Genomic DNA, 72,089 nt, shown 5'->3' with positions numbered 1-72,089 from the left:
TAGATCATCCAAACAAAATCAACACAAAAATACTGGACTTGAATTTCATGTTAGACTAAATGGACTTAACTAGAATATAAAGAATAGTCCACTCAACACCATCAGAATATAAGTTTTTTTCTAGTGCACATGATGCATTCTCAGGATAGATGTTGTATTAGGCTATAAAACAATGATTTCAAAATTCAAAAATATTGAAATCATAACTGGTTTTTATTTCCAATAACAGTGGTCTGAAACTAGCAATCAACATAGGAGGAATCTTGGAAAATTTACAAGTATGTGATAAATAATATTCTTTCAAGAAAACAATGGATCAAAGAAGAAATCAAAAGGGAAATTTAAAATAATGAGTCATATAATGAATACATAACATATCAAAATATATAGGATGTAGTAAAACAACTTTATTTTGGTGGTACTAGGGATGGAACCCAGGGGGATTCTACCTCCAGGCTACATCCCCAGCCATATTTTTTATTCTTTTTTGGAAACAAGGTCTTATTAAGTTGCAGAGGGCCTCACTAAGTAGCTGAGGCTGTCTGTGAACTGCAATCCTCCTGTCTCAGCTAGGATTGCAGGTATGCACCACTACTCCTGGCTGTAAAACAACTTTATGAGAGATGTTTATTGAATAAATTTCCATATTCGAAAAAAAGAGATTTTAAATAAACTAACATTCCTCAACAGATTAGAAAAAGAAAAAAAAGTAAACCTAATGTTAGTAGAAAGAAATTAAGATCAAACAAATTTTAAAAAGTAGAACTGAAATTTTATAGAAAACATCAATAAAATTGAAAGCTATTATTTTTGGAAAAGTGAGCAAAATTTACTAGCCCCTAGCTAGAGGAAAGTTAGGGGAAAGTAAAGAAAAGTCTCATATAAGTAAAAACAGAAATGAAAGGGGAGACATTACCACAGATGCCTTAGAAATAAAAAGAATACTAAGCAATTACTATGAGAAATTATATGCCAACATTTTCTATAACCTGTGGGAAATGCATAAATTCCTAGAAACATATAACCGGCCAAGACTGAATCAGGCATAAATAGAAAGCTTACTCAGACCAATAATGAATAAAGAGATTGATGAAGTTCTGAAAATTCTTCCAACAAAGAAAACCCCAGGACCATATGGCTTCACAGTTGAATTCTACTAAACATTCAAAGAATTATTACCAATATTTCTTACACTCTTCCAAACATAGAGCTAGAGAGAGTACTTCCAAATGCATCTAATGAGGATACTATCACACTGATCGCTAAATCAGACACAAGACAAGTAAACTGAAGGTCAATTCCTCTGATGAATATCTATGTAAAAACAGAATACTGACGAACCAAATTCAGTAACTCATCAAAAGATTATAATTATAACCAAGTGGCATTTATACCTGGTATGCAATAATATTTTAAACATATGTATATCAATCAGCATATTATGTGACATTAGAGAAATGAAAGATAAACAAAATCATTTTAGTTGATGCAGAAAAAGTATTTGACAAAGTTCAGCATTCATTCATTTTTGTTTGTGTGGTACTGATAATTGAACTGAGGGAAATTGGGTAATCTCTCTCCTGGGTATATATTTATTTTTTAAATCATCAAAGAAATGTTATTCAAGTTCTCAAATATATACTGAATATGTTATAACTGCTTCTAAAATGTATATCACTCTTTAGATAATAGTTTTCATTATTTCATCTTTCTTTTTTCATCTATTCTTACAGTTCTTCAGTAGAAGCTAGAATCTTGGGTTGCCCAGTTAGGAGCCTCTGAACTACTATTCTAGTAACATATCTTGTCAATACTCGTGGGCAATATCTGGCTTCCAAAAGAAAGGCTTTTGGTCTTTTCAATCACTTGCTGATTGGGTGAGACTGCATTGTTACCCATAACCACATGACCTAATTTAGACTCAGTCTTGCATTTCTACATTACTGCAGGAGACAGATAACTCAACTATTGTGCTAACTGCTGTATTATTGGCAATAGCCAAGATATGTAAGCAATCCACATACCTATCAATAGACGGATGGGTAAAGAAAATGAGGCTGGGTGCTGTGCTGCATGCTTATAATCTTAGTGACTGGAGCTGAGGCATGGGAATCACAAGTGTGAGGCTAGATTAGGAAACTTAGCAAGACTCTGTATAATAAATTTTTAAAAATTGCTGGGCATGTAGCTTAGTGATATAGCAACACTGAATTCAATATAATATTGGAAAAAATACAGATATAGTTATAAATTAGCTAACAATGGAGATAGTCAGAGAGATAAATTACATTTTGTAGGCAATTTCATCATTGTGTGAGAATCACAGAATGTTGTTACACAGCTAAGGTGTTTAAGATATTAACTGTGTGATCTAATATTATATATGTGGTCATCACTGACCAAAACATCATTAGGTTGTGCATGACTTTAAATATATATGTATATGTGTGTATATTAATGTATATATACATATATGCTTCTGAATATATATGTATATGCAGATATGTGCATATATTTGTTTATATATGTAATGGAATATTATTCAGACATAGAAAAGGAAGAGATTCTGCCATTTTTCCCAACAGAGATGGATCTAAAGGAGATTATAATTTAAATAAGCTGGAGACAGAACAAAAATTGCATGATCTCACTTATAGATAGAATAATAAAAAGGGGGTTCAAATTTGTAGAGATGGAGTAAATAATGATTACTATTAGTGGGATTGGGATAAAATAGGATGGTATATGTCAAGGGATGAAAAATACCAGATAGGATGAACAAGTTTAGATATCTAATATACAACATAAGCACTAAAGTTAGTGAATATGTGTTATATTCAGGATTTTTGATAATGAGATTTTAGCTGCTTTTTCAGAAGGGATACGAAACCCTTCACTAAAGCAACCATTTTAATATCTATATGAACTCTAAACCATCACATTGTAAGCCTCAAATATACACAGTAAAATTTATCAAAAATATCATTTCAGAGTAAAAATTATAGCATGCTTTGATAGTAAAAAATAAACTGTGTTTCAACAAACTCATAAAAATAGTTTCCTTCCACAATTTAATCTGTCATTTATTTGGCTATGATCATAGGTCATATACTGATAATACATTTAGCCTGAGGAAGAAATAATTCCTTTTGGAGATGATTAGATTAAGAAAATTACTGGGGATGGAGCTTTCTACATTGTCTCTTCGGAAATCAGCTCCTTAAAAACGGTTTGGCATCCAATTTAAATTTCTTTGGTATTTGTTTTCACAGATGGTGACTATGAAGATGAGCATTTTCAAATATACCTGATGAAAGAGTTCTTACAGAGAAGTGTGTGTGTGTGTGTGTGTGTGTGTGTGTGTGTGTGTGTTTGGGAAAATAGAGAAGGAGCAATGGAGGACTTTATTGTAACAGTTAGTGCCCAGGAGATATGCTTGAATTAGTACAATAATTTTAAATGCTATTACTTCAGCCATGCCATAAAGGAGCATAAAGCAGAGATGTGTACACTATATTGAATTCTATTTTCCCCTTGACTTCCAATAAAAAGTCAATACATTAATTTTGAGGTATTTGTCCTCAGAATGTCATAAAAATATAAGTTAAGAATATACTCCTTCTCTCTTAAATCTTATCAAAATCAAAGTGTTAATGATAACTGGAAATATTGGTTATATAATATCTTTTGGGGAGGAGATACTGAAGATTGAGTTTAGGCATTCTACCTCTGAGCTACACACCCAGCTCTGCTTTTTATTTTTTGCAAATTTAAAAACAGGGTCTTGTTAAGTTGCTGAGGGTCTTTCTAGATTTCTGAGACTGGCTTTGAACCTGTTATCCTCCCATTTCAGCCCCCTAAGTACTGGAATTACAAACATATGCCACCATGCCCAGCTTATAAAATATATTTTTATTTTTTTGTACTGGGTAACTCATCTATGAACTCATCTGTGTTCATCTGAGATACACCCACAGCCCTTTTTATTTTACTTTTTAAAATTTGAAACAAAGTCAACCAGGCATGGTGGTATATACTTGTAATTTTAATATTTGGGAGGCTAAGAGAGGAGAATTGCAGGTTTGAAGCCATACTCAACAACTTAGTCAGACCCTGTTTCAAAATAAAGAATAAAAAAATATAGGTCTGGGAGGCAGAATGCCCCTGGGTTTTATTCCAATACCACACACACACAAACACACACACACACACACACACACACACAGAGGGAGAGAGAGAGAGAGAGAGAGAGAGAGAGAGAGAGAGAGAGAGAGAGAGAGAGAGAGAGATCATACTAAGTTACTTGCTGAGGCTGGCCCAGAATCTGTGATCCCCCTGTCTCAGCCTCCCAATTACTGGGACCAGAAGCCTGAGCCACCATGCCCAACTTATAAAATATCTTTTTAATATGATTTTATTGCTACATTATAGTCTCACCTCATTATGCAAGTTATATTGACAGTGACATACATGCACACAGCACTAGGTACCCCCACATTCCCATTTCTTCTCTTCCCAATACAGAGTACTGAGATTGCTGTTGGTATATTCAAATATGAACCTATAGTCTAAGGTAGTATTTCCATTATCAGAGAACCACAGTAATATATGAATTTCCATGTTCAAAGCAGCACAATTCATAATAGCCAAATTATGGAACCAATATAGGTGTCCATCAACAGATAAATGGATTACAAAACTGTGGGAAATACACACAATAGAATTCTACTCTGCAATAAAGAACAAAGTTATGCCATTTTCAAGAAATGGAAGAATCTGGAGAACATTATGTTAAGTGAGATTAGCCAGTCACAGGGTCATACGTGTTCTCTAATATGCAGAAGCTAGGAAGTAATTGGGATACCAGAGGACATCCATATAATGGAGGAGAAAACTCAGTGGAGTCAGGGAGGTGGTCTAAGGGAAAGGGAGGAGGATGACTGGGGTTCATTAATGGATATACTATCATCATTGGACTTATGTTTCTTCAAGGACTCTGATCTGATTTCCAAATCTTTGATCATCTAAAATTGACTTTTTTGCAGGATTAAAAATGGAGTTTATTTACATTTTTCTGCATATGGCTAACCAGTTTTGCCAACACCATTTGTTGAACAGGCTATATTTTTTGCAGCCTATGTTTTTGGCTCCTTTGTCAAAAATCAACTGGCTGTAAGTGTGCAGATTTGTTTTTGAGTCTTCTATTCTGTTTCATTGGTCTATGTGTCTGTTTTTGTGCCAGTACCATGCTGTTTTTATTACTATGACTTTGTAGTATAGTTTGAAGTCAGGTATTGTGATGTCTCCTTCATGGTTTTTGTTATTGAGAACTACTTTGGCTATTCTGGTTTTTTGTTGTTCCAAATTAATTTAAGGACTGGTGTTTCCATGTCTGTGTGGAATTTCCTTGATGATTTACTGGGTATTGTGATGATCTGTAGATCACTTCTGGAGGAATGGCTATTTTGATATTTATTCTACCTATCCAAGAGCATAGAATATCTTTCCATCTCCTAAAGTCTTCTTCAATTTCTTTTTTTCAATGCTTTATAATTTTCTTAGTAGAGTTCTTTCACCTTCTTGGTTAGGTTTATTCCTAACTATTTTATTTTTGAGGGGAATATCATGAGTGCAAGTGTTTTCTGGATTTTTTTTTTCCAGCGGATTTAGGATTGGCCTACAAAAAAGGTTCTGACTTTTTAAGATTGATTTTGTATCCAGACGCTGCTGAATTTGTTGATCAGTTCTATAAGCCTTTTGGTTGAGTTTGTTGGGTCTTCTTTGTGTCATGTCATCTGCAAATATGGTAGATTAGTCAGTCACAAAAAGTAAAAACTCGAATGCTTTCTCTAATATGCTGAAGCTAGGGAGAAAAAGAGTCATAGGAGAGACTCCAAATGAAGAAGGAGAAGCCATACATGAAGAAATAAGGTGACTTGACTGAGGGAAATGGGAGGGGAAGAGGGAAATTCCCTAATGTACATTCATAAACATATCAAAGTCAATGACTGTGCCAAACAGGAGAAGGAGAATGAGGGGAAGACAATGGTGGGAAGTGTGGAAGGGCTAAATGAGTGATGCATGCATGTCTATCATTTTGTATCCCATTAAGATGTATGACTATAATGCACCAATATTTTTTTAAAAAATGGTCATGAATTAAAAAAAAGAAATACTACTTTCAACTATATAATATCTTTAGCATGGCAGACAATGAGAAATGATAGCTGGGGAGAAATATTTTTAAAAAACCCTAATAACCTTCATTTATCCTTTAAACATTTATCCTTAAAATTAGCTAGTTGGCTATTTACTTGTTTTCATGAAAATGAGTTGATAGAAAATGAACCGCTTCAAAAGCTTTAAAAGTCGAGTTCATACAGAGAGTGATGGGCCTCACCTGGAAAGCCTGTTCATCGCTCAGTGGTAGGAGCACCTGGCACTGCATCTAGGCTGCAAAAGTTGTATATGATTCACCGAGTTGAGGCTTGGTTCCTGCAGAAGTTGTAATACATCACTGAAGTCTATAGCCAGTACAAATTGTAGACCTGCACCCAATGTATTACCGTGTCCAGCAGTATCAGCATGCTGTCTCGATAAACTGCAGCCTCTGCCAGGCGCTCAGAGTCATATTGTTGCCAACACATGAAATAAAGCAAGTATAGTATGTTCATCCTCTTTGCATTTGTTTTCTTTATGTGGAAACAGCTCCTATTTCCAACAACATTTAGTATTTTTCTTTAGCGTTTGGTTTCCTCAGTCTCTGCTCTCGTAAAATATATATTAAAAAGTCTGAAGCCCAGAGCTGGTGGTGTAGCTCAATGGTGGAAAAATTGCCAAGCATATGTAAAGCTCCGGGTTCAAGCCTCAGCAACATGTAAGGAAAAAATAATTGAATCTCACATTTTTGGAGTATTTGCATTTAAAAAATGGTGAGTCTTCTGATGGATTTCAGAAAATATTTAATTGGTTGATAGCATTTAATTACTAATCAAAATAGAATTTAAATGAATTCCTGTGGAGAATAAATGACTTGCCTTATTTAAATATATACTTTAATATACTGTACTGCAGTCGTTATTATACTTGGTGTAAAAGTACTTTTCATTCTTACTCTAAACTACGTCACACTTATATTTTCCTGTTAGCACAGTAAACATACTGACTTCCTTGCATATTTGATTAAACATGGGGAATTATTTATAAGCTATTACTTTCTGTGATTACCAAAATTCAATATAAGCATGGATAGATGTAAACCAGGGGGATGAGATGCTGCTTACCTTGATACGCTTTTTTTTAATAGGAGCTTTACTAAGGTATAATTGATATTCAAAAACCCTGTGCACTTAATATATACGATTTAATGAGTTTGGATATAAACAACACCTGTGACACCATTACATAAATCAAGTGATTCTTTGTTTTCGTTTGTTTTGTACTTAGAACACTAACCGTCTTAGCATAAGATTTTTTTTTTCTTTCTCTGGAGGTGGAACCCAAGGGCTCAATCACTGAGCTATATTTACAAGCAGCCTTTTATGGTGCTGGGGATTGAATCTTGGGGTGTTCTACCTCTGAGCTATACCCCAGCCCTATTTTATTTTTTATTTTGAAACAGGGCCTTACTCAGTTGCTGAGGGCCTTGCTAAGTTGCCGAGGATGGCCTTGAAGCTGTGATCTTTCTGTCTCAGCCTCCCAAATGCTGGGATTACAAGCATGTGCCACCATGCCCAGCTTACTTTTTTTGTTTTATTTTGAGATAGGATTTGACTACGTTGCTGAAGGTGGCCTTGAACTTGTGATCCTCCCACCTCAGCCATTATAAAAGCCAGGATTATAGGAACGTGCCACCATGCCTGGTGAGATGCATTCTCTTAACAAAATTTTAAGTTTGTAATACTACACTGTTAACTATGGGCAGTATGTCCTACAGAAGATATCTAGGAAATTAATTTATCTTGCCTAACAGAAAAGTTGTACTAATAGAAAACAAACTTCTCATTTCCTCTTCTACTGAGTCTCTGGTGACTACCATTATAATATTTGCTTCTATGAATGTGACTAGGTTGGATACCTTTATAAAAGTGGAATTCATGAACTATTTGTCCTTCTATGATTGGCATATTTCACTTAGCGCAATATCGTCAATGTTGCTGATTGGGGTTAGATGGCCTCTCCGTGTGGTTTTGATTTGCATCTCCCTGATTCCTAAAGATGTCGAACATTTTTTCATATATGTATTGACCATTTATATCTCTTCTGTGAAGTGTCTATTTAGTTCACTGCTTATTTCCTGATTGGGTTATTGGTTCTTTTAGTATCAAGTTTTTAAAAGTAGTTGTATATTCTAGATACAGTTCTCTACCAGAGAAATAACTGGCAAAGATCTTCTCCCATTCTGTAAGCTCTCTTTTGATTCTTGGTGATTTCTTTTGCTGAACAGAAACTTTTTAGTTTGAGTCATCTCGTTTATTCATTATTGTTTTAATTTCCTAATATTTGGAGGTTTTATTGAAGAATTTTCTACCAGTTCTGATATGTCATAATTTTTTTATAGCATGATGACCACAGTAATTTATAATGTACCGCATACCTGAAATTTGTCAAGAGGGCAGATTTTAAATATTGTCACCACAAACACAAAAAGTCTTTGGATGTGTTGAATATGTTAATTAGACTGATTGTGGGAATTTTTCTACAACATTATTAAATATCCAAACATTATAACATATACCTTAAATAATATTTAATTTTTGTTAATTATACCAAATAAGGATGAAAAATATGTCATTATCATTTGATCCAGCAATTAACTACTGAGCGACTTATTCCAGAAAAATGACAAGCCGTGTTCATAAAAAAGCTGCACATGTATAGTACCTTAATTTTCAATAGGCAAAAATTAGAAATAACTCAAATATCCTTCAAAGTGTAAAAGGTTACACAAATTATGGCACATTTATACCATGGGATACTCTTAAGGCATAAAAAAAAACAAACTATTGATGCATGCATTTTGGATGGAATTATGGGCATGGTGGTACACGCTTGTAATCCCAACATTTGGGAGGGTGAGACTGGAGAATCAAGGTTCGAGGACAGCCTCACCTACTACTTAGTGAGGCCCTTTGGGACTCAGTGAGACCCTGCACTCAAAATTAAAAAAAAAATAAAAATAGGGCTGGGGATGTAGCTCAAAGTTATAATGCCCCTGGGTTTCATCTTCAGTACCACACACAAAAAACAATCCTGAAAGGTCATATAGTGTATGGTTTCATTTATATGACATTCTTTTTTTTTTTTTTTTTTGCGGGTCTGGGGATGGAACCCAGAGACATTCTCCCTCCGAGCTACACCCCCTGCCCTATTTTTTATTCTTTCTTTGAAACAGGGTCTCACTAAGTTGCAGAGAGTCTCACTAAGTAGCTGAGGCTGTCTGCGAACCGTGATCCTCCAGTCTCAGCCTCCCGAATGCTGGGATTACAAGTGTTCGCCACGACGCCCGGCTTTATATGACATTCTTGACATGACAAAATTAAAGAAATGAATGACCGCTTAGTGACTGACTTGAGTTAAGGACAGGAAGGAGGCAGCAGGTAATAGATGAAGGGTGGATATATATGGTTAGTAAAATAAATTTTAAAAATAATAATAAGATTTTCAGGAAGACAATACATTTGTGAATTGTCGCGCGCAGTGACGACTCTTACACGATCTTCCTCAAGCAGTTTTATTACCCCAGGTTCTTGTACAGTTCCCGCAAATCTTCTTCCCGTAAATCTTCTCTTCTCTCTCCCTTTCCCCAGAAATCTTCCCCTTATATAGAGCCCAACAGCCAATCAGCAGACTGTTCACGTGCACAACTCATGGCAACAGCCAGTCCATTGGCTGTTGCCCTATGGCATGCGGTGTTCCCGTGTATCTCATGCTCTTGTCGTCACTTCCTGAAAGCTGTTTACCACCTAAGTGCTCTGGGGAAGATTTCCGCTCAGCGCCATCTTAGCTCTCGGACTTACTGGCTGATGGGCGGGGCCCGTCACAGTTCCCCCTTTTTTGTTTTTTCAGACAGGAGAGGACAGAGGACTCAACCCCTGTATGTTTGGAAGGGGCTTCTAGGCCCACCACCTTTTGCCAGGGACGGGACAAGAATCAGTGGCAACCCGTATGCAGTTGAGCATGCCCTCCTCGGGATGCACCCTCCCGGGGTCCCGAGTGCAGTCCTAGCTGGCATCCTGTCATTAAGACTTTCCCATCGCCGCAAGCCATATTTGAGGGGATTGTCCCAACTCCATGGCTGCAAATGCCTGAGCTATGAGCACTTGATCTGTAGCGCGCTGACGGATTAGTTTTCTAAGACAGTAGAGACATAAGATACACAGTAAGACCAGACAAAGACCAAGAGCACCCAGTCCAGCCCACTCTTTTAAATGACGAGCTGCTTGTTGGATCCAGGACATCAAGGTGCGGGCCATCACCGGGTCAACTTGAGTAGTATTGGTTTTGATGATCTCCAACCGCAACCGTCTTGTCAAATTGTCAAATTTCGATGACCAGTTATCTGTAGGATATGCAGAAAGCTCGCGAGAAAGATTAGCGGCAATAGACGCGTTATCATTAATCATGACAAGGGGAGCTAAATCCGTGCAACTGCCATTTATCCCACAAAGAAGCCACAGATCAAATAGGTTAGAATGAAAGGCCATGGTCAGGCTCTAATAAGTAAAATTATAACCTGCAAAAGTAGAATTTGCTCCTGTGCCAATTTTAAGGGGAAAAGGTAAAAGGATTAAGCGGGGAAGAACTTGAGCAGAATGACTCAAAGGCAATAGAAAAGAAAAAGCAATCAAAAGCCCCCATTGTGGATCACTTCCTATCCTTGGAATTCCACAGTATCATGGTCCCCAAAAGAATCAGTCGATGGCTCATCATCCTTTTGTTTCACCAGACGAGTCAGCCGCTCTGGAACCCAGACAGGATCGGCGCCGTTCTGTGGAAACACACAAACAGAGCCTCTGGCCCATGTGAGCACTGGGTCAGGTCCCCTCCATTGCCCTGTGAGGGCATCCTTCCAACGCACGAAACCCTGGCTCGTACCCGAGGGGGCAAAATGACGATCGGCAGCAGTCTTGCCATTGACATCTAATTGCAAAAAATTCAAAGTAAAAAGGGCTAAGGATAGGCGCTGCTTCGGTTTCATATTGGTTCCAATTCCCTCTTTTTGTTTTATCAAGCATTCTTTAAGAGTACGATGGGCGCGTTCCACAATACCCTGTCCCTGAGGGTTGTACGGAAGGCCATGCTTTAGAGTTATTCCCATCTGTGAACAAAAGGATGTGAATTTTTGGGAAGTATAAGCCGGGCCATTATCAGTTTTTATTTCTTTAGGCATATTCCATGCTGCCCAGGCCTCAAGGCAATGATTGACGACGTCATGTGCCTTTTCCCCGGCATGAGCAGATGCATGAATAATTCCAGAGACAGTATCTATGGAAACATGGATATATTTCAATTTTCCAAATTCAGATATGTGAGTTACATCCATTTGCCAGAGATGTAGAGGGAGCAAGCCTCGTGGGCAAATGCCCACATGTGAGGGGTGTAAAAAAGGGGCACAGGCATTACAGGTTTTTACAATTTCCCGAGCCTGATGTCGAGGGATTTTAAATCGCTGTTGTAATGTTTTAGAATTTACATGATATTGACGGTGAAATGCCTGTGCCTGTTGCATTTGAGTAAGAGAAAAAATCATATGTATCTTGGTGAGTTTATCTACTAGATCATTTCCATATGTAATAGGGCCAGGTAATCCAGTATGTGCCCTAACGTGCTGGATAAAGAATGGTGTCTTTCTTAAATGTATATAAATCTGGATTTGGCTAGCCATAGAATGAATAGGAGTATGTAAAGAGAGTTGACCCGCGCATTCAAGCGATCTAACCAGATTAACCACATATTGTGAATCTGATAATAAATTGAAAGGAGAAGAAACTCTCTTAAAAATTTCTAAAACAATATTTAATTCAACCAGTTGTGGAGAGGTATGTGAATATTGGATGATAACAGGATCGCTTCCCTCTATTAGGTAGGCCCCCACACCAGTTTTGGATCCATCAGTAAAAATGTTAATTGCATTAGCTACAGGTTTGTTTTTAGTGACCAATGGGAAAATGAGAGGATGTTCCAGAACAAAATGTAACAATGGATCTTTGGGAAGATGATTGTCTATTTCACCACTGAAAGAGCACATAAGTATAGCCCAATCATCAATAGTGGCTACCAGCGTTTGTACTTGCAGAGCAGTGTACGGTACCACCAGCTTATCGGGCGTTCTGCCAAAGTGTTGGATGCACTGCTGAATGGCTTTAAGGGCAAGGCTTGCTACACTGGTGGGATAATATTCAACTACCTTTTGAGGGGAGACTTTGGGGTGAATCCAAAGAAGGGGTCCTTGTTGCCAAAGAACACTAGTAGGCTGTTTTTCAGTGGCCAGGATACAAGCCCATAATGGCTGTCCAGGGGTCACTCGACGGAGAGACGCTTTCGTAAGTGCTTGTTCTACTAATTGTAACGCATGGCGGGCCTCATCGGTAAGGACGCGAGGAGAATCTAATTGAGGATTGCCTACGAGCAGATTATATAAAGGTTTCAAGGCATGGTTAGGAATTTGTAAAAAGGGTCGAACCCAATTAATGTCTCCCAACAGTTTTTGGAAATCATTGAGGGTTTTTAATTGATCAGTGCGGATGATTAATTTTTGAGGCAGGACTGCATGGGGGAGAACAATGTTGCCAAGAAAGTGTATATTTTCTCCTCTTTGTACCTTTTCTGAGGCGATGAATAATTGATGAGTTTCCAAAATCTTTACAAGGTGACAATAAGCCTCCTCAAGTATGGAGGGATTTTTTGTGGTTAACAAAATGTCATCCATGTAATGAATACACCGAATTTCTGGAAATTTGGTTTTTACGGGCTCAAGAGCACTATTTACATATAATTGACAGAGGGTAGGGCTATTGGCCATTCCTTGTGGGAGGACCACCCATTCATATCTACTGTCAATTTCCTCTTGATTAATAGAGGGAACAGTAAAAGCAAAACGAGGAGTATCCGCAGGATTTAAAGGGATGGAGAAAAAACAATCTTTTATATCTATGCTGATAAGTGGCCACTCCTTCGGAATAGCAGAGAGGAGTGGAAGCCCTCGTTGGACTGGCCCCATAATCTGCATTTGGCTATTTATGGCTCGGAGGTCGTGTAATAACCTCCATTTTCCAGATTTTTTCTTTATCACAAAAATCGGGGTATTCCAAGGAGAGGTGGATGGCCGGATATGGCCTAACTGTAATTGCTCTTGTACTAATTTCCTTGTTACTTCAAGCTTTTCACGGGAGAGAGGCCACTGAGGAACCCATACTGGATCTCCCGTCTTCCAGGTAATGGGAATTGCCTCCTCAGTGGCTACTGCACAAAACCCAGTTCCTCGCGACCACTCTTTTCTTTAGTAGGAATTGGGCTTTTACGTCCCTGGAGGTGTTTTCCCAGCCCGTAGGAAGGGTGGTAGCCCTGGCGAAGGAGAATATTATGGGCTTGGGGGAAATAAGATGTATTTTGTAAGGAATATCCCATGTCCACTAATAAATCTCTTCCCCAGAGGGAAACTGGCAGCTCCAGCACATAGGGTTCAAACTGCCCCTTATGTCCCTCCTGATCTTTCCAATGTAAAGCCCTAGCACTGAGGTCAGGGGTTTTAGCATAACCCAAACCTCTAAGTTCTCCGGTAGCCTTTTGAGTGGGCCATGAAGATGACCAATCTTTACAGGCGATGACACTTTTATCTGCCCCAGTATCTAAAAGTCCTAGGATTTGCTTGCCTTCCACGTCCAAGGTTATCAAGGGACGAGTTCCCATATCAAAGGCAAGAGATATTAACTCATTTCCTGAAGAACCGAACCCACCAATACCGCGTCGTCCCTCTGCTGAAGGAAACATACCATGTAGACTGGGAAGCAAAAGTAACTGTGCCACTCTATCCCCAGGGGAAATGGCAACGATACCCCGGGGCGCTGAAACCATCACTTTGATAATACCGGTATAATCCTCATCTATAACCCCCGGATGGACTACAAGTCCTTTCATGGTAGAGGAAGACCTTCCAAAAAGTAAGCCAACAGAATTAGGTGGCAGAGGACCTTGAAAATCTGTTTCAATAATTTGAACCCCCATTTGTGGCGTTAATACCAGCCTGGAGGTGGCACAGAGGTCCAATCCTGCCGAACCTGGAGTGGCTCGCCGGACTGTTCCGGAGGCTGTAAATTGGGCCACTGAGGTGGCTGTGTCTCCATGGCCCCATACACCTGAGGGTTCCCATATTTTTGTGGGCCCTGGGAACGAGGGCCCGCCCTCCCGTTTTTTGTCTGAGTATTTGATGATTGCTTTCCAGTATAGGGCAAGGGGTTGCCATCGATATCTTTAACCGAACGGCACTCAAAAGTAGGATGCCTTCCTTTTCTACATCGACGACAATACTCAGGAGGAGAAGGATAAGATTGGGACGCCCTACACTTAGGACAATCTCGTTTTAAGTGTCCTGTCGCTCCACAGGAAAAACAATTGCCATTTTTGGTACTATTCTTACTTTGTTGTCCGGAGGCCTGTATAATGGCTGCAGCAAGTCCTGAATTGGTTAAGGGTCCTCCGAGTTCCCTGCACACCTTCATCCACACCTCTAGGCCTTTATGTTTGTAAGGAGTGATGGCCTGTCTGCATTCTTTAGTGCATTGCTCATAGACCAATTGTTTAATGAGCGGCATGGCCGCGTCAGAATCCCCAAAAATTCTTCCCGCAGCCTCTACTAGACGGGCAACGAAGTCTGAAAAGGGTTCAGTCAATCCTTGAGTAATCTTTGTAAGGTTACCAGATACCTCTCCTTTGTTAGGGAGGGCCTTCCAGGCCTGGGTAGCGAGTCTGTTGATTTGTTCATACACCTGTTGTGGATACCCAAGCTGTTGATTAGCAAATCGTCCTTGGCCCATCAGCATGTCTATATCCCAGGCTGAATTTCCTGCTGCTCGATTACGTGCAGCTTGTTCAGTGGCATATTCTATATAATAAGCTTTCCAATCCAAATATTGGCCAGGATTTAAGGTGGCCCTAACCAAATTTTGCCAGTCTCCTGGGGTCATGGCATAGCGATGTAAACTCTCTATTATTGCTATAGTGAAAGCAGCTGACGACCCATATGTGCGAACTGACTCTGCGAGATGCTTAACTATTTTAAAGTCCAAAGGCTCATGATAACGATTTCCCCCCTCCTGCAGCTGGAAAACTGGGAAAGCTTGATTTGCTAAAAAAATTCCCGCATCTCTCCACATCTGACTACTAAAAGAGACACCTTCTCCTGCTCTGGGCGCAGAAGGGTTATACGGAGGAGGCGAAATTTCCTCTTTAATCAGTTCAAAAGCTTTCACTTGTTTACCAATGGCCTCTAATTCCTCCTCAGAGTCATCTTCCCCCTCTGACTCTGAATCCTCCTCACTGGCCACTTTAGAGGAAGTTGAACGTTCCTCTTTTACACCGTCTAAAGCTGCCTGGCCCTCCTGCACAAATTTTCTAAAGCGCCTTTCTTCCAAACAGGCACGAATCAGCCGACAAAGCGGCCGAGTCCCTCCTGTGACAATACCTTGTTCTTCGGCGCGTTCTACGTCTCTTCCCAATTTATCCCAGCTTGCTAAAGAAAGATTCCCTGATACTGTAAACCATGGCGCTACCCTATCTATTTGTTCGAGAAAATCTTGTATTGTCTTGTCCCTAAGCTTTAGGCCTCTACTTTTCAACAAAGCTTTCAATGCTTTATGCAATGGGTGAGATGGACTATTTCCCATCTTGTCGAATCAGGACCAGCCCGATTCTCTAACTTACTTACACTAAAAAATATCCTCCTTAATGGAGCCCCCTTTGATCGGGGAAAATACAGCGCTGTTCCTCGCTTTTCCGCGAGCCTCGCTTATCCGCGAGCCTTATTTACTAAATATCCTCCTTAATGGAGCCCCCTTTGATCGGGGAAAATAACCCTCCGTAAACGGAGCCTCCTCCTCCCTTTTCGGAGTCAAGGAGTACTTACCAGCCGGCTGCCCTGGACTGCCGAGGTTCTGATCAAAGCGAAGGTCCCCGTACGGGCCAACCACTTGTCGCGCGCAGTGACGACTCTTACACGATCTTCCTCAAGCAGTTTTATTACCCCAGGTTCTTGTACAGTTCCCGCAAATCTTCTTCCCGTAAATCTTCTCTTCTCTCTCCCTTTCCCCAGAAATCTTCCCCTTATATAGAGCCCAACAGCCAATCAGCAGACTGTTCACGTGCACAACTCATGGCAACAGCCAGTCCATTGGCTGTTGCCCTATGGCATGCGGTGTTCCCGTGTATCTCATGCTCTTGTCGTCACTTCCTGAAAGCTGTTTACCACCTAAGTGCTCTGGGGAAGATTTCCGCTCAGCGCCATCTTAGCTCTCGGACTTACTGGCTGATGGGCGGGGCCCGTCACAGTGAATCAAGGACTTTTGAGGTTCTTTACATTATGTTAATTCCCTCATTTTCGTATGAAGAAGTATGATTGACAGACCAGGTGTTTGGGTTTCATGCAAAAAAGATATATAGTAAATAAAAAGGGAGAAAACTCATTCCAGAAGAATTAGCAAGGATAGAATGTTTTTGTGTAATTACTTTGGATGATGTCACAAGTCTCAGAAAAGTGTATTGCATATTGCCTTAAAATGTGCCTGGACATGTGAACACAGAGATGGACTCTCTTGTGGTATACAAAAGTGCTTCTCTCATAGTGGTGAGAGTCGATGGGACGTTTCTTTTTCTGTTTCTGTTTGCTCTTCACCAATATGGATTGCTTTTATTTTTATAAAAAGGATTTCTTTTCTGTATGAAAGAAAGAACATCTAAAAGTGAAGCCGAAGAATCAGTAGTATCCTGAGCTTATTTGTTTGCGCATCAGAAACCCAAACAGAAACATTAAAATGCTTGTAAAATCTACACAAATGATCTGCAGTCTTTAAAAGTTATTTAACACGATCTTCACTCGTAACTCTCTTGTTACATCAAAATTAAGTACTACTTAACATAGTTAATGTAAAGGCTGAATCACAGATTAGTGACCAAATATAAATCACACCATGGTATTTTTCAGTCCCTTACTCAGGAAATTATTTTTATGGATATAATCTGAGCAGCGAAGATGATAGATAGGGGCGGACAGCGCAAGGAGATTCCAGGTGGTAGCGGGAAGTAAATTAATAGCCTTCTTCCATACTCTGCTGATTCCCCTTTGAGATGTGGTCTCTTATCCAATTTCCACTAACATTTAAAAAATTGATATTCGGCTCTGACGGCTATAAAATGTCAAGTAATATATTTAGAAGTTTAAGATTAGTTTTTGCATAGTGAACTGGGATTGAAAAGAAGCTTAATACAGAGATTTTGATGGCCCTTTCATAAATAAAAATAAGACAGTGTTTTCTATAAGTAATATCTCTAGTTCTTTTAACTTGTACCTAATGAAGAGGCTAGAAGCAAGAATGGTCAAAGTTTTACTATTGTCTAATACTGTATTTTTGTAAGCAATAATCTACTTCAAATTTTTTTTTTTCCGGTGGTACTGGGGTTCCTGGAAACCCTTCTACCTCCGGGCTACACTCCCAGACCTATTTTATATTATTTTTATTTGGAAACAGGGCCTCTTAAGCCAGCAAGGCTGGCTTCGAACCTGCGCGATTCCCCTGTCTCCGCCTCCCAAGCACGGGGATCACAAGCGTGCGCCACCATGCCCGGCTGAATATCATTTTTGAGTAAAGGATCTAATGCATGTTCTTTTTTTTTTTTTTTTTTTTTTTTTTGCACCAAGGTGCAGTCTACCTCCGAGCTACACCCCCAGCCCTATTTTTTATTCTTTATTTTGAAACAGGGTCTCACTGAGTTGCAAAGAGTCTCACTAAGTAGCTGAGGCTGGCTGTAAACTGTGATCCTCCTGTCCTCCTGTCTCAACCTCCCGAATTCTGGGATTACAAGCGTGCTAACCACGCCTGGCTACTGCATGTTCTTTAAGTGCTGTTGCTTTTCTGTTTTTGTTATAAATAAAATATATTTTTATGTGAAAGTAGTAGCACCTTTCTAAGATAATTTACTCAGTTAATATGCTATTATCTATCAATGGGATGAGCACCATTAAAGTAATTAATAAATATCAGGAAAAGTATAAAAATAAGAAAATTCTTTCTTAGAAATATTATTAATCAAATAAGAAATTCTCTGTTAACATATAAACAAGTCGTGTGTCTTTTTCTTTTCAAGAAGAATAAGCCAGAGGAAGAGTACTATATGACCACCTCACTTTCTGACCCTAAGAAGAAAATCCTCTAGTTCAAAATTCTTTCCACTGCTTCTTGGGGACTTAAACTACATGATCTCTTTTGTGACTCAATTTTTCACATGCTATGATTCTAAATATTTCCACTTTCGCAAATCAGTTACCTTCTGAATCTGCTTTTATATAGAACCTGTGTCCGAGTTTAGGGAAACGATTTCTGTATCGTCATAATTTTTATGTATTAATATCACAGCTGCTTTTTAAAACACGTTTATTTTCTTAGTGGAAAAGTGAAGAGTATATATTTAATATTGTAATAATGAGAGAGATATATTTGTTGAGTTTTTCCTACCTCGATGTTTGGGAGTACCAGAGTATAAAGCAAAAATGTCTAAAGCAAACTGAACATGGTGGTTCACGCCTGTGATCCTAGTACTGGGGAGACTGAGGCAGGAAAATCTCAGCCTCAAAGACCGCTCATCAATTTAGTGAGGCCCTCGGCAACTTAGCGAGACCCTGTTTCAAAATAAAAAATAAAATAGGGCTAGGGTGCAGAATCCTGGGTTCAATACCCAGTACAACAAAAGAAAAATCTTCTAAAGCAAGACCTTGCCCACAAAGGTCTAACAGTCTTATTTACGTCATGATGTTTCTTGTGACTTTTTATGTGTGTATGTGTGTATTTGTGTGTACGAAATGAATAATATTCTTGGTTTTCGGGTAGTTTTAGGATGACTGAAACCTTTTTTTGAACACTCTCTTAATCCTTTGAGCCTGATATAAGATATGAATATTTAAAGTCTCAAACTATTCGAAGTTTGTATATTAATATCAGCTTTTATATGGTGCATTCTTTTCATTTTCACTCAGTTTGTCTCTTGAATTATCTATCTTTGCATAAAGTGACGATTTCGTTTCTTTGTCTTGGCAGAGCAGTGGCATTTTAATTATCTCTGAAATACTAATTACACCATCCATTGCATTAAGTTAGCTTTTGGATTGAATTATGATTTAGGTAAATGGATTTTGTCATAGAATAAAATTAAGAAAATTATTTCTAGATTATTAGGACTCAGCCACATAATCAAGAAAAGTTTGTATTTTATAGGACAACTTCTAAAATAAGCATGCTGAAGAGTTGCTTTGAACTTGGAACTAATTTTTACTGGGTGCCAGAAAGCACTGTCGGTCGGTGTTTATCACATTGCAAAAATAAAATCTATCATAGGTTCTAAATGTAATGTTAATAAGTGTGGGTATAAAATTACTGATACAATATTTTTGTTGATCATCAGTGAGCTAGACCTAAATAAGAGATTTACAATTAGTTTGGATTATGCAAATAGTTCACTAAGGTGACTATTTCCCTACCTACATATTTCTCATTTTAATACTGACAACTTCCCTGAAAGAAAGTGCATACCAGCCATTAGATTCACTGTTCAGAGAATTTAAAACTCCACAGGGTCCTGTTAAATTCAGCTTTATGTTGGCATAAGTATCTGCAATTGTGTCAGTAATTTACATTTAGGGAGAGCTGAAGCACTCCTATTTCTTTCTTTTTTTCTTCTGTCCTTGAATGAATGCGGCTGCTTAGGCAGTATAGGAAATTAAACGACGTAGCACTTCTTTGTCATTCCTTTTCATATCTCACTTGAAAGACTCAATTTGAGACTAAAATTGGGGAATACAATGGGCATTATATTACATTTTAGACACATTGTTTCTTTGCTAGAAAAGTCACTTCAATCCCAAGAAAGTGTAATATTCTCTAACTTTTAAAAAATATTTTAGAATATACAGTAATGGTACTGTAAAGATTAGACATTGGGAAGGGAAGCCATCAAGAACCATCAATGAAATGAAGAGAGAAAATTCAAGAGATTATTAGACATTTATTACCTCAGGTCAATTAGCAAAATTATAGTTCTGGGACAAATTTAGGGAATCGTATGAGCTAAACTTTCCTGTTGGCAAGAGTGTCCTGGATGCCCAGTGACAAGGACAATAATAGAATTTCTGATCCATTCGTGCAGACAGAAGAATTATTGAAAAGCGTATCTCGCGACTATTAAATTCAAGAAACTTTGTAAGTAGACCCTACTTTTTGGTCAAAATTACTTTATTACTTTATTTATTTATTTATTTATTTATTTATTTATTTATTGTGGTACTGGGGATGGAACCCAGGGGCATTCTACCTCTGAGCTACACCCCAAACCCTATATTTTGGTCTTTTTATTTATTTATTTGAAACAGGGCCTCACTGAGTTGCAGAGGGCCTCGGTAAGCAGCTGAAGCTGTCCGCGAATCGTGATCCTCCTGTCTCAGCCCCCCAAATGCTGGGTGTATTACAAGTGTGCGCCACCACGCCCGGCTTCAGAATTATTTTAGTAAAACAGTCACAATTGGTGACTAAACCTGTCACTTATGGCAAGAAAATTTTCTTGAAGGAGGTAGGTTGTATTTGTACAAGAAAAAGGATTCATTCTAAATTTGGCTAAATATGGTAGATTAAATCCATATGTTTATTTCCTCAGGCATCTGAAACCCTACTGCAATGATATGAAGAATATATATCAGCCAGGCATGGTTGCACATGCCTCTAATCCCAGTATTTGGTGCAGAGAGGAGGACTGCGGGTTAGAAGCAGCCTCAGCAATTTAGTGAGACCTCAGCAACTTATTGAGACCCTGTTGCAGAGTAAAATAGGACTGGAGGTATAGGTCAGAGGTAGAATGTCCCTGAGTTCAATCCTCAGTAATACACACACACACACTATACATAGCAAGGATAAGTTGATAGGAAGAGAAATAGACGATGAAAAGTGAAAAGTGAATAAAGAACATCTTTACTGAAAAGACACAGTGACGATTTAAAATATTTTCAGAAAGCAATGATAAAATGAACTGGGTCAGTGGCCTCTAGAGAATTTTTGGAAGTCTCAGAATGGAAAGAGTTGTGATTGTGAAAGGTAGGGAGAGCCAGGGATTCCTTAGACATTTTTCGTGCAGTTAGTAGAGCCTCCACCCCTATCCTCAAGAGAAAAATGAAAACTCTTTCTACATGCAAGCAGAATAGTAGAGATTTATTCCTTGGAGCAACTGCACAAGGTCTAGTGATGTAGTCTCACATATGACTGATGGGGAGTTTTTGAAAAGAAGGAAATACCAGGCACAGTGGCAAATGCCTGCCATCTCAGTATTTGGGAGGCTGGGATAGGAGGTTGACAGATTTGAGGAGAGGTTCGGCAATTTAGCAAGACTCTCAGCAACTTCACAAGATAGTGTTTCAAAATAAAAAAATAAAAAGGGCTAGGGGCGTAGCTCAGAGATATAATGCCCCTGGGTTTAATTCCCAGTATTCAAAAAGAGCAAATGGAATGTTATTTCACATATCAAAAGCAGCAATATAATATAGAAAATAAGAGAAGGATACTTTCAAAATTCTGAGGGAGATTAATTTTCCATGTGATATTCTATACCAAAAAAACAACAACTAAGAATCAAGTATAAGTGGAGGTTATCAAAATTTACCTCCTGTGCACCTTTTGTCTTGGTGCACCTTCTATGTACCTTTTGTTCCTCCCTTCTTTTCTTCCTTATTTCTTCCTTCTTCCTTCTTTCTTGTTGTTTTGTACAACCCAGGCCACTCTACCTCTGAGCACATCTGCAGTCCTTTTTAAATTTTTATTTTAAACAGAATCTCACTAAGTCGCCATGCACTGAGCTTGAACCTGCAATACTCCTGTGTCAGCCTTCCAGGTCCTGGCATTATAGGCATAAGGCACCATGCCTGGCCGGAAGCTTTACTTTCAAAATGAAGAGTTAAACCACACAGAAGATGTGGGATATATGAAATAGGCCACTCATACAAGGAAAGGAATTCAAAGAAGTCCCAGCCCAAAGCTACATAACAATGAGTCAGGAACTGAAAAGAAGAAGAAGAAGAAAAGAAGAAGAAGAAGAAGAAGAAGAAGAAGAAGAAGAAGAAGAAGAAGAAGAAGAAGACGACGACGACAAAACACAACTAGAGAAAGAAGATTTCCAGGGAAAGCAAAAAAATTCCAGACTTATCATTTTGATCACTGAGAAAATTGCATATAAAGATACATAATTAAAGATATCTGGAAGGGTATATGAAAATTATTAAGGGTAGGTGCATAGAATATGGTGAGTCACAAGAATTAAAAGCAATAGGAAAATCCAGGTGTGGTGGCACACATCTGTAATCCCAGTATTTGTGAGGCTGAGACAGGAAGATTACAGTTTTAAGGCTAGTCTCAGCAATTTAGTGAGACTCTTAGCAACCTAGCAAGACATTATTTCAAAATAAAATAATAAAATAAATATAAATAATATTTTAAATATTTTATGTATTTATTTTCTCAGAAATAGTATGCTAAAATATGTCCTAAAATGTGGTTTTAAAATAAATGTTTTAAAGGCTCTTGCATAAAGGAAAAAATAAAAGAAATTTTCACACACCACATATTTTTTCAGATATAGTGTAAGTTCACATATACTAAACAGCTAGACATGACGGCACAAACCTGTAAGCGTAGTATTTTTGAGGCTGAGATAGAAGGATCACAGTTTTGAGGCCAGTCTCATCAATATAGTGATACTCTTAGCAACCTAGCAAGACCCCATTTCAAAATTAAAAAAAAAAAAAAAACAGGGTTGGAGATGTTACTCAGAGATAGAATGTCCCTGGGTTCAATCCCCAGCACCAGAAAAAAAAAAAAAAGTACTAAATAATATATGTCAAATACAGGTAGAAAATAAAAAACTAGACTTTTTTTTTTTTTTGCAGGTCTGGGGAGGGAACCTAGGGGCATTCGACCTCCGAGCTACACCCCCTGCCCTATTTTTATTCTTTATCTTGAAACAGGGTCTCCCTGAGTTGCGGAGGGCCTCACTAAGTAGCTGAGGCTGTCCGCGAACCGCGATCCTCCAGGTCTCAGCCTCCCGAATGCTGGGATTACAAGTGTGCGCCACCACGCCCAGCTAGAACAAGACTTTTAAAATGTGCAACAAGGCAAGTTGCATTTTCTTGCAGCAAATGTCCCTGTAATTTGTCTGTGTCAATGAAATAAGCATTATATTAAAGCTTTGGAGATTAATCATAATTAACAATAATTCACTTGCCTGTACTGTCAGATAAAAGTTTAGTAATGTGTACATATATGTCCACACAAGTTTTTTTTTACCCCAATATGATGTATGAATATAATGCACCAATAAAAAATTTAAAAAAAGTTCTGAATCACATAAAATAGAAGACAAATTCTCCAAGTTAAAATGCAATTTAAATATGATATATACTTGATATCCCCAACTGACAGGCTGATAAAGCAGTAGATTTAAAAAAAATTATTAGTGGACAGTGGACAACTTATTGAACTAATTTAATTGTATGTTATTGTGGATCAAGAATTTCAGTAGCCAGGCTTGGTGGCACATGCTTGTAATCCCTTCATTTGGGAGGCTGAGACAGGAGGATCTGGATTTGTGGTCAGCCTCAGCTGCTTAGTGAGGCCCTCCACAACTCAGTGAGACCCTGTTTCAAAATAAAGACTAAAAAATAGGGCTGGGGTATAGCTTGGAGGTAGAATGCCCCTGGCTTCCATCTCCAATACTGGAAAAAAAAAAAAGAGTGGAATATTGGTTAGAAAGGCTCAGGAGGTGACAGAAATACGTAGGCCAAAAGGTTACAAAATTCCAGTAATATAGAATTAATGTCTAGAGATCTAATGTACATCATGATGACCGTAGTTAAATATGTATATTGTATTATATACTGAAAATTAACTACAACTATAAATTTCAAGTGTTTTCCTAGTTTGCCAAGTGCTTTTTTAGTTTATTGATTTTTTAATTGGTGCATTGTATTCTTACATCTTAATGGGATGCAAGATGCTAGAGGCATACATGAGCTCATCACCCATTTAGCCTTTCTCCAGTTCCCGCCCCATGCCCTCTCCTTCCCTCCTTCTCATGTTTGGCTTAGTACCTGTGTTTTTAACCATGTACAAAACATATATGTTAATTTTCTGAAGTATAGCAATAATTTCACAAACCCAGGTAAGATGCTGAAATTAACTTATTTGCTTTCCCAAAGGGAGTTTTCCTGAAATGCTAAGTTTATTTGCCTTTTCCTAATCCTGCAGGTTTGAACCAACTCTCTGTGTGAGACTATTCTGCTTTCTGTCTGCAATGATGTGCTAATAGAACCAGCCTTGGTTGGGAGCTAAGATGTACATCAAATATTTGTTTGTTTGTTTATTTATTTATTTATTTATTTATTTATTTATTTATGGTATTGGGTATTGAACTCAGGAGCATTCTACCTCCAGCTTACACCCTGAGCCATTTTTATTTTTTATTTTTATTTTGAAACAGGGTCTCCTAAATTGCTGAGACTGGTCTCAAATCTGATATCCTCCTGTTTCAGCTTCCCACATACTGGGATTATATGCACCACTGATCCCAGCTATACGAACCATTTAAATATTTATGGTACCACCTGGGACAGCTGGAAGGGGTCTATAGTTGAGATTTCCTAATTATCTCCTAGGGAGCTTCCAATATAGCAAATGAAGTGATGGCAGTATCATCAGCCTCTTTTCTCTGCTCTCTGTCTCTCCCAGCCACTCAGCTATGCCAGTCAGATTGTTTTCCTGGATGGTATAAAAAAGCAGTGAGCTTCTAAGGCAATGTCATGTAGAGATTAATGAGCCAGACCCTGGCTCATTATGTTCTCCGTTTCTCCCGTAAGAGAAATTGAGGGCCAATGGGATTCTCTTTTAGAAATTGGTTTTACCACCTTGAAGCAGAGGTAGCACAGGTTGAGTGAAATTGTTAATCTTGCATCTATTCTCAGGTATTTTTGCTCAAAAGTATGCTAGTACTTATCTTCTGTGCTTCCAAGTTCTCATGTGTGATATGGGAGGTGATGATAGAAAACTCTTATTCCAACACCTTTCTGATATCTCTCTCTTCAAGTCTTATTTTTATTGTGCTTCTAAATTGATTCCTCCATTGTATGGTGTATTTTTCAGAGGTCAGATGGAGGGGGAGAAATGAGGATAAATTTAACATTTATAAATATCAATTGTAGGCCAAGAATTCTTATTAGTTCTTGCGTGCACATCTCAGCATGTTCTCACATCAGCCCTGGGAAGTGATGAAATGACTGAAACTTAAAGACAAATTAACCATCCTATGTTACATAGTAAATGAAAGTCAGGCCCATATCCAAATGAGGTCTACCTTGACTATAGATCTCATTTTTTAGTCACTGCCGTATGCCATATTTGGTGGTTTACCACTACCATTCTGCTGTACTATTTCTCCGACTTGCATTACAATATACCTTCTCAATTATAGGAAGAAAACTGACACTAATTATTTTTTGTTTGTTTTGCAGTACTGGGGATGGAACCCAGGGGCATTCTACCTCTGACCTACACCCCCAGCCCTATTTTTTATTCTTTATTTTAAATCAGGCTCTCACTGAGTTGCAAAGAGCCTCACTAAGTAGCTGAGGCTGTTCTTTAACCGTGATCCTCCTGTCTCGGCCTTCCATATGCTAGGATTACAAGCATGTACCACCATGCCTGGGTCCCAATTGTTTTAATTACGGGAAAGATCTGAAGACAGATTATAGTTGAATAATTAGATTTTAAAGCAATTTATTTAAAATTTGTACTATTGCCGGGAGTGGTGGCGCAAGCTTGTAATCCCCGCGCTTGGGAAGTGGAGACAGGAGGATCGCACAGGTTATTAAGAGACCCTGTTTCCAAATAAAAATATAAAATAGGTCTGGGAGTGTAGCCCGGAGATAAAAGGGTTTCCAGAAACACCAGTACCACCAAAAATAAATAAATAAATAAATAAATAAATAAATAAATAAATAAATAAATATTGTACTATTTATTACTACTACTATTTATTTAACTATTTAACACTGGATCTTAAAGCAATTTTTCATCATATGGGGGGAATATTTGTTGGAAATTTATATGCTCTTCAGTTTTTGAAAAGGAAAAAGGAAGAGGCACTTTAGAGAAGAAGACAGATTAGTATTTTTCTCTCACATTGAAAAGAAACAAAATAAAGAAGAAGCCTAGCATGGTGGCTCACACCTATAATCCCAATACTTGGAAGGCTGAGATAAGAGAATCCCAGGTTTCAGGTCAGCCATAGCAACTTAACCAGACTCTTGGCAACTTAGAGCCAGGAGTATAGCTTGGAGGGAGAATGCCTTTGGGTTCCATCCCCAGTACAAAAAAAAAAAAAAAGAAAGAAAGAAAGAAAGAAAAGAAAGAAAGGGAAAGAAAGAAAATTTGTCCTGCTCTTTCTAGTTCCTGTGCCATTATAGAAAACTTGTTAGTCTGTAAAAATCACTTTTTATTTGATACTGAATCCATTCTACCTCCAAGATATACTTCCAGTACTATTTTAGTTTAGTTTATTTTTTTATTTAAGAGCAGGGTTTCCTTGTTATTAAGTTGCTAACGGCCTTTCCTAAGTTGCTGAGGCTAGTCTCAAACCTGCAATCCAAGCCTCCTGCCTCAACTTCCCAAGTACTGTGATTAAAGGAGTATGCCACCATTGTGAAATGATTTTTAATAAAAAATATATTCTATTGAGAAAATCCCTTAACTCCTCAGTACAATGATTTTATATATATATATATATATATATATATATATATATATATATATATATATTATTGAGGGCCAGGATTTAAAAAAATACTTACCTTTACAACACTTACTTTGATTAATTATCCCTAGCATTTCTGTTTATTTCTTCCTTGGTCTTTTTATTTTTTTCTCTCACTTGTCTATAATTTCTTTTGTCTGTATTGAGAAAAATATGAAGAAGATATGGTTAACAGAAAAACTATTCAAAGCAAGTACATTGTATATGCAGAATGAAACTGGGGTGCACGATTTAACATTTTCCTACCCTTTTCTCATTTTTATTCCTGTAAACATTCATTAAGTCTTCATCAAATTGTAGCTACTTGTCTTTTTGCAATGCGTGCCCTTTATGTTAAATTGACAGTAGTTTACTTGAAATTCTAAATGTTCCATCAACTACAATTTATGTGCAGCTTTTCAGTCGGTGATGGCTCTTTTAAAATATACAACTGTTCTTAATCTCTAAAACACTAAAACTATGATGGATATGTGAAGTTTATTTGAACAGTCATGTAAGAATTCTCACTTTTTCTTCATTTAGTTTAATCCTTCGTGTATTAACATGTATAATAAATATACTGTTAGCAATAAATGTATTTGGGCAGCAAATTAAAAACTATAACTTAATTAAACTGTTAATTACAAAATCACAAGTGATATAACAGTAAACTTCAAAATTAATTGAAATAATTAACTCATCAGAAATTAGGTTGTTAACATTACCTTTTCTCACTTGATGAAAGAATACATTGATAAAATCGTAAACTAAACTTCAACAACTAAAATAATTGGCTTTATTATATATTTATATCCCATAGTTTCTTGTGGTTACTCAAATTATTGGGATCACATGATTAATCTACATTCTAATGGAAATAGTTAATGAATAAAGATGGAAAACTATTACAGATTACGTCCAGGAGATTTCATGCCATGCCATTGGCATATTAAAATAAATGAATAGACAAATGGATAAATTAATTTAGCTTTCCATAGTGTTAAGTAGTCTGTTCAATTTGTTCCAACAAAAATCTAATGAATGATTTTATTTCAAACTTTAAAGAAATGGGCTATACACGAACTTGTTAATGCCCATGTTAGACAACTTCAGTGCCTTAGGAATGCTAATTGCTCTCTTGCATATAATTTTTATTGATTTTAAATAAATGATTGTTCACATCTCTAAAGTATTGCTTTGTATGATTTGAATAGGCTAATGTGTTTTGGTAATTGTCTACCCCCATCATCAATAAGAACGTGTATATGCTACATTAGATGATAAAATATATACCTCACATATGTATATCATTGAATATGTTATTAGTCCACTTTTAATATAGCTAAGCTTAATTTAAAGTACCAGATTCTCATAGATTGCCATTGGACAAGAAAAGCCTTAATAATTCATAGTGTATGCTTTTGTAATATCTATTCACATTAGTGTTGTTGATCAAATTATGATCATGTTTATGTTTGCATATGAAAATGAGAAATCTGATTGTAGAATACCTTGAAAACATATTCAAAACCTTGGAAAATAAAATGCACTAAAACATGTTTTTAAAAAGCATTAATTAAAGATTTTAATCTGCACTGATATTTTTATGGAATTGTAGTTAATTAGTGGAAGAACATGATTACTTAATATTTTTGCTTCAGCAAGAATATGCACTTGCCACCAAGTCAATAATTAAAATTTCACATGAAATATATGACTCTGGATATAATTATCAGAGAACATAATAAGATACTACAGAGTTCTTTAGCGCATCTTAAAATATAAGAACCACCATGGAGAAAAAAATATATATTTAAAGAAATACACAAAAACAAAATAACTAAAGGTAAGGCACTTTGAAATTTTTGCAAAATGTAATAGTATATATAAAATGCATATAGCAAGATGTCAGCAGGATGGCACAATAAAAGGTTCAGCCCTTATTCCTCTACAGAAATACTGATTTTTGAAACTACTCACCGAGAAAGAGACCTTTCTGGGAGACCTGGAGGTCAGCTGTGAGATTGTAGAACTCTGGTGAAACAAAAAGTGTGTGAAGAAGCTCACTGCGGACGCTAAGGAGAGCTATTTTAGTGCATGTGCTCAAGCCCGCCTTCAAGGCGGCCCACCTTGCTGATGAGATAGGTGCTCTGTCTGTAAGTTTTCTCATAGAGAAAGGTGAAAGCCATGGGGAACACTAATGTTCCGCAGTATTGAGGGATTCTGCTTGGGTTGATCACTTCAGTCTTGTTCTACCCAGAAACTTGATGAAATTATAGTCATCTGGGGTATACCAAGGGCAGGCATTCACAGCAATCTACATAGAACTCAAGAGCTGTTTGTTATTTCTGCTAACTAGCCTGTGGATACTATCAAGAAGCCCAACCTGGAGCCCCGAGGACGATTCAGCAGCAGACCCCTAATAAACTCACAAGTGTCCTCAGCACCCGCATGTCCCCCGTGCCAAATGCCTCCATGCTTAGAACCCTATGTGCTTCCAGTAACTTCAAGACATACAGATCTTGACAGCTGTGGCTCTCTGGAGCCAGCTTGACTCAGCTGGACTGTGAGGAGGCACACGACCTTGAACATTTTATGGTACTACACTCAAGAAAGCAAATGAGAGACTCCGAGCATCAGGTTTGTAAGCATGGAATCAAGAAAAGAGACACAATCCTAAGAGTTCTCCCTGCAAGAGCACAAGGGAACGAGAGAAACAGAGGAATTATATCCTTAGAAAAGAGCTGAGAAATTCTGGTGTGACTATATAAGCTCATGCATGGCCACAAACATGTCCTTCTCATGTGGGAGGTTGATAGTGGTAGAATCTGTGTATATTTGGGGGCAGAAGGTGTATGTAAAAGTACTGTGTTCAAATTTGTTGTGAACCTAAAACAGTTCAAAACATGAGTCTATTTTCAAAAAACAAGGATAAAGTAAAATATTTCTAATCAACAAAAAAATGACCTAGTAGCAATAGAACCATATTAAAGAAAATAACAAAATAATTCTTAATTCCCAGTATTCCAGCATGTACTTGGCCAGGATGTCAGAATGTACTGGTATTCTACATTGACTTGTATTTCATTTTTAAAAATAATTATTTAAAAATAGCAAACTGACAGAGGTTGCCACAACCTGTTGAAAAAGAGCCTTTTCTGAACTGCCGCTTAGAGAAGACAGCTTTTAGGAAAATAATGAGTTTTCAACTTTACATTTGAGTGCTATAAAATGTTCTACTTGCTTGGATTCAACTTGATCAATAAATGAGATTGTAACTCACAAGAAATTAGCATGCAGATTCCAGACTTGCAAAGGCGTGAGATGTGTAACAAATGGGAGAAACCTCAGTAAGAATAATGGACACCTGATAGATGGTGGTATACTCCCCACAGGATAATTTTCATTTTCCACCCTCTCTGCTGTTCAAATTGTAAACTGTAGTAGCTGTCTGAAAGCCCCATTGTGACAGCTCTACTCGTCTATGTTAGTCTGTAAAAAGAATCTTTCTGTCTAGGGTAAAGCCCTAGAAGAGTGGAGAGTCAAAATTCTTTGTTTTTAACTTGAAATTGTTATTCTCTATTTTTTTTTACGAATGCAACTCTGAAATGAATAATTATTATATTACTTTTTGACACTAAATCACCCATTTATCACTAACTGCATAGAAACTTTCAGAGGAGATGACTGATGTAAAATAATGGAAATTCATCATTTATTGACAATTTAAATTCTTTATTAAAGTAGCTGTGGGTGGAAACATCAGCTAGTTGGTATTCAATCCTAACATGATTCTAGTTTTTGGCTATTGGATTTAGATAATGAAAAAATGAGCTAGAAAATAAGAAAATCAAATTATTTGCTTGACTACGCCACATTTTTAGATGCTTTCCTTTGGGGAAAGGGTAATTGAAAATTTTAACTTGTGCTCTATTCCCACCACAATCATTACTGGGACCAAATAACTAGCAATATTTTATCTAATTAATAACCTAGATGGGCAAATAGAACTATTTAATGGAATGTGGTTTTAAGTGTGAAACATTATTTTCTCCATTTCATTTTCTTTATATAAATATCCTAAAATCTCAATTGAATTGGCAAGGCAAGCAACTAAAAGTTATATTAACAAAGAAAACAATAAGATAATAAACTTAGTGGAGGGCCCTACTGTTAAATCAATCAGTCTCTCTCTCTCTCTCCCTCCCTCCCTCCCTCTCTCTCCTCTAGGTAATGGAGATTGAACCCAGGGGTGTTCTACCTCTCAGCTACCTCCCAAGCCCTTTTTATTTTTTATTTTTGAAACAGGGTCTTGCTAAAGGGTCTTGCTAGTGGCTGAGGACCTTGCTAAATTGCTGAGGCTGGCCTTGAACCTTCAATCCAGATCCTCCCCTCATAGCTTCCCAGATTCCTTGGGATTACTGGGATTACTGGAACCTTTTGAAAGCAAAGCAAGCAACTCTAGGACAAACCAGCCCAGCACCCTTGACCTTCAGCTTTGACCTATGCCTTGGCCTGCAAAAATAACAATAAGACAATGCTCAGGCCTTAGAAAAACCAGCATGAAATTGTGAAACTCCAGTCTGATCCTTCCTTTAGTCCAGCTTCTAGCTACTAGCCCTCTATAAATAGGAACACTCTGATCAATGACTTGCTCTACCTGTGGAGATTTCCCACACTCAACCTTGAGTGGATATTCCTTGCTTTCCCCCAGAGTTTCTCACTTTTTTTCCCTTGCAAAACCTTCAGCCCACCAGAGGGCCGGTAGAAATGTATTGATTTTTGTACTTTTCCATTCGTTCTCAAGTAGCTTTTCCTTGTCATGCTGGACACTGAACCAGGGGGTATCCTGGGAGCGAGGGAACCCTCAAGAGGCTACCCAGGGATTTTGTGTGTGTGTGTGTGTGTGTGTGTGTGTGTGTGTGTGTGGTACTAGGGATTGAACCCAAGAGTGTTCCAGCTACATTTGCAGCCCTATTTTGTTCTTTTATTTTTTGAAATATGATGTCAAAATCTGGGGATCGTGGTCCATACTTGTAATCCTGTCAGGGTTAGTCCTCAGCTCAGGAACTCAGGTTCTGCAGGGTCCTTGGCCAACATTTTGGGAAACAATTTCGGCATATACCAGGCCAGTCAGAGACATGGACAGATGTTTATTTGGGGAAAGAGGAGGAAATGCACATTCCAGAGAGAATGTGGGCCACCTCAAGTTAAGAAAGGCATTTTGGGGAATCTCAAGTTAAGAAAGGCATTTTGGGGAATTCAGGGTTCTCTTCTTATAGGGGAGTTTTGTGAGGATTAGGCTAGAGGAGGTGTATGAAGATGCTCTCAGTGCACTGTTCCCAAGGCAGTTTCTGGTAGTTTGATAGCTGGGCCAGCTTCAGGGTGGATGATCTCAGTCCGGTAGTCCAGAGGTGCTTCCTGGTGGTCTGGTCGAACTTAGGGTCTTCAGGCTGATTGGAGTCCTCATTAGCTCATTGACATATAAGATGGAGTGTCCTAAATCATATATTTCTTGAATATCATATCTGTTTTGTTGTCAATGCATGGGGCAATTCTAGTTTCTTTTAGTTAACTCTAGGATCTACAGTTTTCCCAGGAATTTGGGAGAGTCAGGCCTGGGAAAGAGAACTGGTTTGTAGACTAGAGGTGGAAGCACTTCAGCTTCAGGTTCTTATATTAAAGTTATAATTTACTTTTCCTTCCTGTCTGTCTCCTTTCTACCTACTTATTTCTTCTGTTCTACATCATTTCCAGTACTTGGGAGACTGAGACAGGAGGATCACAGGTTCGTGGCCAGCCTCAGCTACTTAGTGAGGCCATCTGCAACTTAATGAGACCCTGTCTCAAAATAAAGAGTACTAGTGGTATGGCTCTGGTACATTACCCTGGATGCAATCCTTAGTACTGGGGAAAAAAAAAAAAAAGAAAGAAAGAAAGAAAGAAAGGAAAGGAAAGGAAATGGTCACGGCCAGCCTCCACTACTTAAATGAGGATAGCGGTTCGTGGACAACCTCAGCTACTTAGTGAGGCCCTTTGCAAGTCAGTGAGACCCTGTTTCAAAATAAAGAATAAAAAAAATAGGGCAAGGGCTGTAACTTAGAGGTGTAATGCCCCTGGGTTCCATCCCCAGACCCACAAAAAATAAAATAAAATAAAATAAAAAATAGGGCTAGAGGTGTAACTTGGAGGCTGAATGCCTTTGGGTTCCATCCCTAAGTACCATTAAAAAAAAAATAGCCTAGATAGGTAGTCATTTCCAGGGCTTAGGGTGGTGGTCAGCTCCATAGCTCCATTCTGTTCTTCTTGCCAAAGCTTCTCATTCTTAAAATAGCTGGGAGAGTGGGGTGTTACAGCTCACTTCTGAAACCACAGTACTTGGGAGGCTGAGACAGAAGGATTGCAGGTTCAAGACCACTCTCAACAACTTAGCGAGACAAGACCCTGTTTCAATAAAATAAAATAAAATAAAAATAGGGCTGGGGATGTACCTCAGAAGTAGAATGCCTCTTTGTTCAATCTCCAGTTCACTAACACACACACACACACACACACACATGCAGGCACACACACATGCGTGTACACACATGCACACATGTTTTTCTACTTTACTCCCAAAGATATCTCTCTTTCTTCCTCTCTCTCTCTTCTCTCTCTGTCTCTGTCTCTGTCTCTTCCCCAACCCCCACATTCTCTTTTGAATGTGTACCTGCTTTCCTAAATAAATCTCTATGTCTGTCTGGTTTGTACTGAAATTCTCTCCCATTATGTATGTCAAGGATCCCACATGTCCTGAGTAGAGGTCTCTCTCTTTGGGAATTCTGGTAATAATCTAATGATACTGATTTATTTATAACATGTATATAAATACTATACTTTCATACTAAAATAGTGGAGCTGGCTAGTTATAAGAGAGATAATACAGCCTACAAAATAAGAAATATTTCCAATTGGGCCCATTACAGTAACACTTTGCCTATGTTTGCATTAGATTCATGCATCCTACCCCCCTCTAAGAATGTGTTCAATAGATATTTGGGGAATGCAGTAGAAAAATTTGTGCATTTTATTAAAATATTCACAATGCCAACTGTCGGGGCCCACTCGGCTGGACCGAGATGGCACCCAGGCTTGTTGCCAGCGTAGACTCAAGATGGCGCGTAGGCTTGCAGCCAAGTCATGAGACTCACAAGATGGACGTCTCCTTGAGCATGCGCAGTATGCCATGCTACGTGCCTGCAGAATGATCAGTGACGCAGCACCTCGTGCTACCACCAGCCTGCCTATGAGAGAGTCAGAAATGTGCATGCCCTAGCCGTGGGAAGCTTGGGGTTGGTAGGGAATAGAGGGAGGGATTATGATGCTGATATATATTGTGCTTGCTGTACGCAGTGACAGACATATTAGAGAGATATTAAGACATATTAGGAGACATATTAAGAGACATATTGAGACATATTAAGGATCCATTAAAGAAGAATTCATGTTTCAGCTGAAGAGGTGTCTGTGTCGTTCTCTAAGCCCCTGCGGGTCGGAGTCTTAGGGGACTATAGCCAACAAATCACACGTTCAATCTTTGCTGATATGTATTTTGATATTTAGATAAAGTGTAAGAAATTCTAACATCAACAGAGGGGGGTCCAAGAAGGCTCCAAAGTGAGGGACTTCAACTCAGGATGGTGGGGTCCTTTAAATACATGATAGGAATAGATTTCCATGTCTGTCAGATATGGAGGTACAAGAATTTCTTTGGAAAAGCAAGAATGCACATTCAAGAAAAAACATGGATCATCTCAAAAATGAGAATTTGTTTTCTATCGTGTGTGTGTGTGTGTGTGTGTGTGTGTGCGTGTGTTGCTGGGGATTGAACCTAGGGGCATTCTACCTCCAAACTATACTGTAACCACGTTTTATTTATCTTTTTAAATTCTTCAATAGGGTCCCCCTAGGCTGCTGAGGGTTTTGCTAAATTGCTGAGGCCGACCTTGAACCAATGATTCTCTTGCCTCAGCCTCCCCAGTAAGTACTGCCATTCTACCTGTGTGCCGCCATGCTCAGCTGAAGGGGCTTTTATAAGGAGGAAAGGGAGATACAGCAGAAAGGCTGAGCGGGCTCCTCTTCACCTGTCTCCTTTTTCCTTTCTCAGAATGTGAGAATATAATTAGGCCTTTTCTATCAAAACAATACGTTGACTTAGGCTCCATTTTGTAAACCTGCCATTGTGTAACCTTGTGTGTGCTTGTATTTTTGTAATATAGCATTTCCTGGAAATTGTGAGTGCCAACTTCTCCACCAGCATCCCCTTCAGCCAGTGGCAGTAAAGACTCTGAGGCTGAGCTGGGCGTGGTGGCGCATGATTGCAATCCCAGCATTCGGGAGGCTGAGACCGGAGGATCGTGGTTCTAAGATAGCCTCAGCTACTTAGTGAGGCTCTTTGCAACTCAGTGAGACCCTGTTTCAAAATAAAGAATAAAAAATAGGGCTGGGGCTGTAGCTCGAAGGTAGAATGTCCCTGGGTTCCATCCCTAGTTACACACACACACACACACACACAGATTGTGAGGCTCTGTTTCCACCAATGGGAGTGCAGCCTCTCACTGCAAATAAAATATTTCACAGTTTGGCTGGGTGTGATGGCACATGCTTATAATCCCAGCATTTGGGAGGCTGAAAGTTGAGGATCACAGTTCGCGGACAGCCTCAGCTACTTAGTGAAGCCCTCTGCAACTCAGTGAGACCCTGTTTCAAAATACAGAATAAAAAATTGGGTACGGGGTGTAGCTCGGAGGTCATATGACTCTGGGTTCAATCCCCAGACCCGCAAAAAAAAAAAAATTCCACAGTTTTCTGCCATGGTCTTCTTGTATGCCTGACTTATTTGTAACAGGTTTCCTTTTTGCAAAAAGTAAAATTTCCCTTGCCCAGCTGCTTTCAAATAGGTGTCTTTCTTATGATGACATAAAAATTTATTTCTGAAAATCTTCAGTACCCAAAAGAAAAAGAAAAGAAAACCTGGGCATGGTGGTGTATACCTGTAATTCCATGACTTGGGAAGCTGAGACAGTAGGGATCACAGGTTCAAGGACAGCTTCAGAAATGTAGTGAGAAACTTAAGGGACCTTGTTTAAAAATGAAAAAAAATAAAAAGATGGGGTCATAGCCAAGAGATACAATGCCCCTGGCTTCCATCCTCAATACCAAAACGCCAAAGAGTTTTCCAAAAGACTGTACCATTATTATGACTGTCTTTAGACAGTCTTAAATTTGTGTGAAAGTTCTTTTCATTTGCAAGAAAGTGGGTGGAACTGTAGAGCATTATGCTAACAAGGGTCATATATATATGTTTTTTATGTGGATATATTTTGTTTATTAAGTTTTTGTGTGTGTGTGTGTGTGGTGCTAGGGATTGAACCTAGAAGTATTCTGGATCCAAGTTATTCCCCCAGCCCAATTCTCTTTCTTTATTTGGAAACAGGATCTCACTAGGTTCCTTTGAGCCCCACTATTGCCAAGGCTGGCTTTGAACCTTCAATCCTCCTCTCTCAGCTTCCCAAGTACTGGTATTACAAGTGTGTATTACCACGCCTGGCTTCTGGGTACATTTTATTTTATTTTTGTGGTACTAGGGTGGAACCCAGGGGCTTTTCTACCTCCAGGATATACACCCAGACCTATTTTATACTTTATTTGGAAACAGGGTCTCACTGAGTTGCAGAGGGCCTCACTAAGTAGCTGAGGCTGGCTTTGAACCTGTGCGATCCTCCTGTCTCAGCCTCCCAAGCACCCAGGGTTTACAAGTGTGCGCCACCACACCCGGCTTGTGTGTAAATTGTAAATATACTTTTTCCTAAAGCTTCTATCATGTTTTTATGGTGGGAACTGTTACATTGGCCCTGTTGGACTTCCAAACTCTAATAATGAGCTGTAGCTGTGGGTTCTTGTTCTGAGCTATGTGTAAAAAACAATAGCCCCGAACTCTTTTGCTGTTAGCTTAAGCATTATTATTACAAAGATGGAAAGATAGGACAGAGCTTAGAGTAAAGCACTATGCCATAAAAGATGACAGAGTGGGTGACTTGAAAAGAAGTCACCAAAGTCTTTTGGATACAAAACAGTTTCATACCAATAGTCTTCTGACCTAGGTGTAAGTCCACCCACTAACTCCATGCAGGCCCTTTTTTATGATTATGGGAATTGGGATTATGGAGACTATTAATATGGGGATTCCAGCTCGGCCAAAAAAACCTTCTCCCTGCCTTACTGCAGGTGTAAGCCTAGGTTTTTCTGTTAGAACCAGAATGATTAACAAAGTCAGGGGTCATGTGGTATTTGTTTCCCTTCCACAGAGGCCTGTACCCTCCTCCCACACTCTGCACCCTCTTCCTGCACTCTTGGGGAATTCTCAGCTCTTTTACTACATGTCATTTATTACATAAACCTGTTTTTAGAGTATGAAGGCCCTAAGTCCCAACTCTTCTATCTACTTGCTAAATACTTTTAGTGAGGGGACTCTGCATTATAACAGCCGCCTGAGTGCCTGGCAGTAATCAGGCCCTGAATGTTTTTTACATTTTGAAATCAATTTTCGATCCATTACTACCAACTTCATTTTTCCAATTCAGTTTCCAATACATCAATACCAAAGTCATTTTTCAATACCGGCACGTTAATACCAAAGCTGTTTTCAAATATATTTTGAAGCCATTTTCCAATACTGGTACAATGTAAGTCTGTAAAATAAACCACAAGCATACTGATTAACCTGGGGGAACACCAGATTTATTAGCTTTCAGAAAATGACAGCCATACAAAATTATAAGAGAAAAAGAAGAATGTCATAGCTGAACCTTATAGAGCATCCCGAGTTACAGACAGAAGATAGTCTAGTTGGGACTTCTTGGGGTGGAGGTGATAACTAGCTAGAAAATGTTGAAGAGAAGAATGCAAGAACAAACAAAGATTATCTCACATATATACAAATCTTTCCTGTAGCTGCCCACAGAACACCTGGCGCCTGGAGTCTTCTCTGAGCCAGATGTGACCTCTAATCTCATTCTTCCTGTGATAGGCTTTTTTCCTGTTGGATGAGGAGGAGCTCTTGCTTAGAAAGACAAACTGATTGTGCCAGCTGTTTTTCTCTCTTAAGTAAATTAATACAAATTTTGTTTTAAAAGAAGACAGCCTTTTTTTTTTTTTTAGTGACACTGGAAACTATAGAGACAGTCTTCCTCAGATCTACACCTTCAGCTCTTTCTATTTCTTATTTGGAAATAGAATCTCCCTAAATTGCTGGCACTAGCCTGAAATGTGTGAAACTCCTGCCTCAGCCTCCCGAAGACCAGGGTTACAGGTGAGTGCCGCCGTATCTGGCCAAACGGTAGCCTTTCAGAGCTACACATTCACAATTTTCTTTCTTCTTTACTTATTTTTTAAATATATAATAAAAGTACATCCTTATTGTAATGTTGAAATTGAATGGGGGTTGCAAGGGAGGCAAAATGCAACAAAGGAGTGAGACCAGGCACTTTTTATTTTGTGTCCCAGGGTGAGGTTGGTCAGCAGAGTCGCTCCTGAGAGAGGAAGTGAGGGCATTTAGGTAGCCCAGGGTCTGGGGGTGGGGACTAGCGAGTCGGGAGAATGGACATCTGCCCCTTCTCTGCTTCTGGCTTCCAGGGCTCTGGGGTCTCCGGTCCCAGCTGCAGGGTCCCTTGAGAGGAGGGGGAGGAGACCTGACCTATATCACTTATGAGTTACAATATAATGATTTAGTAGATTTATATAGAATGTATTGATCAACTCAGGATATGTAGGTCATCTATCATTTCAAACATTTATCATTTCTTGGTGATGTTAGAAATTTTTTTTCATGGAGCCAAAAAAAAGCACGCATTCAAAAATTGTTTGGCAAGACAATTTTTGCAAAAAAGAGCGCTCCCAGGTATGTGAAAGCCCACCTTACAAAGAGCCCAGTGGGTCTTCTATCCCTGATGGAAAGCTTCTGTGTTGTACTAATATTGGTGGTAGTTACAGCTTCATCTTCATCCTAGGAAGATGGGGGAAGGGTTTACACTTTCAGTCTCTTAAGAGATGCTAATTTTGTGAAGGCATGTAAGTCTCCCCTGTTACTGAATGGCATTTTAAATTAAGCTACTTGCAGCCTGGGGAGACACAGGTTTGTAATTCCAGCATTTGGGAGGCCTAGACAGAAGGATCCAGGTAGGGCTCCAAGACAGTCTCAGTTACTTAGTGAGGCCCTTTGCAACTTACTGAGACCCTGTTTCCAAATAAAGAATTAAAAATCAGGGCTGGGGGTGTAGCTCAGAGGTAGAATGCCCTTGGGTTCCATCCCCACTACCACACACACACAAAAAAAAAAATTAAGCAACTCCTTTGACAGAAAAGATACAATTATATTCTCACAGTGATAAGAAGAAACTCTGAATAGGTATTTCAAAACATAACAAAGAGCCGGGCGTGGTGGCGCACTCTTGTAATCCCAGCATTCGGGAGGCTGAGACAGAAGGATCACGGTTCGCGGACAGCCTCAGCTACTTAGTGAGGCCCTCTGCAACTCAGTGAGACCCTGTTTCAAAATAAAGAATAAAAAAATAGGGCAGGGGGTGTAGCTTGGAGATAGAATGCCCCTGGATTCCATCCCCAGTACCACAAAAAACATAAATAAAAATATTCTGGGGTCGCATATTCTGGAGCCTTATATACTCAAATAATGGGATATTTAGCAGTTCCATTCCTGAGTATGTACCAAAACGAAATAAAAAAATTTGCTTACAGAAGACCCATATACAAATATTTATAGTAGCCTTATTTGCAATCTGCCCAAACCGGAATGAAGCCATGTATCTTTCATCTGGAGAATGTAAAAAATTTGTGGTATATCTATACAATAGCATACTAGTAGTAAAAAAAAAAAAAAGGAAGATACATACCAACACACAAATTATATATATATATTACTTTTATACTAACCAAAATGTGCTTTTCTAATTTGCACTTATTTTGACATGAAGAATTGTGTTTAGGATTGGGGGAGAAAATACCTTTGATCAAATATAAAAAAGTTAAATGTAGAATATTATCTTTAAAAAGATTGATATTGAAAGGAGGAAAAACTACTATCAGCCTCCTCAGGTCTTTTAAAAAACGAAGTACTCAATTCCTTGCGAAGTTTATATAATAGATGTAACTGGAGAAGGTCCAAGGAATTCCCAGAGGGGCCTCAACTCGTGACAATTTGAGTTCTTGACAAATGTCACAGAAATGAATTCAAGAACACGTGAGCTGGGGCTACTGAAAGCAGAGACACATTAAAGGAAGAATGGCGGCTATCTTAAGAGTGGGAAGCAATACCTTTATCAGGGTTTCTAATATTTATAGAGGGACACAGTAGTTGCGGGTGAGATAGGACGGAGTCGGGATGGAATTACACAATTTGAACCCAGTTTTTACTGAGTTTGTGCATTGCCCTATCATGTTAGATTTTGTGGGGCAAGAATATGGACGATGCCGGGCGTGGTGGCGCACGCTTGTAATCCCCGTTCTTGGGAGGCAGAGACAGGAGGATCACGCAGGTTCGAAGCCAGCCGTGCGCGCTGGCTTATGAGACCCTGTTTCCCAATAAAAAGTATAAAAAATAGGTCTGGGAGTGTAGCCCGGAGGTAGAAGGGCTTCCAGGAACCCCAGTACCACCAAAAAAAAAAAAAAAGAATATGGACGAGGTGCTCACAAGTTGCTTGGTTTGGTAGCCAATGCTTCGTGGGCATTTCCTGCATTCCAGTGATTCACAAGCTCTTTTCTTTTGGGATTCAGTATGTCTTTTTCTTCTGGCTCTGTACACCCAGATTCCTCCTATCTCAGTAGAGACTCAAAAATATTTATTAAATTGAATTGAGTTGTATTGTATGTCCTAAGTATGATACTTCGTGTGTATCAGGACACCTTCTTCTAGAAGCTGCCCTTGGCAGTATTACCTTCACCCTCCCTCCCTTCTGCCTAGCCTTCAGAACTCTGAAAGAGGCCTAAATGGTTAAGATGTTCACTGCTAAATGATCTTTCTTTAGATTTTACGGAACCCAGAACATCTGGTGACCTTTTTAATGCTTCTCTTTAGTCTTTAGTTTTATGGCAAATAGCATTTATTGTGTCACAAACACAAAACATATGCATTAACTTGCAGACAAGTACCATGTATGCTCAAAAGAAAATGCAGGACCCAGCTCCAAGAATTTGGGGCCCATTATTGTGTTCTTGTCAGAAACAAATTTATGTGGAGTCATAAGAAAAGACACATATTTAAAAGCAGCTCAGCAATGTGAATTTTACTTTTTGCAAAAAAGAACCCCACCACTTATGAGTCAGACACGCAAGAACATCATGGCTGACATCTGCTGGATGTTTTCTTTGCAGTGAATGACTTCTGTGCTGTGCTTCTATTAGTGGGAACATAGACTCACAATCTTTACCGCCATTGGCTGAAGGTGATGCTGGGGGAAGGGTTGACAGTCACGATTTCCAGTAAATGCTGTCTTTACAAAAATACAAGCACGCATAAGATAATGGCAGTTTTACAAAATGGAGTCTATGTCAAGTTATTCCTTTGAGGGCAAAGATCTAATTATATTCTCAGAGGACTGAACCCAGGGCATTATATCTCTGGGCTACACCCCCAGTACTATTTTATTTTTTATTTTGAAACAGGATCTCACTGAGTCGCTGAGGGTTTCACTAAATTGCTGAGGCTGGCCATGAACCTGTCATCCTCCTGTCTCATCCTCCCAAGTAGTGAGATTATAAGCATGCACCACCACACCCAACTTCTTTTCTTATTTTTACTGACAATAGCTCCCTATTTCACTTGCTATTCAGAAAAAATGAAAGCCAGTCAGTAAATATATATATTTACTTTACTTTTACTTGGAAAACTGCTTTTATTTATGAGATAATGCATGTATTTTTATTACAATATACTCTGTGGCATGTCTAAACCCATAGTTCATGTGTAAACTACCTCATGTACTTATCTTTGTGATGAGATCACTTAAAATCTAACCTCATAAAATGTGATACATAAACATAACAGTGTTTTATTCAACCATATAGAGCTAAAGAGGTCAGAATTATGCACAGTTAAGCAGTCTTGGTCAAACTGTGGGCTTGTTGATCATTATCTCAAGATTGGTCATGCAGGGCCTTGGTGGTAGTATAAAAGTTGCTGTTGCATGGACAGTAGTTTTTACTCATCCTAAGATGTTTATTGATGATTCTTTTTTTTAAATTTTTGCGGTATTGCGGATGGAACCCAAGGGTATTCTACCTCCGAGTGACACCCCCAGCCCTGTTTTTTATAATTTTTTTTTTTTTTTGGTGGTACTGGGGTTCCTGGAAACCCTTCTACCTATGGGCTACACTCCCAGACCTATTTTTATATTTTTATTTGGAAACAGGCTTTGAACCTACACAATCCTCCTGTCTCCACCTCCCAAGCTCGGGGATTACAAGCGGCTTATTCTTTATTTTGAAACCAGGTTTCACTGAGTTGCAAAGGGCCTCCCTAAGTAGCTGAGGCTGTCCTCGAACCGCGATCCTCTTGAAAATGCCATACATTTTTAGCTCTCCTTTCTCTATATTTTTTGCTGAGATTAAGACTAAATACCATTTTTCTCAAACATACATATATTTTCTCAAGCTAAAAACTATAAGCTAAATAAATGCAAAAGAAGTCTTCAGAGTTTAAACTACTTAGACTTCTACAACTCTATAACTCTATAACTCCAAGGTTTTTAACCTAAAACATCAAGAAAGCATCATTTTAGAAACCAGAAGATCATTTACTTTGGCGGGAGATGTATCAGTCCTTATCATGGAATCTAAAATATCAATATAAAAATGGAGATTAAATGTCTTTTTTGCTATGACAGCTTGAGAAATATTTGTAGTGACTGTTTCTTGGCAGTTAAAATAAAGTCATTAGCCTTCATTTTCTGAAAATGAAAGGCTTTTAAAAGAAACTATAATGAACAATTCTGTCTGCTTTAGTCAGATTTTTTAAGTCACTGTAACCAAAGTACCTGACAAGCACAACTTAGAGGAAGAAAGGTTTATTTAGACCTCATAGTTTCAGAGATATTTGAGGTTTCAGAGGTCAGTCCAAGGTCAGATGGCTCATGGTGGTAGAATGGTTTGGAGCTGGGGCTTTGGGCCAGCAAAAGCCAAGCTAAACTGGTAGCAGTAGAAGCAGAAAGAAAGAAAGGAAGTAGCCAGAAATAGCTATAGACCCCAAGGTCATGCCTCCACGGATCTACTGCCTCCAATCATGCTCCGTTTCAAAACCTGGTCACACTTGCCAACACTTGAGATTTGGGGGTCTATTTTATTTTATTTATTTATTTATTTTTGTGGTCCTGGGGGTGGAACCCAGAGGCTTTCTACCTCCGGGCTATACTCCCAGACCTATTTTGTATTTTATTTGGAAACAGGGTCTCACTAAGTTGCTGAGAGCCTCACTAAGGAGCTGAGGCTGGCTTCGAACCTGTGCGATCCTCCTGTCTCAGCCTCCCAAGCGCGGGGATTACAAGTGTGCGCCACCACGCCCGGCTGGGGGGCTATTTTAAATGTCAGCCATAACCCCGCTTCACTTGATGAAGACATTTTTAATTTTATACATATATCATAGATATGGATAAAATTATATAGAGATATATCAAAATGTCTGCCTTTCCTAGGAAACCTGGTCTTCACCCATGTTTTCATTTCTAATACAAAACCACTAATACATTAATTTAAACATCTGAAGTATCTGCTAATATTAGTAACTATTCACAATTCAAATGATTCTGTTAATGTATTCTGAAATGGCATGACTAATATGAAATATTGCTATTTAGTGGAATCATAAATGTTAAGATAAGCATTATTGCTATTGGAAAATATTGCTTTAATAAAAGTAAGCATAAATGAAGCAATTATTTGACTTAAAATAGAAATTGTTTTCAATATTCATCACAACTATTTTAAGATTTTATAGTTTTCAATTTATGAATCTAACTTTCAGGTGCTATACCAAATTTCAGTGCCTCAAAAATTTCATTTGTTTGCTAATTTTTCACCTGCTTTTCTTGTCTTTTGCTATTTAAATGGGATTGATTGTATTACTAATGTAAGTCTGAATATTACCATTTAAAACCTTCGGTTTCTTTCCATTGGCTAGCAATTGTCCTTTTATGTAGACAAATGTTATAGAACTGCTTATCATTCCATTTTTTATGCAGGTCATTGAGAACTAAATAAACAACCGTATTTTATCCAATGATTCAGTGCTTTAAAATGAAGGTAAAATATGAGAAGCCTTTATTATCATGAAAACAGGAATTGGGAAGATACACTTAATGATAATGTCTCAGCAGTGAACCATAGAGTCCTGTTAATAGGCAGAGAGATAACATAAAACCCCTACCACAGCTGTGTCCAACTAGGATCGAATCATCACAAAGCTCCTCTAGTTTCAGAGACTTGTCATTTCTATTCGTTTAAGCAAGATATTAGCTACCTCTTAATAATTTAGGGGTTAATACAAATGTTTGGGTCATGGACCATTCTTCCTTAAATTGTGAGGTGAACCACAACAGAACGCAAATGAAATTTTATTTTGAACATTCCACAAAAGTAAGCTTCAGGGGGAATAAGAATAAAAAAGGTGAAAAAAATAAAACAGAACTGAGAAAGAAACACTTGAAAATTGTCAAAGAAATTTACAAGTGTGGGACTATTTATTAATTCACAAAAGTAATTTTAAGAAGATAGTTGGAATACAAGATGATAGTGGTCAATGAAGTAATTAACCTTTGGAGATAAAGGGTAGAAACTTTACAAGACAGGGCATATAGAAAAAATTTTCCACTTATGGCCTTTTTGCCATTTTCAAAGGGAAAACAGAAACTCATCTAATTTTATGTATAAGTAAAAATGACTCTGTGAGAGCTGGAATCATGGCTTGTTTCTCAGAGCATCCTAGCATATAGACATTTAAAAAATAAAATGTTTCTAACTAAAATGAATGCAGGAAGGAAGGAAGGAGGGACGGAAGGAAGAAAAAGGCAAGCACTTGGAGGACTTATTTGAAGCATAAGTTTCTGTAGTTGGAATTGAAATAAAAGTGCCAATAGTTATTAAAAAAGGAAATTAGTAAAAATAAACTTTAGAACTCCACATAAATTCGATAGTTTTGTTAGCAGTGTTTTACAATTATTAATTTGTTAGCTTTTACAAATGTACCGTGGTTACATAAGATGCTGGTATTAGGGGAAATAGATGAAAAATAAACAGAAACTCTATATTGGAAACTTTTCTCTTTATATCTAAAATTAATCCAAAATAAAAATAATATTAAAAAATCACTTGAAGTATTCCTTCGTTTACAATGTATGTAAATGTGCACTAGAGGCATATAAGTTAGCAAATAATAAGTATTTTCATATCTAGGTAGTTCTTACTTTCCATGGTTATATGTAACAAAAAGTGATTGTGCAAGCTTAAATAATGAAAAATAATCTTAACAATTATCTTAAAAATTACAACTATTCTGTAATGTCTAAAATGTTTTATGGGGCTGGGCGTGGTGGCGCACGCTTGTAATCCCCGTGCTGGGGAGGCTGAGACAGGAGGATCGCACAGGTTCGAAGCCAGCCTCAGCTACTTAGTGAGGCTCTCAGCAACTTAGTGAGACCCTGTTTCCAAATAAAATATAAAATAGGCCTGGGAGTATAGCCTGGAGGTAGAAAGCCCCTGGGTTCCACCCCTAGTACCACACACAAAAAATAATTATTATAATAAAAATAAAATGTTTTATGGGGACCTTAGAAAATCTTAGTAGCAATTATAAATCAATAGGGAAACAAAAATATTGACACTAATACTTATCTCACTAATGTGTGTGTGTGTGTGTGTGTGTGTGTGGTACTGTAGATTAAACTCAGGGTTGTTTGACCTCTGGGCCATACCTCCAACCCTATTTGACTTTTTATTTTTAACAGGGTCTCTCTAAGTTGCTGAGGGTCTTGCTACATTGCTGAGGGTGACCTTGAACCTGTGATCTTCCTGTTTCAGCCTCCAAAGTACCACACTAGACTTGAAAGTCCTATTAATGAGAAGGTTTCAGCTGTTGTAATTTCCTTTGTGTTATTTTATCCTGTTTTACACAACTTTCCCTATTTATGTGGATAATTTCACCTTCAGTACATTCCTCTGGCTGTATAACTAGCCAGGGGAAATGTTAATTGTCTCGTAGTTAGCTATCGCGTCTATAGCTTCTATACCTGCATTTATGATTCATTACAATTTCCTTTTCAGTGCTATTGAACTGGCCTTGGTGTCTGTCAACAGATGAATAATAAACTATGATTACACACACACACACACACACACACACACACACACACATCACAGATCCGTGGGATTTTTACTCAGCCAAAAATAACAAAATTATATTATTTGTAGGAAAATCGGTGCAACTGGAAATCAACCAAGTTATTGTATGTGCTTGTTTGAGCACATTACAGTGAATCCTACTATTAGGTATAATTAGAGTAAACCAATAAAAATAAAGACAAAAAGTTTTAAAAGTAACAAATGTAGAAATTAGAGATAAATCTATGTAATGGGACACTAATACGCCATACAAAACTACTGATAAGGGTTGTGCCATAGAGGAAATTTGAAAACGTTAATGTTAGCTGGGCGTGGTGGTACACACTTATAATCTCAGCATTTGAGAGGCTGAGACAGGAGGATGGTGAATCGTGGCCAGCCTCAGCTACTTAGTGAGGGCCTCTGCAACTTAGAGAGACCCTGTTTCAAAAGTAAAGAATAAAAAATAGGGCTGGGGGTGTAGCTTGGAAGTAGAAAGCCCCTGGGTTCCATCCCTAGTACAAAAAAATGAATATATATATATATATATATATAGTCTCCATATCATCAAATCCCTAGAGAAAGTAGACTAATGATTACCTAGGGCTGTGAGCATGAAGGAATGACTAAACATGGGTACAATTTCATTTTGGTTGATGAAGGTAATCTAAAATTAGATAATGGTGATAATTAGAAAACTCTGAATATACTAAAAACTATTGAAGCACCAAGTACTGTGTGAATGTATGCCATTATCAACATGATCCCCATTATGATGTGAGATTATAGTGCTCCAATAAAATAAAAAGCAATAGAAGTGTACATTGAGAATTTTCTTTAACCAGTTTTGTTAGTAAGAAGCAGACCATATAAGTGATCTCTTGGTAGATGATATATGAATCTTAATTTTACAGTTAAAATAAGTGTATGTTCATATATGAAGTTATCGATACCAATTCCAGTGTGTATGGGGAGGAGGGGAGGATCCAGCACATGCATGTTTCTGTCACTTTGAATCTCATTATGACATGGAAGTTGCAATGTACCAACTGAGAATCTTGACAAAAGGAAAGTATATGGTTTGTATGAGGAATTGTAATAATGAGTTAGGGAAACTAGATTCATAAGACTGAAGCCGATGGTAATATTCTAGACATTAGGTACTCGAAGCTTGCGTAAGAGATTCTATGCCTATGTGGGTTTGGGTTAGCTGGTAGGGAAAGGAACAGTGAACATAAAGAATGAATCAGAGGATATATTATGTGTTGTAGGCTTTGCTTAGGGAGTGCAGAAATGGCCTGTTTTTCAGGTGTAGAACTATTGTCACAGAAACTAAGAATTTTATAAAAGTATTATCATAATGTCATGCATTTAGGCATACATATAAAACAATCAGTGTATATTGAAAGTTTTGGCCTTTTATGATTCTTTCTAAGTGTCAGTAATTTCATGTTTATTATCTTGGCTCAGCTGTTAGAAAAAAAGAACTTGGATAAAGGAAATGTTAGTATTCATTTGAATATTAAACAAATATTTTCTTTCGTTAAAGTCCTTGAATATTTTTCCCTTTTTTTCTTAATAGAGTAATAGGCTGCAGTGTGAGATGATAGCATTCGTTTCCTTTGAAGGATCTGTGCCTTTATCACAAATATTCCATATTTCAGTTTGTAAAACAATCTTTGAAATCCTTGACTGGATATTTAATGGCTTTCTTCATCTGAATGTTTAGCTACAAAGAATGATTCTTGTCTCATCTGCTAAAGAAATTATAGATGAATTCCTAGTTGAAGAATTCTGAGGGTGATATATCAACAATATACATTTTTTTGCACTTGGAGGATCATGGTGATTGAATTTCTCATGTTAATACATTTTTTAATGAAACTGACCCTATAACAAAATTCATTACTGACTAAAATATAACGACTCAATTTCATGAATATTAAAAGTTTAACCGAAGACAGTTGAAGAGACTATTAGAAGAACAAGTGATGAAAATAATTTACTTCACAACAAAATGTACCTTTGTCCTTGTGTCTCAAAATAAAACGACTGTCTATAATTCTACCCCAGAAATAAAGGCATATCAGATAAAAGTGTATGCTGAAAAAAGGAAATATTTCACTCACATACTTTATGTCTCTAAAGGCAATTATAATTAATTATATTTTATTTGTGCTTATTGATAACTTTTGCTTTTCAAATTTAACTATTTCACAAGCACTTGCAGTAAGTTTTTTGGTTTCTTTGTTCTTTTATTGGTGCATTACAGTCCACATCCTAATGTAAATCATGTTGACAATGACATACATGCACACGCTCTTTGTGCTCCCCTATTTCCCTCCCTCCAATACAGAGTACTCAGATGGATGATGGTGTATGTTCGCATGTGTACACAAAAGCTATGGTAGTATTTCTGTTAATGAAGCTAAATCTTCCTCTACCGCTTATTTTTCCTCCCTGACTCCCCTGAGGTTTCTTCTCATCATCTGTAGTCTCTCTTATATCTCAGTCACTCCCTATGAAATTCTACTCAGCAATAAAAAAAATAAATAAAGCCGGGCGTGGTGGCGCACGCTTGTAATCCCTGCGCTCGGGAGGCTGAGACAGGAGGACCGCGCAGGTTCGAAGTCAGCTTCAGCTACTGAGTGAGGCTCTCAGCAACTTAGTGAGATCCTGTTTCCAAATAAAGTATAAAATAGGTCTGGGGGTGTAGCCCGGAGGTAGAAAGCCCCTGGGTACCACCCCCAGTACCACCAAAAAAATAAAAAAAGAAAGAAAGAAAATTACATCATTTGCAAGAAAATGGAAGGATATGGAGAACATTATGTTAAATGAGATTGGCCAATCACAGACAGTAAAGGGTCATATGGTTTCTTTCTTTTTTCTTTTCTTTTCTTTCTTTTTTTTTTTTTAACCTTTTTTGTGGCACTGGTGATTAAACTCCGGGGCACTTTAATAGCTGAGCTAAATTGCCAGCCCTTTTTATTTAATCTTGAGATATGGCCCCACTGAACTTCCCAGGCTAGCCTCAAAACATGTGATCCTCCTGCCTTAAACTCCAGAGTCACTAGAATTACAGGTATGTAGCACCATGGCTGGCTTCTTTTTCTTCTCTTTCTTTTCCTTCTCCTCCTCCTCCTCCTCCCCCTCCTCCCCTCCTCCTCTTCCTCCTCCTCATTCTTCTTTTTGTTCTCTCTCTCTCTCTCTCTCTCCTTTCCTCCCTCCCTCCTTTTTTTGTAGTACTGGAGGTTGAACCTAGGGACATTCTGCCTTCGGGTGACACCCTTACGAAACTGTTTTATTTTTATTCTGAAACAGAGTCTTCCTAGGTTGATGAGAGTCTCACTACTTGCTGAGGGTGTTCTTGAATCTGCAGTCCTCCTGTCTCAGCCTCTCAAATACTGGGATTACAGGTGTGTATCACCATGCCTTCCTTTCTTCCTCCCTCTTTCTAAAATGGGATAAAATGCCTATCTCAAAGATGTGTTGGGTGTTAGATGAATTTGGTTCTTATTTCAGATCCCAACCCCATAAGCTAAGTCTCCTGAAAGGCCCTGGTCTGACCAGTTAAGCTACCATCCCCCTCTGACCGCACCTGGTCACTTACCTGGGAAACCTGCCCCCTCCTGGTGCCTTTGACCAATCAGTGAAAGGGACATTCCCCGCTGACCCCAAGCCAATTACCTGGCCGCACGACCCCCTCCCATGGGACTCTAGCCAATTAGTTCAAAGGGCATTTCTCCTAGCCTATTGGCCCCTAATCTTTAACCCCAAGCCCCTATATAACCCTGATCCCAGCACATGCTCCCTCTCTTCCCGGATTCTTCTTTCTCTCTCCTCCTCTGTCTGTCTGTCTGTCTTTCTCTTTCTCTCTCTCTCTTCCTTTCATACTGGCCCCTCCAATAAATCTCTTGGCTACAAGATGGTCTCTGGTGTGATCAAACTTTGTCCTTTCATTGGGAAGGTTAAATAATAGAAGTACAAAATTTAGCACACAAATGATAAATGATGTTACTCTTATTTCTAGTCGTGCTTTTGTTATAGATTTCAATGCTCTTGCGATTGTTAGTGAGCTCAAAAGATACTTTCCTATCTTCAGAGTTGAAATGTATATTATCTGTAGGTTCAAGCAGCATACTTCCAATTGCCAGGTGCTATTTGTTTAGTCTGTTGAGACTGAGATCAGACCACAGACTTATATGAGACAATCAGCAGCTTTGGCTCCACTCTTGCTGATTTGTGTGATTTCATCTGAAGAATCAGATCACATACAGTTTAGAGCACGTTGAGGGAAGTACTGAAAATAATGATCTTCTCCCAGCCTGGAGGTTAAGAAATAAAACAAAGGAAATATATGATGGTCAAAATATCAACTATAACTGATTCAAGTTTTGGAACCTAAGATGACATAGACTTTGCTACCCTTTCACAGCTAAGTCATGACTATGACAGGCTTCACCACTGGGTTGGTCTTTTCCCATAGAATTAAGAAATGATAGCTGGGTGTGGTTATGCATGCCTGTAATTCTAGAACTTTGGAGGCTGAGACAGGAAGATTACAGGTTCTAGACTAGCCTCAGCAACTTAGTGATACCGTTGGCAATGTAGAGAGACCCTGTTTTAAAATAAGAAATCCAAAGGGCTGCAGGTGTAGCTCAGAGGTACAATGCCCCTGGATTCAACCCCCAGTGCCAAGAAGGAAGGAAATAAGGAAAGAAGGAAAGAAGGAAGGAGGGAAGGAGTAGTGGCAAAAAGTATCCTACAGATAAATCTCTTCTAAAAGGCAAGAAGAGGGGCCACACTATTTAGGCCAGATTTTCCCTTTCAAACTCACTAATCGGGTAAGTTCATTTATCTTCCTAGAGGCTAAGAGGTAAAGAGAGGTCGGGATGACTGATAGGGATCCTTCTACATGGAAGAAAACATCAGCATAGGGAGAATGTGTTTTCTTTCAAGAATTAGTATCAAGTGGTATCATGGATCTGTATTGCAGAATACATCAATTTTATTTTATTTTTTGCTGGTGCCGAAGGTTACCTCCAGGGGCAGTCTATCTACAAGGTATACCCCAAACATTTTATTTTTTATTTGGCAACAGAATCTCATTAAGTTTCTGAGGCTGGCCTCATAACTTTGATCCTCATATCTTAGTCTCCCAAATACTAAGATTACAGGTATATGCCACTACACCTGGGCCATACATCACGTTTTCATATATGTATTATTAAATTATAAAGAACCACAATTTGAAGAGCAATACCCCACTCTTGAAATGAGCATTTTTATACCTTATGGTCATATCCAATTCTGAAGAATTTGTATTGATCATTTAAGTGTTTTGATACGTGTGTGTGTATATATATATATATATATATATATATATATATATATTGCTTTCATATAGCAGGTTACACTTTGAATGATTTGTTTTACTCATTTGTGGGGCATGGAAACCTATTGCCCTACCCCTCTCCTTTTCTTTCTTAAAATAATTATGAAGCTAACAAGGTAAATTTTTTATATCTTCATTCTTCCTGTATAGTACACTTAGACCATCTTTAGCCATTATTGCTATTCTCAGCATAGCTGTAGGATCGCTATCTCTCCAGATTATAATAATGAACTGATGAAACTGAAAGTGTAACAATAGCTGTTATCATCAGTTTTGCTATGATTAAATTTTATATGTTCCCTTAAAAAGATAGTATTTCCATTACTTCTGTAACCAACTGCTTTGTATTTACTGTTAACTTAAATTTTTCTCTTTGAGTAGAGAATATTTGTAAACTAAGGACAATAGCATTCATTCGTAATTTATTCATGCATTCATACATTCAACAAATATTTAATAAGTATTGAATAAGTGTCAGGAATCATGCAAGTTACAAGTGATATAGTAGTGAATATATGTATATATATAAATATATATGTATATATATTTTTTCCTGACATTATGAAGCTTTACATATAAATTTAGCAATCATCTTGACTTGGATTCTTGTGTTAAAATTCCTCTAGAAATAAGAAAATTTATTTTAAACAATATTAAACTTATTATGTTATTATGTTATTATGTTAAAGTTATTTAGTTTGAATGTATATTTAATTTAGGATTATATTTTATAGACTGATCTCTAAATAGCTGTAAAAATATTAAGGACTTATTTATGTTTTGGAAGCCTTATCCAAATACTTTGTTTAAATTACAAAGCATAGACATTCTTTTAGTGTGTGTGGTGCTAGGGATTGAAACCTGCAGCATTCTACCTCAGAGCTATGCCTCCAGCCCTTTTTATTTTTTTTAAACATGGTCTCACTAGATTACTGAAAGTTTTGTTATGCAAAAAAATCCTCAGAACTACTAGTTCATGATAGAATGGTTTTAGTTATAAATTAGTGACTACAAGATTACCAATTATAACATATATATTTTCAGCTTTGTAGACTTGATCTACCACCTACAGGCCGGGGTGGGGGGCTTGTAAGCCAGGAGGTTTACAGAAGCAGAAACTCACAGGTTAGGAGGTGTTGGGGGAGGGATGCCACACAGGAATTTCAGGTAGGGGGATAACCATTAGCACAGGGCAGGGCAGGGGAGTGGCCCCCCTCCTGCTGTAGCTCCAGGTCTTTCCTAGAGGTGCAAGATTAAACTTTAGATTAGCAGTTTACATCTGGAGGGGAGACAAAATGGGGTCTCTCCTGTTTCTACATTTCCAAAGGCAGCAGTTAGAGCTGAGTGGTCATGATGAAAATTGGATGTGATTAACAGAGTCAATGCATAAGACTTATGCAGCTCATGAGCACTTCTGTGTGATTAAACAGATGGATTTTTTTTGCATTTCAATCCAAATCAATTCATCATATCTATTTATACTGCACGCAGTGACCTATCTTGTAAGTACTAAATAGTATTTAAGATGATAAAAAAAAATCCCAGTTCTTCCTCACTTACCCCTATCCTGTTTTCTGTACTGTGAATTAACTGTTTTCCTGACTCAGCTGTATCTCATTTTCAAATCTATTTATGCATGTCTTTGGATATTTTGTTTGCTTATTGTTTTTTTTTTTTTGTACTGATCATTTTGGTTTCTAAGCCTTAGTTTCAAGTTATACCTCCAACTCCTTTTATTTTTATTTTGAAACAAGGTCTTGTTAGGTTTCGGAGAGTCTCACCAAGTTGCTGAGGCTGTCCTCAGACCTGTGATCCTCCTGTTTCACCTCCTCCCATCCAAATACTGGGAGTATAGGTGAGCATCATCACACATGGCAGTGATTCTTTTTTTTTTTACATCATTAGCTTCATCCAGAATAAGCTGTTTTAAATAATTAACCTGTTCTAGCTCTTCATAATCCCAACCCAGCCCTAGTTCCTAGCCAGAGCTCTGGCTTGTCTGCTCATTTCTCCTTCCAAAGAGAAAAGAAAGGTGAGTGTAAATACATTTATAAATTAAACTTTCTTCATATATTAGTGAATCAAGGATAAAGTAAATGAGTTTAGCCAGATGTTTTCATCCTAATTTGGGGATATATTCTCTCCTATTCTGAGTGTTGATTTTCACTGTCTTCATGGTTTCATATAGAAGAAAAAACAAATACTTCTGTCCTTTCTTCTAAGAGCTTTTTTTTTGTGTGTGTGTGTGTGTGGTACTGGGGTTCCTGGAAGCCCTTCTACCTCTGGGCTACACTCCCAGACCTATTTTAACATTTTTATTTAGAAACAGGGTCTCCTATGTCAGCGCGCGCGGCTGGCTTTGAACCTGCGCGATCCTCCTGTCTCTGCCTCCCAAGCGCGGGGATTACAAGCGTGTGCCACCACGCCCGGCTCTTCTAAGAGCTTTTTAACTATTTCATTTAGCATAGTGATATGTTTGAGTTAAATTTTGTAAATGATTTGAAGCAGAGGTCCAAAGTCATTATTTACATGTGGCTGCTTTGTAGTTCCCAAACTATTCATTACAAGGAGAAACTTCAGCCAGGTGTAGCAGCACATGCTTGTAATTCCAGTACGTAGAAGGATGACACAGGAAAATCACAGGTTTGAGACCAGTCTCAGCAATGTGGCAAAGTTCTGTATCAAAATAAAAAATAAAAAGGACTGGGGGCAAAGCTCATGGACAGAATGTCCCTGGGATCAATTCCCACTACTGAAATGGGGGGTTTCTCAAGAAGAACCGGGCGTTTCATTAAAGATGAAACAGAGTTTCTTGAGAAGAAACTCGGCATTTCCTTACTGGGTTCTTGTCTACGGTGAGTGAAGAATGACACCCGCAGACAGCAGAAAGGGGAGTAAATGGTTTATTGGAAGCAACAGGGAATAGGGAAAGTGGCAGAACACCTCTAGGGCTGTCCGGGCTCTGGTGTCCAGCAGCTGCCTTCAGGACAATACTTAAGAGTAGCCCAAGCCGAATGCCTGCCTTCAGTTGCAAGTTGCTTTCTCCCAGAGTCCATGCGATCTGCCAGAAAGGAATAGGGAAAGTGGCAGAACACCTCAACGGGCTATCGGGTCTCTGGTGTCCAGCAGCTGCCTTCAGGTCACTACTCGAGTGTGGCCCGGGCCAAGTGCCATCAGTTGCAAACTGCTTTCTCCCAAAGTCCACGCAATCTGCCAGAAAAGAAGTACAGGTCACCCCTAGGGGCCCTGGTCGGTCTTGATGTCCAGCAGAGGCCTTCAGTTCACTACTCAAGTGTATCCCAGGCCACGTGCCTTCAGTTGCACTCCGCCTTCTCTCAAAGCTAACATGACCTGCAAGAGAGAGAGAAAAGCTCCCCAAAGGGGAGGAGTTCCCAGAGAGGGTAAAACCCGTCCTGGTGACTGCGCTAGGGGTTTATATATGTCTGCATGTCCTCTGTTGGTTGGAGTTTGGGATTCTGGGGATTCTGGGAAGCAGCTCTCAGAATTTGCATAGGGTATTTGCATGTTCTTTGAGGGGTCTCCTTTCAGTAGGAGTGTCAGACTTGCTCCAGTGATGTCTCCTGGGTTTGTTGATTAGTATACACATGTTTTTGTGAGGCTTTCGTCCTTCCTATCTCTGAACCTTGGAAGAGCTGATCTCTTTTAGGAGCCTTGGAAGTTAATTAGTATTCCTTGCCCCTCAGGAAATTGACTTTTTTTTACAGAGGCCTCTTCCCTATCTGCCTACTTTCTTCTACCTCCTCAGTACCACAAACAAAAAGGAAAAACTTCTCATGGGAATCCTAAAGCTTTAATGAGTTTTGCCTTCAAGAACCTTACCAGGTTCTAATAACAATGATCTGAGAAAAATACCTTTTTTCTTTTAGCAGGAGATAGAGAATAATAACTGTACCAGTATTGGGAAGAGGTTTCACAATGTGTTAATGTACCAGTAATGGGAAAGATTTCCAATTTTAAAAATATATCTTTGGTAGTAAAGAAAGCCAGGAGCATCAGGGAAAAGGGTGTTTTTTTGTTTTTTGGGTTTTTTTTTTTTTTTTTTATATTCCTAAAGAGAGGCACAGTTCCTCAGGAAAAGGGCCTTTTTACATTTCTAAAGAGAGGCAAGGTTCCTCAAGGATGTGAAGAAATCCCAGATCCTGGATAAGCAACTTAACACATTTTGGGAGTGTAACAAAAGGTGTGGGGGTCTGTGCGGTACACAGAGCTGTCCCCCCTGCCTCAGAGGGGGCAGATCTGGCTGGGATGGAGACAGAGCAGATACCTGGGCTAGAGATAGGGCAGCATATCCACATATCGAAGGACCTGCTGCAGACTTGGTCGGGATAAGAACACTCAGCATGCAGGAATTTTTGGTGAATTCGCTCGAATTGCCCCACCTCAACCCCCGTGCCATTTCTGAATGGCATGGGGCTTTAACTGTCTTCTGTATTTATCTTTTCAATAAACTTCTTTAAATTTTCAGCAAGAGTCCGGGCTAATGTGTATTCACCCTTAACTCAGGACAAGAACCCGCGGTTTTTCTGTTTTGGGTTTTTTGTGTTTTGAGGAAAATTGTGTCTGGAACCCTCACAGGGGTCCTCGAGGACAGTTTCCCCAAAACCATATCATCTCAAACTGTAACAGTAACTGTACCAGTATTGGGAAGAGGCTTCAAAGTATATTAATGTTCCAGTATTGGGAAAGATTTTCAATTTTCAAAATATATTTTTCATAGTAAAAATAGCCAGGAGCTTCAAGTAAAGGGCTGCAGATTTCCAGGCACTGAGGGTAATGAGCAAGAGAATAGAAGGAGCTCAAAAGCCTAGGTCCTTTTTACATTTCTAAGAGAGGCAAACTTCCTCAAGGATGTGGGGAAATCCCAGACCCCAGATAAGCAACCTAACACATTTTGGAGTGTAACAAAAGGCCAGGGGGTCTGTGCTGGAGACAGAGCAGGTCATCTACACATCAAGAGACCTGCCCCTGAGATCTAGTTGGGTCAGAAGACTGGCTATAAAATATTCTGTGTCCAGGAACTGTCGCTGACTTTGTTTCAGGCCACCCCCCTATATTATACGGCTGTCAAGTGGCTTCTCTATTTCTGTCTTTGTAATAATAAACTCACTTAAGTTTTCAGCAAGAGTTTGGACTAGTTTATATTTATCCTACTTCAGGACAAGGACCCACGGCTATGGGAACAGGTTCCTGGAGCCTAACAGAGGTCCCTGGGAACAGTTCCCCCAGAGTAACAGTAATCATTTTGCATTGGGTTCAGGAAGTTCTCTTATCACTTATGAAGCCTTGCTCTCAAAGGCAACCACATTACCACAGCCCTATTTTACCCAGGGCTAAGACAATTCGACAACTTGACCCTCTCTAGCCTCCCTCTTTCACATGAAAGGAGTAAAGGAAAGGGTTTCTAAACATTTTTGAGGGAAGAGCTCGCTAAAAGATTTGATATTTGATCATAAGATTATACAGGCCATTTCACCTCCACAGTACCTTCCCACCTTATTAATCCTCAGTTGTATACTATAGATGTTATGTCTGCTCATATGTTCTAGATTAAAGTACTGCTGCAGTAAGTCTTGAGTTTAGGATATATAATTCTTTCTATTTCATTCTTTTCCAAGACTGTTTTGGCTAATCTTTTTATTCCCAAATGCATTTTAGTGTTATCTCGTCAATTTTTGTCAAAATGATGGCCAAGAGTTTGATAAAGCTGGCATCAGATCTTTAAGTCAATTTGTGGTATATATCAATATTAACTCTTCTTATCCATGATGATGAAATGTTTTTAACGAGTGCTACAATTTTTCAACGGTTTTTTAGTTTTCAGTCTATAAGACTTACCTTTGTTTTGTTAAATTTATTCCTAAGCATTTTGTTCTTTATGAGGCTACTGCAAATTGAATTACTCTCTTTATTTTCAGTTTGCACATTTCTAGTGCATAAATACAATTGATTTTGTGTATTAATTTTGTGTTCTATAAACTTACTGAAGTATTTTATAGTTCTCATATTTTAAAATTTCAAATTATTTATATATATGATAATATTATCTGCAAATAGTGTCTTATACCTTCCCTGACAATTTAGTTGTTATTTATTCTATTTTTCTGATTAAATGTCCTTGCTATAACTTCCAATAAAATATTGAATAGAATTATCAATAACAGATTTTGTTGCCCTATTTCTAAAATTGGGCAAAAATCATCTAGTCTTTCAACATTAAGCATATTATCTTTGAGGTGTTCATTGAGGTTCTTTTCCAGGTTGACCATATCCCGTTATATTCCTACTTATTTTTCCTTCTTTTTTAGAGTCATAAACAGGGTCTGCATGTTGTTACATAACCTTTCTAAATCTATTTAGATTATGTGTGCTTTTTCTTTTTACTCTATAAAGATAGTGTAATTCATTGATTGTTTTTGTACATTGAATTTAATTTATTTTGCAGTACAGAGAATTGAATCCAGGGGTACTCTATCAATGAGCTCTATTTCTAGCCCTTCTTATTTTTTATTTTGGGATGTGTCTCACTAGGTTGCCAAGGATGGCCTTGAACTTGTGATCCTCCTGCTTTAGCCTCTGGAATCACTGAGATTAGAGGTGTGTGCCACTGTGAGCATTTTTAAATTGCATATAATAATTGTACATATTTATGGGCTACACTATGATAATTTGATACATGTATACAATGTGTAATAGTCAAATCAGGGTAATTAGCATTTCCTTCTCCTTAAATATGTATTATTTCTTGGTATTAGGAATCTTCAAAGTCCTCTCTTCTTGTTCTTCATAAAATATAAAATAAGTTGTGCACTTTAGTTCTCATGCATGCTATAGAACATTAGAGATTATTCCTTTTTTTTTTTTTTTTGTCTTTTTGTACTGGGGATCAAACCCAGGGTGGTGCACTTGCCAAGAAAGCGCTTTGCCACTGAGCTACATCCCAGCCCAGAGATTATTTATTCTATGTAATTAAATTTTGGTTGGTACCTGTCAGCCATCCTCTCTTTTTTTCAATTCATTCTTTTACTATTATTCTCTAGTAATCAGTATTGTATTGTCTTCTATGACATAAGTTATTTCAGCATTGACAAAGGAGAAAAGGCAATATTTATCTTTTTGTGTTTGGCTTACTTTGCTTAATATATTATGTTTTAGTTCCATCCATGTTACCACAAAAATGGCATTTTATTCTCTTAGGTGAATAACATTCCAGAGTGTATATATACTGCATTTATTTATCTATTCATCCATCAATGGACATCTAAGTGGATTTAATATTTTGACTATTGAGAATAGTGCTACAATAAACAAAGGTGTGTAGGTGTCTATGTGTGTGTGTGACTTGAGATTGAACTCAGGGGCTTTCTGTCTCCAAGTTACACACCCAGCCCTTTTTCTTTCTTATTTTGAAACATGGTCTCACCAGGTTGTTGAAAATCTCAGTACATTATTGAGGCTGTTCTTGAACCTGTGATCCTCCTGTCTCAGACTCCCAACTACTGGGATTACAGGCATGGGCCATCACACCTGGGTGTGTAGTTTTTTTACATATAATGCTTGAATTTCCTTTGTATATACATCTAGGAATGTGATAAGTGAATTATATGATAGTTATTTATTTTGAGGCACTCTAGTTAAAAATGAATAAATTATTTGAATTTTTAAAAAATGATATACACATACTAGATGGCCTATAGTATATGAAAAAGTGTTCAACATCACTTGATCATCAGAACAATATAAGCCAAATCAAACAATAATGAGATATAATTTCACCCCAATTAGAATGACTATAATCAGAAGGCCAAAAAAAAAAAAAAGACAAATGAGTGGGGAATGTTGATGTATGCCTATAATTCTAGTATGGGGAAGGCTGAGACAGTAGGATCACAGATTCAAGGTAAGTTACTAAAACCCTATTTCACAATAAAAAGTAGAATAGGGAGAGCTTGGGACATAGTTCAGAGGTGGGATGCCTGTGAATTCAATCCTCACTAATACACACACACTACACATTACATACACATACACATGCACACACACACACACACACGCGCGCGCGCACACACGCACACACACACACGAGAGAATGAGTGCTGGGAGTAGCTCACTGGAAAGAGCACTTGCCCCAAGTTCAATTTCTGCCACTGAGAAACAAGAACAATAACAAAATTGAAATTGAGGGGCAATTATTTATTATTTTGGGGGCTCCTGGGGATGGAACCCAAAAGCATTCTACCTCTGAGCTACAACCCCGGCCCTATTCTTTTATTCTGTATTTTGAAACAGAGTCTCACTGAGTTGCAAAGGGCCTTACTAAGTAGCTGGGGCTGTCCCAAAACTGTGATCCTCCTGCCTCAGCCTCCCAAATTCTGGGATTACAAGCATGAGCCACCATGCACGGCTAAAATCAATTTTAATTATAATGGTTCAATGTCATTAAGAGCTTTGTGTATTATAACTGGGGCATCCTTGAAGCTTAGCCCCAAATCCAGGTGAAAGCCAGTAGCCTGTCTTCTACCAGAAAGACAGCACTGGGCTGTTGTTCCTTTAAAGCTTTGTTCCCAAAAGAGACATCGAAGTTTAATTCATCTAATGATTCCATGGAAAGTCCCATTTACTATGTCATTTTTGTTTGACTTGATTTAGAGTCAATTGATAAATATCACGACTTCTTGAGGCGATAAAAATATAGGAGAAACAATAGTCTAAAGAAATTTAAAAGGAAAAACTTGGAAATAAGATGTCCAAGAAAGCTTTGATGACATTTAACATACACCTATAAATAGGAAAACTGTGTGTATGTGTAAGGCTATATCAATGTCCATGGTCACACACATTCAGGAAAAACCTGAGAAAGTCCTACGCTCTCATATGTGGTTGAACGTGAAGATTCCCATAAGCAGACATCTAAGACTAAGGCAGAAATCTAACTATTGGTGACTGCCTGGTCAACTGTAGAATGCATGCCTTAATATGCACAGAAATTCCTCAGTGAAGACGGACAGATTTTATTGGTCTCAGGTTATTGCGGAAATATTTGTCCAATTATTATTTGTGAAATAAGTTTACCAAGAAATAGACTTCAAACCAATGGGTTCAGTGGTACATTCCTATAATCTCAGTACTTGGAGGCTGAGGCAGGAGGATTGCAGGTTCGAAGCCAGCCTCAGCAACTTAGTGAGACTCTTAGCAACCTAGTGAGACTTTCTTTTAAAATTACAAATAAAATAGGTCTGGGTTGTAGCCCAGAGGCAGAAAGAAGGTCTTTAGGTTTAATCTCCAGCATACCACCCCCCCACACACACAAACTTCAGTGGCCACACACATGTACAAAGTGTAGAATTGAAAGAATTTATATGAAAAATTTACTAAATGTCATCATTATCATGAACAACAACAAACTCTGTCAAATAGCCACAATAACAGACCTTGGAGATGAGAGAGAATCTGATCTTCAAACTTGTCATATCATTTAAAATGTCCAATTTTAAACCAAAAATTGTTATACAAACAAAGGAAAAATGTACAGCCCGAAGGGAAAGCAGCAATCAACAAAACTATGCCTAAGTAAACTATAAGAATAGACAGACTTTAACTCATCTCTTTTATATAGGTCAAAATGAATAAAAGGGATATAAGACTGATTTCTCACTGAACAGACAATATCAACAAAGACATGTGAATTCTAGCTTTCTGTGAGAGATAATGGGGATTGAACCCAGAGGCATTCTTTCTTTGGGCTACCTACCCAACCATTCTTATTTTTAATTTTGGAACAGGGTCTCACAAGTTCCTGAGGGTTCCCTAATTGCTCAGGTTGCCCTCAAACCTGCAATCCTTCTGCCTCAGCCTTTCAACTACTGGGGTTACAGGCTTGTGCCACTGAGCCTGGCAAGATATATGAATTATATAACAGAATAAAATAGAAACTCTAAAGTTGAAAAGTACAATAATTAAAATGTTGTATAGCAGATCTGATCGGGGAGAGGAAAGAATCTCCAACTTGAAAATAGATCAGCAGAGATTATTCAGTCTAAAAAAAGTGTAACAAAAAGAACAGAACTTTAGAGTTCTATGTGAGATCATCAAGTTTACTTTCTCTGCCAGAAGTGGTGATGGAGATATGAAAAGAAGTAATGAATAATAATAGCTCAAAATTTTCCAAATTTGACAAAAAGCGTAAATCTAAAAATCCCCAAAGCTCTACATCCATGCGGGGCAAAATGAGGTCGTGACTGACTAAGCCACACTATAATCAGACTAATGAAAGTAAAATATGAAGAATCTTCTAAAGAACAAGAGAAAGTGACTTGCTATGAAGGGATCCTAATAGGTTGACAGGTGATTTTTTATTATAAACCATGAAGAACAAAATGTAGAAGTATGATATATTAAAATACTAGAAGAAAAACTGTCAACCAAGAACTCTATCTAGAAAAAGACTCTTGGACAATAAAAGATAAGCTAAGAAATTCTTAGATAAATAAGAACCAAAAGAATTCATGATTACTAGCCGGGCGTGGTGGCTTGAGAGGCTGGTTCGAAGCCAGCCTCGGCTACTTAGTGAGACCCTGTTTCCAAATAAAATATAAAAAAGATCTGGAAGTATAGCCCAGAGGTAGAAAGCCTCTGGGTTCCACCCCCAGTACCACCAAAAAAAAAAAAAAAAAAAAAAAAAAAAAAAAAAAAAAAAAAGAATTCATGATTACCAAATCTGCCTGGAAAGAAATGCTAATAGGAGTGCTTCACAGTGAAATGAAATAGCATTAGAAGGTAACTTCAAGCCATACAAAGAAGTGAGGGGAACTGGTAAAGGTAACTACTGTGTAAATATGAAAGTCCACTAGGTATATTTTTGTTAGAATATTTTCATCCTATATGATATCGTAGAAGCACCAAAATCACTGATTATAAATATGTGTTAGTTATCACACAATGCACAAAGGTTTAATTTGTGTGGCAATAATATAGGATAGAGGGGAGAGTAAATGGAGTCATATAATCGTGAATGTTTTGGATAATATTGAAAATAATTTGGTATTAATTAAAATAATTTTGTGTTAAAATATTAGTTGTAATTAGGGCAATTGGTAATAAAGTAAGTTAATATAATAAACAACTAAAGTATTAATGTTATGTTAGAAAAATATTTGTATAAGAACAAAGAAGTCAGTAATATAGAATTAAAACACAAGTGACATGATAAAAGTAAAAAATGGAATATTGAAATCCTGCATTATCATAAGGATATAACATACAGTGAATGAATTTTTCAACTAAAGACAGATGAAAGGATTGATTAATGAATTATCGAACACTGTGCTTTATATGAAAGATTCACTTTAGAATAAAATATAAATCAATGAAAACTAAAATATTGAATAAAAGATATAATGAAGAGTAACTGAAAAGTATTTGTATTGACTTTATTAATGTAAGATAAAACTAAACTTTAGGACATTTCTTAGGCATCAAGAAATGCATTTTTTAATGAAGTCAGCCAAGCTCTGAGGAAGAAACAATTGCACATGTATATACTTGGGTGTGTGTATACATATAGCTAACAATCAAGAGCCAAACACATGAAAAAAACACTGAAAGAGTTGAGAATTGAGGGAATTAATACACAACAATAAGATTTGGGGATCTCAATATTCCACTCTTGATTATGAAAAGAACAACAAGAAAGAAGACCAATAAGAAAGTAGATGACATGGACACCATAAAACATATGTCATCTCATAAAAAGATTTTAATTTTTTTTTTGTGTGTGGGTCTGAGGATGGAACCCAGGGGCTTTCAACCTCCGAGCTACACACCCTTCCCTATTTTTATTCTTTATTTTGAAACAGGGTCTCACAAAGTTGTGGATGGCCTCACTAAGTAGCTGAGGCTGGCCACGAATCTGTATCGTCCTGTCTCAGCCTCTGGGATGCTGGGATTACAAGCGTGCGCCACCACGCCCCGCTTGTTTTTTATAAAAATGAAAATGATAAAAGTGTATTCTCTGACTGCAATGCTATGAAATGCAAAATCAATTATGAAGGATATTTTGGGAAACTCACAGATAGGTTAAAATTTAATTGCTAAATAAATATTGAAAAAGAAAAGAACAATTTTCAAGAGAAATATTTTGAGGAAAGCAGAAAAAAAAAACCAAAGCACAAATTGCAATAACTTGTGCAATGCAGAAAAAATGCAGCTTCAAAATAAGAGAATAAAAATGACTGGAGATGGATCTCAGAGGCAGAATGCTTCTGAATCCAATTCCCAGTAACAAAAATAAAAAATGAAAAATACAAATATAAAAGGTCTGGGTGTATAGCTCAGAGTTAGAATGTCACTGATTCAATTTCCTATTCCCATTGCCATTGGTTCAAATACCCCCCCCTCCAAAAAAAAAAAAAGATTCCAGAATATACAGCAGATGAGTGACCTAGTTAAGAGACAATGTTGGGGGGGTGTTGAAATAAGTTTATATCCAAACTACAGAGTCAATGTAAGACTGCTGAATTGGATTTTAGAAAGACTGTACTACCTAGCTGAAAGAGGGGGATCACAAGTTTAAAGCCAGATTCAGCAAATAAGCCAGACTCTGTATTCAAATAAGAAATAAAAAAAGGAGTTGGAGTGCAGCTGAAATGTATAATGCTCTTGGGTTTAATCTCTATTACCAAAAAAGAAAGAACATACTGTATACAGGGCAAGGACACTAACCTGATCTAGTTAAGAAAAAAATGTCCAAATAAGTTTATATCAGTAAAGTGGAGCTAAATTCAGAATGTGGAAATGGATATTTACTTTTTTATTGGTACTAGTCGTTGAAGCCTGAGGCACTGCATTTCATAAGTATAACCTCAGCACTTTATAGATTTTTTATTTTTTTTTTGGTAACTAGATCTCCATACGTGTCTAAGGCTAGTCTATAACCTGTTATAGACCCCGGGCTCTCAAATACTGGGGTACAGGCATGCTCCACTGTACCTGGCTGCTATTAGATTTACTTTTCATGTTTTTATAACTCATTAATTTTTTTTAATTTTTTATTGGTGCACGGTAGTCATACATCTTAATAGGGTACAAGATGGTGGAGACATACATGCACACATCACCCAATTAGCCCTTCCCCAGTTCCCCCCTCATTGTCCCCTCATTCCCCTTTCTCATGTTTGGCTTAGTGATTGACATTGATATGTCTGTTGATGTACATCACGTGCATTAGGGAATTTCCCTCTTTGCCCCCTCCCATCCCCTCAGTTAGGTCGCCTTATTTGCTCATCTCTAGTATCTCCTTCTTCATCTAGAGTTCCTCCTATGACCCATTTTCTCCCTAGCTCTCACATATTAGGGAGAACATCTAATTTGTTATTTTTGTGTGATTGACTAATGTCTCCTAGCATACAGTTCTAAGCCAGGATTTGTGATGCAATTCTGGAGTACAGTACTTGGGAGGCTGCTATTGGAGGATGGCAGGTTGGAGGCCTCAGAAAGTTAGTGAAAAGGAACTGAGGAGGAAGCTTGGCATTAAGAAGCACCTGGGACAAAATCTCATTTAAAAAAAAGAAAAGAAAAAAAAAAAAGATAGTTCTGAGGTTGTTGCTTAGAGTTAGAAGGGCCAAGGAGAGCACGGTGGCACACATTTGTAATCCCAGCATTTGGGAGGCTGAGACAGTAGGAATGCGGTTTTGAGGGCAACCTCAGCAATGTGGCAAGGCTGTCATCAATCTAGTGAGTCCCTGTTTCCAAACAAACAAAAAATAAAAAGAGCTACGTCTGTAGCTTGGAGGTAGAATGCTCCCAGATTCGATCGCCAGTACTACAAAAGAACAAAAATCTCATGGGAAGAGTAAATCTTAAAACATTGCATGACATGATCCTATTTTTATACTTTTATTGGTGTATTATAGTTTCACATCATAATGTAGTTCAAATGTTATTAAAATTACAACTTTTTCTTATAATACTAGATTAATACAAAGTCTCCAACTGTGAAAGCCATTGTCCTGTTTCATTGAAACCATTTGATCATATTACACTTTATATAATTAAGAGAGCTCATGTTACGATGGTTCCTTAAAATAAAAAAAATATTATTATAACATAGGTTTGTAATGATCAAAAGCATGAAAAGCAGTGAGAGAAGGACCTTACCAAATGTTAGCTATTTTCTTTCCATAGCATGTGAGATTCATTTCTTTTCCTGTACTGAGGACCAAATCCAGTGACATTATACCTTTGATCCATACCCCTAACTCCTTTTATTTTTTAATTTAGAGACAGGTTCTGGCTAAGTTGCTGAGGCTAGCTTTGAACCTGTGATCCTCTTGTCTCAGACTTCCAAGTACTGGGTTACCAGCATGTGCCACTACGCCTGGCTACATGGGAGCTTCTTATAGCAAAAAAAAAAATTTTTTTAATTGATTATTAATTCACTGTCTTCTCCTCAGTGCCCAGAAATTTTAAGCGCATATGAGACATAGATAATGTTCATTAAAAAATGATGTTCACTGAGTGAAGGCACTAGAAGTAGCCTTAACGTCCTCTGTATTGTCAAGTCTCACCAAGTATTTCAAGAAAGGTTGATTGCTGAGTATGGAGGAACATTCCTCTAATTCCAGTTACTTGGGAGGCTGAGATGGAGAGCTCAGATTTGAGGCCAGCCTCAACAATTTAGTGAGACCCTAAGCAAATTACTGATATTGTTTCAAACTAAAAATAAGGCTGGGAGTGTGGCTTAGAGTTAGATCACCCCTGGGTTTAATCCCCAATACCAAAAAAAGTTTAACTAATGTTAATTGAATTTTTCAATATAGTTACTAAAAGATTTGCACTTCTAAAACAAAGCCGCTGTTTACTGACTTGACTTGGTCTTAACAATCAAAAAGAATGGAGTTTCTGTGGTTAACATAAGCATGGTTACGAAAGGCCTTGAAGTCTTGGGAATCAGAATATGATACTGGTTTTTTTCTTCTGATACTTCCTGGGCTGTAACTCTGGAGTGATTAAAAATGTGGCTTTACCTACACTGTCAAACTGGTTACCTCCTCTGTTTAACTGTACTAAAAAAATCACAAACAATAACAACTTTCCTTCTTCCACTCATTTCAACTAGAGATTATATGTTTCACCCAAGATAACATTACCCTGAGCCTGCCATGCACATGATTAACATTGTGGTGTTCAGTGTCCCAAGGGAGCAAGTTTTAGTAGTGGCTTAGTAATTTCACATCAACAAAATAGAAATACTAAGCCATTGTCCTTTGAGCAGTGAGGAGAATGACAGAAAATGTCAAAGATAAGTACCTCGATTGGGAATGGCGTTGCTTTTAGTTTTAATATGAGGCATAAATCTGCTGAATAGAGAAACACCCACCAGTGTACAATAAGTGAATTTTGACAGAACAAATTGGTTTTCTCTCAATCATTGACACTGAATTACCTAAAAGAACAGCAGCACGGTTGCTCAGCAAAGGATCAGAATGGCTTAGTGTTTCCAGCAATCAAATAGACTCTGTCTAAAGTCTGGGAGCTTGAGGCAGAAACACAATGGAATGTGATTACTTGCTCTCTTCCTGATCAAAGGTGCCTGCTCTTTTGACTTCTTTATTGTCATCTAATATCACATCTTTGATACAGGATTAATATTCTCAACAAATCGCAGTGAGACCTTTTGGTTTAATACGATTTTTTTAAACATCTGTTCATTTTTTTCTGTACTTTGACAAAATTTCATATATGTGATCTGGACGTGGAGCAAAGAATCTTGCATATAGTAGGCATTTGGGAGCGGCATAGTATCATTGAAAGGGCAGTGAAGTAACCCCTGTTACACAATGATTATATGTCTCTAGACAAGACATTGTGACACTTACTAAACATTTCTGTCTCACCTGTAACATGGACCTTATATTTTCTTTACTGGATCGATGTAAGAGAACTGTGAGAAAATGTATTGGAAAGTACTTTGAGGAATGTAAGAAAGAAATAACATTAAATAGTAAGTACTTATTATTATCAAGTTAATTTGATTTATTTTCCAATTCTAAAACTGAACTTTATAAAATAACTTGGATATTTATAATTCAAAATAATCACTTATGTGTTCAAGATAATTTAAATGCATTAAATTTTGTATTAATGATAATTTAAATACAGATATTTTAGATTTTTACTTGAAAATTATTTTATACATTTGGAAAAATTTAAAAAAGATTAGAGATTTCCTATATACTCTTTCTCTGCTTTCTCCTAAGATTAACAATCCATATCACCATAGCACACTTACAAAAACCAGTACATTTAATCTGGCACAATACTATTAACTATTATAAAGAGCTGATTTGAATTTTGCCAATTTTCTTATTAATATTTTTATCTACTCCAAGACTCATTTTTAAATTATATTGTTTATTGGTCGTTGTGTCTTTTTAGTCTCTTTTAATCAGTCCCTTGTTCTTTATTATTGTCTTTTATAACTTGACACTTGAAGAGGAGTATTGGTTATGGATTTTGTATAGTGCCTTTCTATATGAATATGTCTGGGATCTTTTTAAAATGTTTAAATGCTAATATATTTCTGGTAAGAGGCCACAATCACATCCCAGCAAAACTGTTCTTATGGTTCTTCAATTTGGGACCAGTTCATTTCTTTTAATCTCACAACTCAGGCTCAAGAAATCTCTGCATGCCCTTCCTTCCTTCTTTCCTTCCTTCCTTCCTTCCTTCCTTCCTTCCTTTTTTCTTTCATTCTCCTTTTTCATTGTAATGTTGGCAACAGTGTTTTTTCCAGCTGTTTCCTCACATGTATATTAGAAACTCACAAAGATTTTTTTCTCCTGGAGTTTGTGTTCTCTTTTATGTAAGTCCTTGTTTTCTAAATTTTTATAATTAGAGTATATTTAGTCTTTAGTCTTTTAGGCAGTAGTTTTACATCAACTCAAGGCCCCATCACTATCTCTGCTCTGGGAGTTTCTTGATCTGATTTTTCTTAATCTGATTTTGCTTGCCACAAAGACTTTCCAGTAGAACAAAAATGTAAGCAATTATGTACTAGGATTTTATGATTTTATGCATTTGACATTTATTTATTTATTTATTTATTTATTTATGATACTGGGCGTGGAACCCAGAGGCTTTCTACTTCTGGGCTATACTACCAGACCCATTTTATATTTTATTTGGAAACAGGATCTCACTAATTTGCTGAGAGCCTCACTAAGTAGCAGAGGCTGCCTTTGAACCTGCGCGATCCTCCTGTCTCAGCCTCCCAAGCGCAGGGGTTACAAGCGTGCACACCACGCCTGGCTATAGTTATTTTTAAGTTTGGATATTCTCTTTCTTAAGGTTTTGCTAAGTGTATATTCTTTAAAAACATTTATTGTTATTTTCCTTACTTCTTGTTCTTTATGGCTATAGGAGATAGTCTTGCATTCAACACCCAAAAGCCCACTTTACCTCTCTCTCTCTCTCTCTCTCTCTCTCTCTCTCTCTCTCTCTCTCTCTCTCTCTCTCTCTCCACATACATATATCGTACTGTCTTTTCACACAAATTGTAACCTATTAATCTCTCAAGGGTATGTCGTGTTTCTCATATAACAATTTTGTAAGAAGTGCTGTGGAGATAAGCAATATCATGCAGAATGACTTAACATTTTCCTACATAGCGTCTCGTGTGTCTTGAGAATGTTTGCAGCTGTTGAACTGTATTCTTAGTATAAATTTGGAAATTAAGGTTTTGCTTAACTTAATAGGAGATTAATGTAAGATACCTACATTTTATTTTAATGGCAATCATGGAAGGGAAAGGAAAACGGGACTTTATAGTAGTTTAATTATCAACTGTAAAGTACTAATGACCTTTAACTTCTGAATTAGAAAAGTACAGACTAGTCAACTTTTGGATACACATATAATTTTGTGAAGAATTAAATTTAATTTTAGAAATTCATCAAAATATTTGAACTCAAATAGAATGCATTAGCACATGTGCAAAAATAAGGGTGAATATATCAAAAAAGGAATAAGAGAGACAGAAAGAAAGCAATTTAGAAAGACAATGAATGTTTTTTAATGTGAAAGAGAAAAATAAAATGGAGGAAATGAAGTAGTAATGAAAGAGAAATAAATCTGGGCTTGCCCTTCTATCTTTACATAGTAGATACCTATTAGCTACGCTGTCGGCATTTCCCCTTTGACCTCTGATCAGGGATTCTATTCCAGATGATGTAGTTGTGCCTGCTTTCATCTCTTGCACCTTTCCCACCACAGGAATAGACATAAGATGATTGCACATATCCTGTCCGTTTTCTACAGTGTAAATTTTCTTTGAGAAGTTGTTAGGGATGGGTACGTGTGTGTGGGTGGTGGGGTGGGGTTAGTATCCGTGCTCACCTTTTCACCAGACATCATTATGCAATCAAAATTTAAAGTTATGGAGAAAAGGAGAGCCCAGAAGGAATTCTCTGAATCCCTGTTTTTGCCTTTGAACTCCTTCAAATGATTTGAAGCAATAATCTGCCCAGTCCTCTTCTCCTTCACTCTATTTGAGTTAACTTGCACCACTCAGAGTGAAGAGAATAATTTTTTATGTATGCTCATTATCAGTTCGCAAGATAGTATTTTGTTGTGAAAAAATAAGGTCAAATTTGTAAAGAATGATTTCTGAAAATTCTCTGAAAACTAGCTAATTATTTCATATTTCCTAAATGATATTTCAGTGCTCCTTGAAAATGGCTCCTTATACCCAACCTTGGAATTCTAAGAGCTAAGGAAACAAGGACGCATAAAATGGTGGAGATGGAAAAGACCCCAAGTCTCACTGTACAAACTTACCTCATTTTCTCTCCAATTTGAAAAATTAGAACCCCAAACATAAAAACAAAAGAATATCAAAAAGTAGATAATATTAAAAATAAAGAACAAAGATCCAGGTAATATGCATTTGATTAATCTGATTTTTTTTGAATGTTTTGAAAACCAGGTTCTTCAGTAGGCTACTAAACATACTTGACTTCCCGGTTTATATACTTCTGGAAGTAAGTTGATAAGATAATATCGTATTTGATATTTTTTGTTTACTGGAGATGGAACCCAGGGACATTCTACCTCCGAGATATACCACCAGCCATATTTTATTCTTCTATTTTGACACAGGGTCTCACTAACTTGCAGATGGCTTCACTAAGTTGCTGAGGCTGGCCACGAACCTGTGATCTTTCTGTCTCAGCCTCCCATGTACTTATGAGGTACTTGTTCACATATTTCCCTGTCATTATTAGGCCATTTAATTATCAGTGATGCTATTTAGTCAATTGTTTACCTTCACGATTTCTAGTTCCTGTGTAACCTAGAATCATGAGAGTGTTTTGTCTTCTTACAGAAAAATCATTCTTTAGAATTTCATTTTTTAAGTTTACGCTACACTTTTTATTTGTATTTGTCCATGGTATGAGGTAGTTTTATGGTGTTTAAGGTGAGAAGAATATCTAACTGATTTAGTAGCATTTATTAAAAGTGATTATTTTTCTCCCTCTGCACTGGAGGAAAACTTCTTAAAGCCAGTGGCTACTGGTTGTCAAATTCCAAATTAACAGATGTATTCATTTAGCTCCATTTTAGTGCTATTCCATTACATTTTGCCTTTCATTATTACTTTTGAAAATTCATGTGCTTTATTGTTTTTTTTTTTCCTTTGCTATGTGTCTTTTTATTATTTCTACTTTTAAGATATCACCATTTGGCATTGTTTCAGCTGTTTATGAACATGGGTATAGATTTATTCTTTTTTGTAATTCTCTTTCAGACAATTGATGTTGAATCTTGGCCTTGATATCTTTCATCACTTTTGAAACATTCTAAGATAGTATTTAAATATAGTTTGGTTCTATTTTCTCTACTCTCTTCATGTTCCATATATTTCCGAATTTCTTAAATGTGTTAAATTCTTTTTGCTTCCTGTGCTATTACCTTAGTATCTTTATTCCCTTATTCCCCAGGCTATTGTTATTTTCTTATGCCATAGGTATTTTATAAAACTGAATTTTTAATTTTCTTGGTTATATTTTTACTCTTATGATTCCCATGTTTCTCTTTTTTTGGACATTTTAGGCTCTGATGAAATTTTCATTCTTCTATTTTCATGAGCGGATTAATTATAAATGTTTTAATGTTC

Source organism: Muscardinus avellanarius (assembly GCF_963383645.1).
Source record: "Muscardinus avellanarius genome assembly, chromosome: X".
NCBI lineage: Eukaryota > Metazoa > Chordata > Mammalia > Rodentia > Gliridae > Muscardinus > Muscardinus avellanarius.
The sequence above is the reverse complement of the archived record's forward strand: the minus strand, read 5'-3'. Positions refer to the sequence as shown.